We start from the raw sequence: 63,518 nt of genomic DNA on the forward strand, positions 1-63,518 counted from the left end.
AAAAGGGAGTAATGGAAATTATTTCCCTCTGCTCAATAAGCATAATGTACTGTTTCTGAAGACAGGTTTAATCAATCTGCACTCAGTCCCCTTTTGTCTGATCAGCATATTCACTGCGGCAGCCACAAAGGTGCCCCTGGATCTCCTTGCAAGAGAGAACTCATCTTCAGCTGCAAGGGGTGCAGTTAACTGACAGTATCCAGCTGCAGCACCTGCAGGACTCACGCGCTTCCTGGGGAGTCCCAGTGACTGCACAGTGAGGGGTGGGGAGCTCCGCTCCAGGGCTCCCTGCTGAGTTAGCAGGGACTGTCTGCTCAGCATCTCAGTTCCAGGCTCATTTTTGCTTCCTTCCCTTTTCATCTTTTACAGGCATCTCCGCCCCCCACCCTCCCTCCCCACACACATTAAACCTCTTTCCCTCCTAACTCTAGCTTCTGCTCCTCAGAGAACCTAACTCATACGCTCACCTTTTCAACTGAGTATTTTCTTCCTCGCTTTAATTTGATTTTTAAAAAATGAGGTTATATTTAAAAGTTTTCATACTGAGACTGAGAGACCTGATCTATCTTTTCAAAAAAATCCCCATCCCTGAGGTTTGATGTTCATATAAATTGAACTTGAAGAACTATCTATTTCATTCTTCACTTAGCAGATCTGACTTATCTTTGAGGTCTCAGCTTAAATATTATTTCTCCTTGAAAGCCTTTCCCCAACCCTCTGACTTCAACTTTGTTAAATTCCTTTGTCACAGGCTCTCCTGATTTCTCCTTCTGTAGGACTCCTCAAATTTGCAGTTACTTTGTGGTTGTGGTCAGTTGTTGGCCTCTGTTCTCCATGAAGTTGTGATCTAAAATTATTTTTTGTTTGTTTGTTTCCTTTCTTTTTAGGGCTACACCCACGGCATATGGAGGTTCCCAGGTTAGGGGTCCAATCGGAGCTACAGCTGCCGGCCTACACCATAGCCATAGCAACTCAGGATCCGAGGTGTGTCTGCAACCTACACCTCAGCTCATGGCAATGCCAGATCCTTAACCCTCTGAGCAAGGCCAGGGATCAGACCCACATCCTCATGGATACTAGTCAGTTTCCAATGAACCACAGTGGGAACACCTACGATCTAAAATTCTTGGTCATCGATAATCCCCCAGCAGTTAGGACAGTGTCTGGGCCAAAGAAGTTCCTCAAAAAATATTTGATTGAGTGTGTAATTTGCTAATCTAAAGGTTTGGGATGTTGGAATTCCCATTGTGGCTCAGCTGGTTATAAACCTGACTAGCATCCATGAGGATGCCCGTTCGACCCCTGGCCTTGCTCAGTTGGTTAAGGATCTGGTGTTGCTGCAAGCTGTGGTGTAGGTTACAGATGGCGCTCAGATCCAGTATTGCCGTGGCTGTGGTGTAGGCCAGCAGCTGTAGCTCCAATTAGACCCCCTAGCCTGGGAACTTCCATGTGCTTTAGGTGCGGCCATAAAAAGAAAAAGAAAAAGAAAAAAGGCAAGGTGTGGGATGTTGGCAGAGCACCAGAACTGAACATATCTGCCTCCCTTGTGCCCTTGGTCTTGAGGGCATCACTCTTGCTTCCTGATCACAGTGAGACTCAAAGAATTCAGTACCAGAAGAAACTAAAGTGTCCCATCTGAGTACCCAGCTGATGCCAGAGACATGGTAGAGTATCCAACAATCCAAGATTATTCAGTCTAAGCTTGAATATCAGAGACAGAAACTACCTTGCAAGGCCACCATTGCGTCCCGGACTGCTCTGACCATCAGCTTTCCTATAGCTTTGGTCCATATCACGTTCTCACAGAATGATTTAAAGTCTTTTGATAATATCAACAATTTAGATTGGCTTGCTGGTCCAAACTGCTTTTTGTCAAGAGGGTTGAAATTTCTCTTCCTGTGAAAAATCGTTCAGATGGGAACATTAACTAACTTGAAATAGAAAGACCTCATTCATTCATCTATTCCAAAAATATCAGTTAGGTGCTATGTGTGTCTGGCATGGGGACCAGCCACAGGAGGACATCCAGAGATGTCCCAAAAGATGGAGTCAGCCTAGGGAGAGAAAAATGTTTATAAAATCAAATGATCACAGCAACACAGGAACGGCCAAGGGAGAGCCAAAGCAGGGTATCCTGGGAGCCAAATGACAGGCCTGCATAGAAAGTGTAAGAGTTTGGAGTTGACATTGTGGCTCAGTGGAAACAATCCAACTAGTATCCACGAGGATATGGGTTCGAGCCCTGTTCTTGCTCAGCAGGTTAAGGATCCAGCGTTGCGTGAACTGTGCTGTAGGTCACAGACATGGCTTGGACCCTGCATTGCTATGGCTGTGGCAGGCAGCTGTAGCTCAAAAAAAAAAAAAAAAAAAAAAAGAAAGAAAAAGAAAAAAAGTGTAAGGCTTTGGGGAAGGTGGTATGCCTAGTTGGGGGTCTGGGAACACAGAAGTGAGGGATCTAGGAAGGCTTCATTTAGGAAGTGGGATTTCAGCTGAGTTTGATGAACAGGAAACGTGAGTCAGTGGATAAGCCATCTTGCCAATCAGGCTCAAAGAGAGAACTCTTCCCAAGATGGACAGGGAGGGGCTTTGCGAAATGGAGGAAGTTAGAGCCGCTAGATAGGGTGAGAATAATTTCCCACTCCTCAGGACTGTCAACCAGTCACTCTGTCTCTAGCAGCGTCCTGACAGCTTGTCTTCGGGAGCTGCCCAGGCCACACCTCCTGAGGCGCAGGACTGCTGATATGGGAGCTCTTCCCTGGCTGCTCCTCCTCTTGCTGTTCCAGGAAGGTGAGGCAGGCAATCAGCTCCAGGACAAGAGTATCTCTTTCTGCCTCTGTTCTCCTCTTCTGCTGGGCTGGGGGCAAGCAGGGCACCTCCTTTGGGACTGAAGCCTTCAGCACTGCTGGAGTGAAGAGGACTAGGGTGTGGCTTCGGCGCAGGACCAGGAGATGAGGAAAGCTGGGGCTATGGGAGTGGTATTAGCCCCAAGGACAGCTAGTGGAGAGGAGAAAATTTGGAAGGTGAGAGCACAGAGGGCAGCCAAGCCCTGTTAGGTGCTCAAGTCAGGGGCAGCAAAAACCTAGAGCCAGAAGAGGCAGCTGGAGGACCAGACGGAGTGTGGGTCATAGAAACTACTCAATTGAGATTGAGACCAGGATCCCTCGGCCAGAATCAGCAGCCCAGAGGCAGCTGCTGGGCTGTTCCCATCTCCTATCTTTATCTGCAGCTGACGGGGACTCTGGAGATGGTGTGGAGACCAAGGAAGTGGCTGCGGTCCTTCAGGAGTCCATCAGTCTCCCCCTGGAGATACCCCTGGATGAAGAGGTTGAGAGCATCATCTGGTTCTCCCACAGAAGGCTCGCCACCGTGGTGCCAGGGAAAGGGGGCCATCCAGGTACCATCACAGTGACCGACCCTAAATACCAGGGCCGAGTGAGCTTTCTGGAGCCCACCTTCTCCCTGCATATCAGCAATCTGAGCTGGGAGGACTCGGGGTCTTACCAAGCTCAAGTCAACCTGAGGACATCCCAGATCTTCACTACGCAGCATTACAATCTCCATGTCTACCGTGAGTCTTACTGGGAACCATAAAGCTGCTTTTTTCTGGCTCTCTGGAGCTTCCCACACAAAGGATCAAGGGTCATAGGACTTCCAGGTGTAGCTTGAGGGTCTGGGATTGGCAGGCAGACTGTCTCCAGTGTGCCCCACCCCAGTATCTGAGCTGCAGGCAGTGACCTGGACGAGGAGGCCCTGGCACTGAGGCTGTTCCCATGAATGTGCCCAAGGCATCAAGAGGGATCAGGGGCTTTGTCTACAGATGTCTAGGGAGGCTGTCTCTCCCAGTGAGATTTCTCATCCTGGGCATGAATGCCACCTCCACCCTTAAGCCCTTCATCCGCCTGTGCGTTTGGAGGGCTACTAATCAGTGTCTGTACTCTTCCTAAACGCAAATTTCTTCTGAGTGCCTGTGACATAGATGGATTATCTCTCTTGCGTCTTGCAGAGACACTGATTAAAGTATAAATGCCCCTAGGAGGGGTGATGACATTTTCTGGGATCAAGGAGGCAGGACAGAGAGCTTGGAGGAAGGTGGGGTGCAAAGATAAGAGAGGGGAGTCAAGGCATACAGGAGAGGTAGAAGATGCTGGAGGCAGCTCTGTCTCTTAGTAGCTGCCCTGGGGATGCCGGGACCACAGGTTCGCTGGTGGCTGGGTTCTTTTACTTTGGTATGTTTGTCGTTTAGGTGAAGCAGATCTCAGCGGGCGGCATCCATACCCCAGTGTTGAAGAGCTTAGGAAAACAGACCCGACTCCCGATGACTTAGAGTGTCTTTGCATTCCTTCTTCATCTAGGACGGCTCTCAGAGCCTCACCTGACTGTGAAATTTGAGATCTCTGGGGAAGAAGGTACCTGCACCATGTCCCTGGCATGCTCCATAGAGAAGGCAGGCCTGGACGTGACCTACAGCTGGATATCCTGGGAGGATGGCACTGCCACGGCCCATGAAGGCTCTGTCCTCAGCACATCCTGGAGGCCCGGGGACAAGACCCTCTTGTATACCTGCAGGGCCAGCAACCCCGTCAGCAATGCCAGTTCCCGTCCCATCCCTGCTGGGCCCTTCTGTGCAGGTACCAGGGCCCCAGGGGAGAACACAGACTCTAGAACCTAACCCCTCCATGCCATGGAGACATCACCCTGGATTAGGGAGGGGCCCCCTTTTCCTCATGCTTCGTTTTAGGGCTCCCAGCTTCTAAAGGTCCCTTCTAGTCTCTCACTCAGCTTGAGATTGTGTGCTGCAATCTCAGCTCCTGAGACTCTATGACTGGATTATACGTTTCCTGAGATACTTGCCAAGGCCATCAACCACCGTGAACTTGAGACCCACCACCCACTGTGGAATTTGGGGTAGGTGTCTGCCCCCTAATCCAGACCTTCCCTTTGGGGAGCCCCTCTTTCCTTGCCTTCTTCTATTCCAGATCCAGGCTACCCTTCGGAGGCTTCCACGTCCTTCTGTCTCCTGGCCAAAGGGTTGCTGGTCCTCTTGCTTTTTGTAATTCTGGCTGTGGGGCTCTGGCTCATTCGAGTCAAGACCAGATGCAAGATGCCAAAAATGAGGAAGCTCAAGAGAAACAGGATGAGACTGAGAAAGAAGGGAAAGCCTGACCCCAGCCTGGCCTGATGGCCCCTTGGGGACCCCTGTCCTGAGGGATGTTTCTTCCCAGCCCCCGGGGATCCCTTCTTCTCCTCCCCCAGGCTCTTCTCCTCCAAGGGCGCCCAGGGGTGGGTGTCCCAAGGGCCATGGTCCCTGAGGGAAGATTGTCTGGCAATAAAGTCAGATTAGGTGACCCCACTCAGGAGGAGCTGTTTGGTCCTTCACTGGGTGACTCTGGCAAAACCTGTATCATCTATGTCTCTTCCATTCTAGGTGCCCTCCTCCGAGCCCACATGCCTCTCCCACAGCTGCCTTTGGGGGAGGAAAGTGAGTCAAAAAAACCCACTCCCATTGAGGTGTCAGGATGTTGTTTTTCACACCCACCCCATTCGTCACCAACACAGATAACATTTACACTTGAGTAAGAAAAGTGAGAAACTCCTTTTTTTTTTTTTTTTTTTTTTTTGTCTTTTAGGGCTGTAGCGCACACACAGTATATGGAGGTTCCCCGGCTAGGGGTCCATTTGGAGCTACAGCTGCTGGCCTGCACCACAGCCACAGTAACGTGGGATCCAAGCCGCGTCTGCGACCTATCCTACAGCTCGCGGCAACGCTGGACCCTTAACCCACTGATTGAGGCCAGGGGTAAAACCCGCAACCTCATGGATCCTAGTTGGGTTCGTTACTGCTGAGCCACAACAGGAAGCTGTGACTCCTGCATGGACGACTTTTAGGCACTGAGAACCCACATAAGAGCGATTACTGCTGTGGATTCTTCTGCTCTCAGCCCTCCTTCAACCCGGACGGATGAGTTCACTTAGCTAATGCAACCCACCCACCCTAGGCTCATGGCTGTCCTGCCTAGGAGCTATGAAGCACCCCAGTGCAGTCCCACTCAGGGTCTCAGTTGGGTCCGGGGACCTGTCAGTAGATGACTGGCGTCCCTGACGCCAGCTGCCCCAGAGGGATGGCAACTCGGCCGGATGAATAGCGGAGGTCCAGACCCTTGACCCCTGTCTGCCCTTGCTCTTACTGTGCTGTCTGTTCCTCCTGCATAGATTTGCATGTCTCACACCCTCTCTCCAGACTCTTGTCCTGGGTTACCCGCCCCCGACTCCCCTACAAAGGTCTTTATGTTCTTGCTCCTTCCCAAGCCCAGTGACCAGACTGAATGCCTCTCCCAGGCCAGATGCACCACTGCTTAAGTCTTGGTCACCCTCCCCAAATCAGGTCTCATGGATGCTACTTAATGTGGCTGCCATGGCAGCCTGGGGAGAGGGGCGGAGTGGGGAGGTATTGCAAGCCACTTGAGCCACAGGACGCACCTTGAGGAGTTCCTGTCATGGCTCAGGGGTAACGAACCTGACTAGCATCCATGAAGACACAGATTCAATCTCTGGCCTTGCTCCGTGGGTTAAGGATCTGGCATTGCTGTGAGCTGTGGTGTAGGTCGCAGATGAAGCTCAGATCCCCTGTTGCTGTGGATGTCTCTGATTCTACCCCTAGCCTGGGAACTTCCACGTACCTCAGGTGCAGCCCTTAAAAAAACAAAAACAAAAGCACAGGATTCAGCTTGAGAGTGAGTGATCTGAAGGAGGTGGTGTAAGAATACCGTTGGCAGAGCACTGGGTGGGACCTCAGAGATCTGGGCTGTGCTCTGCCTCTCGCCTCTGGCTTGGGACACTTTGCTCAGCAGGCATCCATGCAGGTGCTGCCCCTCTATACCAGGAACATGTGCTTTGAAGGAGAGGCAGGCACAGGGCCAGCTGACTGGTCCTCTTACAGGGACAGGGCTCAGTGACCGCCTTGGCTCCTAGAGGGGCAAGGAGAAATCTCCTGGGGGACTTTCAGAAGAGGGTCTGAGGGGTAGGGACAGGGTCGTGTGGCAGAAGCCATTCTGGATATCTCTCTGCACCTGGCTTTCCCCTCTCGGTGAGGAGAAAGACGCTGCCTTCTGGAGTGTCTTCCGAGAAGAGGAACACTGAGACTGTGAGGGGGCAATGGGACACACTGGAGAACCATGGAGACCAAGGATGGCTTTGGGGAAAAGAGGACACATGGACCAGGCCCTGGGACACCCCAGGAGGAGGGCTCCATGGTAGCCAAGAGGCAGAGTCTCCAGGGTTGGAAAGAAAGCAGGGTCAGGAGGTAAGTTGGGGCTTCCTACCTAGGTTTTTTGGTTTGTTTGTTTGTTTAGGGCTGCACCCACAGCACATGGAGGTTCCCAGGCTAGGGGTTGGAGCTGCGGCTGCTGGCCTACGCCACAGCCACAGCCACTTGGGATCCGAGCCGGGTCTGCAACCTACACCACAGCTCACAGCAGCACCGGATCCTTAACCCACTGAGCGAGGCCAGGGGTCGAACCCACATCCTCATGGATACCAGTCGGATTCATTTCCACTGAGCCACAATGGGAACTCCCTGCCTAGGTTTTTATGCAGGAGAGGAAGCCCCTCCGGGCTTAGGAAAGAGGAGGCGAGGGTGGAAAACTTGTCCCCACAGAGCAGCTAAGACGAGCAACGGATCCACGCTACTCCCTGAGGGCCTGAGTCCTTGTCCTGCTGGAAGGCAGCCCTTGGAGTTAGGCTGGTTCTTTGTGCCTCCCTTTGGCCCGAGCAGCCTGACCTCCAAAAAGGCCTGCAGTTCTCAGGCCAAGTCTGCAGCCCCCAATGCCTCCAACTCCTTTCCTACCTCTCCCAAGATGGAGTGGAAAAGGCCAACAGAAGGAAGTCCATCTTGCACACACATGGGCAGATCCTGTGTATTTCAGAGTCTGGGACAGGAAGTAAATAAGGTAATGACTCATCCCTGGATGGCTAGCCCAAGGCCTTCCCTGGAATTTGGCCAGGTCCCTTCTTCTCACACCCAGTCTCTGAATGGAGAAAGGCTGAGGTCCCCAAGCTGTCCAGAGCACCTGGAAGAGGAAAGCTCAGACACTCAAGAAGGTGGATGAGGAGTTCCCGTTGTGGCTCAGTGGTTAACGAATCCGACTAGGAACCATGAGGTTGCGGATTCGATCCCTGGCCTTGCTCAGTGGGTTAAGGATCCAGCGTTGCCGTGAGCTGTGGTGTAGGTCACAGATGCAGCTCGGATCCCACGTTGCTGTGGCTGTGGTGTAGGCCGGCGGCTACAGCTCCAATTGGACCCCTAGCCTGGGAACCTCCATATGCCGCAGGAGCAGCCCAAGAAAAAAAAAAAAAAAAAAAGGTGGACGATAAGCCCAGAGACACCCAGGCCTCTTCCCCTGCAGGAAGCCAGGATAATAATCCCGAGAGCACTTTACCTTTTGCAAAGTTTGTTCTCTTGAAAGAGGTGGGGAGAGGGTAATATTTAAGCTCCTATGTGTCAGTAACTGGGCTAGCAGAGGAAAGGCAGAAAAGACACCGTCTGCCCTCGAGGAACTCTTTGTGGGGTGTGTACAGACATAATTACAGAGGTGCGACAAGGGCTATGGGTGAAAGTGAAGGCGTGGTGGGAGGAGTCATCGATGGTGTCCTGGAAGAAGGAGGTAAACAGAATTTTGAACTGTGATTAGCAGTGAGTCAGGGAAGGGAGAGAAGTCATTCCAGCCAGATGAAGTGGAAAGCCACTGATACATGAACAAGCATCGCAAATTCTAGGGACTACAAGGCCACACGCTGCTGCCCTGGGATGAAGGGGTAGCTGATAAGTGGCTCTGGAGAAGTGGGCTGGGCCCCTCTGATAGGCTAAGGGCTCTGGGGAATTTAAGGAGGAACGAGACCCAGGGAGTTCCCATTGTGGCTCAGCGGGTTAAGAACCCGACTAGTGGAGTTCCTGTCGTGGCTCAGTGGTGAATGAATCCAACTAGGAACCATGAGGTTGCAGGTTCGATCCCTGGCCTTGCCCAGTGGGTTAAGAATCTGGTGTTGCCGTGAGCTATGGTGTAGATCACAGATGGAGCTCAGATCTGGTGTTGCTGCGCCTCTGGTGTAGGCCAGCAGCAACAGCTCCAATTAGACCCCTAGCGTGGGAACCTCCATATGCCATGGGTTCGGCCCTGAAAAGGACAAAAAGACAAAAAAAAAAAAAAAAAAAAACTCTTTTCTGATCAGGTGATAGGACCAGTGCTTATAGCATGTGGTCTGCAAAGTCCCTGGAATTGACAACATTGTCTGGTCTGGTCTTCTTGTCAATAAGTTAAATATAGGTGAGCTGGCTGATGCTTTGGTTAAGTAGAATCCCAGCTGGTTGAATAAACTTTCCCAGACAGTAATGACTATGGATGGAGGACAACCCAAAGGAAAATCTTTTGTTTTGAGCCTCAGGGACTAGTTTTATTAACTTTCACTTCTGGCATGGTGGGGGAACAATTAGAGCTAGGTTCCTTTCCTTACCAAAAAGCCAACAAGATGCATCTGAATCAGACCAAAATGACAATAATAATAAAACACAAAATAAATTTCCTGGGAAAAAAATGACCATATCAAACTTTTAAAATTGGAAACCTTTTTTTTTTGTTTAAGGGCCTCACCTGAGGCATATAGAAGTTTCCGGGCTAGGGGTCGAATTGGAGCTACAGCTGCCGGCCTACACCACAGCCACAGCAACTGGGAATCTGAGCAGCATCTGTGACCTACGCCGAAGCTCTCGGCAGTGCCAGATCCTTAACCCACTGAGCGAGGCCAGAGATCGAAACTGCATCCTCATGGATACTAGTCAGATTTGTTTCTGTGGCACCATGATGGGAACTCCTGGAAACCATTGTAAACCTCAACTTTACAAACAGTTATTTCAATGCCCAAATGAGATGAATTACCTCTCAGAAGAAAACACTAGAGACAGCAGAAATGAAACCTTTGAACCAGTGATATAGCCAATACTAACATGGCACCGGTGGGAGGTCTTTCCCATTGGTTGGTGAGGGCCCAAGATGTAAAAAAAGCCTCACTCTTTAGCCATCTTTCTGAGGCAGTCTGCCTGGCCTGGCTTTCATCCTGTGTCCACTAACATGTTTTCATTAGAGTTTTAGCACCAAGCTGCTACATTGTAAAGTAATGCTGGTGGCTGCCACCTGGGGAGATTTTACAGGAGCAGTAGTGGGAGAGAGCAAGCCACTGCTCTTGCCTCCCCTACCCCGCTCCCCCGCAACATTTTCATCTCAGGTTGTGGCAAAAAGCACCCAGACATTTATACTGGGAAGAACCTTCTATCAGTCAAAGTCCCTGAAGATGGAATGCGTTACTACAAGGGGCAGTGTGCTTCCTGGTCCAGGATGTGGTCAGATGGGGCTGGGTGACCACCGGGAGGGGGAATGTGGCAGGGATACTGGTGAGATGCTGGAGTTCCCATAATTGGGAATCAGGTGCCTGGTGCGCCCTTTGAGTGGCAGGAGTTCAGTCTGGGGTGAGATCAGCCTGCTGCTTTCAGGGAAGGCTTCCAGGGGAGCACCTGGACAGGCTGAAGACCGCTCAAGCCTAGTGGGGAAGGTGTCACAACCCCGTGTCCCCAAGGTGACACCAAGCTGAGGAAGTGGAGAGCTCTGTGGGGTAGATATGCAAGAGTCCTTTTGCCTGAGGTTGAAGACTCCAAGGGGGTGGATGGAATGGAGGGAGTCTTTGTGGGGGCTGAATCCAGCTCTGCCCTGACCTAGACAGGAAGTCTCCAGCAGGTCACTTCACCTCCTGGAGCCTCAGTTTTTTTCATTAGTTCAGCAGAGCTACACCTACTTCATAGTCTTTCTGTACAGGTTACGTAAGAGTCATAAAGCATGTAGTTCGAAATCTGGCACCCGGTGGGGGTTCACTAAGTGATCATTTATTTCATTCCTCCTCTCTCAGTCTCCCGTGCCAGGATCTTTCTCTCTCATTTCTCCCCTCCGGCCCCTTTCTCTGGGTGATTTGCGCTGGGAGCTGCAGCGGGAGCTGACTTGGCAAGCTCGGGCTGGGAGCTGGGAGCGCAGCCTTCCCCTCTGCACTCCGTGGGAGGCGCTTGGGCAAGATTTGGGAGCTCGCCAGAGCAGACAGGTATTTCCAGTTCGGCCAGAAAAGAAAAGTATGAAGGTGGGGATGGGGATGGGGGAGGAGACCAGAGGAGCGGGGTGGATCCCCTGGGAGGAGGGCGGGGAGTCCTGCTCCCCGCTTGCTGTTCCTGCCCCCAGGCTCAGATTTCAACCCTAGATGCCGCATCTGCGGTTAAGCCCGTTAGCGGAGAGGAGAGGGTCCAACGGTGGCTTCCACGGGAAGGGAGTGTGCAAGGGGCCAGCTGAGGTCCAGCGCCTGCGACCCCTGGAGCGCGGGCCCTGACAGGCTTAGGAGCCCCTCAAGCTTGCGGCGGGAAGCTGCCGACCGGTCTTGCCACGCTCGGTGGTATCGAGCTCCACCAGGGGGCAACCCGAGCCCACGTGCCACCGAGTCCTGCCCTCGCGAAACTACAACTCCCAGGCCGCTCGGGGGTCGCGCCCGCCTCAGCTTGTCTTCTGCTCGCTCCAATTGGCCGCCGCGGGAGGGGGATTGACGGTCTCCAGGGCGACGGGAGGCGCTCGGGGCATCCGAGGCGGGGAGGCGGGTCCGCCCCCTATTGTGTAGCTGGAAGAGTGGAGCCGAGCGGTGCCGAGCAGGTGAGGGCGGGGGCGTTCTGGGGGGCAATTGAATGGAGGTGCCGGCGGGGGGATGGAGAACAGTTCTGGAGTTATAAGGGTCAGGAGAAAGCGGGGGACCCGTGGCGAGAAGTGGAATTCTTTTGGGGAGCAGAACTAGGGGAGTCCTGGGGAGCGAAGTGGAATTCTTGGTGGGTGGGTCGAGGCTCCGGGGGAACAGGAGGAGTTCGGGACGTAATGCGTGTGTGTAGCGGGGAGGGTGATTCTTGGTGGGTTCCAAAAGCAGGGAGAAGTTCCAGGGGTCCGGAGAAGGCGAGGGGGAAGGGAATTGGGGGCGGGGTATCAGAAGTGTATTGTGGGCTGAGGCAGGAGAATTCTGGGGAGGGAAATTCTAAGGAGGAGAGGATGGGAGAAATGGGTGGGTGGCGATTCTGGAGTAGATGGGGAGTTCCTTGAAGAGCAGAGGACCTAGTGCAATTGGAGACCAGGTGTGAAAGGCGGGGGGACTGTGAGAATCAAGGATAACTGGAATAGGAGAATGAGAGAGTGCTGGGTGGGGAGAGGATCAGATGAGGACATGGTTAGGGCAGAAGATCTTAGAAAAGCAGAGGAATCCTGTGCAAACCTAGGTTACTAAGGTTTTCAGAAAACTGAGCCAGGAGGGAACTGGGGGTTCCTATACATTTGGCAGAAGACTTGTCCAGGAAGGATGGGTGAGCTGGCTGGGGGCAGTGAGAAGCAAGAGGGGGGGGTGTTTGTGGGGAGTTGTCAGGAGTTAGGTGCACAGGGCCATTAAGTAGAGGCAGAAGGATATTTTATAGCCAGTCCCGAACTGTGAGGCCACCAAGAGTGGGGTGGAGGCCCACGGAGCAGAGTCCACTTAGATTTGCCAGGCTCAAGACAGCATCCACACCCCAAGCCTGCTGCCACTTCCCTAGATGCTCAGGGGCTGGGGCTGTCAAGAATTCTGGCTCTCATGCCCCAGGGCTCACTTTATACACCCTAGGGACTCGAAGGCTTTTTTGGCCTTTCAGGGACCATGCCCCCGGGGGTTGGGGAAGGGAGAGCTTGGCAAACCTTGGGCCCTGAGGATACGGGAAGCGGGGGAGGTAAGTGGGAGGTACTGGAATTGGCACTTGGGTCATGCTGTCTGGCAGAGAAGGAGGGCTGCCTGGCAGCATCGTGAAGAGGAAGCAGCACCAGCCGCCAGCCCTGGGACCTGCCCAGACCTGGAGGATGCTGCCTGGGCCCCCCCTTTCCTGCAATGTCTGACTCACAGCTCAAGCAGTATTGGGAGGCTGAGTGGAGAAAGATGTACAGGGTCTCCAGCTTGCAGGGGTTACAGAAGCTGGGGAAATGAGGCAAGGATTTTGTCGGGGGTGGGGGGAGAAGCCCTGGGAGACTTTCTGGGGGTTTTCATCCAGGCTTTGCCCTCAGTGGGCTCTGTGCCCCCAAGCAAGGCTGTCTGAGATCTTCAGGGTCCTTATTTGTCACTGTGGGGCGGAGGCAATAATTCTGGTTCCACCTTGCTGTCTGCTACCTTGTTATTAGCATCAGAACTAAGCAAAGAGGAGGGGGAGGAGGCTGGGCCATGGGGGCTCTTTGTCTCCCATACTTTCCAGACAAGTCCTTTTCCAGGTATATAGGAACCTCAGTTCCCTCCTGGCTCAGCTTTCCAAGAGCCTTAGTAACCTGGGTATCCCCATAATTCCTCTGCTTTCTCTGAGATCTTTCCAACTCCTCTGCTCCCCACGTGTCCTCACCTGTCTGGTCTCCCCACCCAGCATGCCCTCACTCTCCTGGGACTCTCCCCCCACCCTCACCCCCTTATCTGCTCTCCTCTCTCCTTTCTCTTCCTTTGCTCACCTCCAGCTTTTCTCTAACCATAGCGTTTGTTCTGGTTTCCAACATTGGCCCACTCTGCGTGTTGCTTTGCATTTTGCCTCTAGATCTGATGGTGCTCCTGAGAACGGCTTCGGCAGGCGTTCTGTGAGCTAAGCCCTAACTGTCCGGAAGAGTGCGAGCAGATACCTGTTACCTGATCAGAAGGATTGACTCAGCTCACTGGGCTGTGGACATCCCTGGGCCCCTCCATCTGGGCCCCTGTGGATAGGAGGGGCCAGGCGAGCAGGCAGCTGGGCTATGGTTTGGTGCCTCAGTCTGGCCATCCTCAGCCTCATCATCAGCCAGGGGGCTGACGGTGAGCTGGGCTCCAGAAATCCCTATTGGCCTTGGGGTGGGCGGTGGTCCCCCCGGGGTTCTCAGGGGAGGGGAGGGCTAGCACCCGTTCTACAGAAGTCGAGGATCCCCTTCATCACTTCACAAAGGCCTGGGGAGCCCCACAGAGCTAGAGAGGGTATCTCCCCTCCCAGCCCTGATTCTGGTCCCTTGCTGTGTCCTCGTGCCACCTGTCCTGCCCTGCAGGTCGAGGGAAGCCTGAGGTGGTGTCAGTGGTGGGCCGGGCCGGGGAGAGTGCGGTGCTGGGCTGTGACCTGCTGCCCCCGGCTGGCCGGCCCCCTCTGCACGTGATCGAGTGGCTGCGCTTTGGCTTCCTGCTTCCCATCTTCATCCAGTTCGGCCTCTACTCTCCTCGCATTGACCCTGATTACGTGGGTAAGGTTTGTCCTCAGGTGGGAGGTTGGGAGGTATCCCCAACAAGGGTGGGCTGAATAGAGTGGGAACAAGGCCTCTTCTTGAAGTTCCTGTTGTAGCGCAGTGGAACGTATTTGAGTATTTGACTAGTATCCGTGGGGATGCGGGTTCGATTCCTGGCCTCACTCAGTGGGTCAGGGATCCGGCATTGCAGTGAGCTGTGGTGTAGGTGGCAGATGCGGCTTGGATCTTGAGTTGCTGTGGCTGTGGTGTAGGCCAGCAGTTGTAGCTCTGATTAGACCCCTAGTCTGGGAACTTCCATATACCGGGGGTGTGACCCCCCCCCAAAAAAAGACCTCTTCTTAACTCCCTCATCCCTGCCCCAACCTCCTCTCCAGCAACACTACCTGGGCTGTGCTTAACAAGTATTGCTCTGCTCCCAAGCAGTGTTGATTCATTGAAGGATTCATTCATTTACACACACACACACGCACGCACGCACGCACGCACGCACGCACGCACCCAGTCTGTTTGGAATTCCACATGGTCTGCTCCAAAGGAGATCTCGTAGCCCTATTCCAGTGTCCGTCCTAATTCTCTAATCACTCTCATCATGAAACCTCCTAGACTCCATCCTGATCCTCCCTAGTTTCCCTGCGTGGCCTTCTCCTGCTCATTCCTCTGCCCACCTCCTCTCCTCCTGTCTTAAATGCTAGCTTGGGGGGTTCTAGGTATCTAGGACATGGGCTGATGGGTCAGTGGGGTGGGTGGGTCTGTGACCTGTCTGCTTCTCCACTGCTTCTGATTCTGAGTACAGCAAAGCCTGCGCACAGACAGGGTGGGCTGGGGAGGACCAGGCCCCCCCTGAAGATCAGCATACTGGTGGGGCTGGGCTGTATTCCTACTTCAGGCGGCTCCTGTAGGTATGGATTTAAGATAGTGTATGGGCCTCCCTGGGGGCCTTCTCCTGTGCCCCAGCTGGCTGCCTCGAAAGGCTCCACTTCCTCCTAATCCCCTGATGGAGCCTTAATCTGAGCGGTTTAGTGCAGGTCTTGGAGGGCGGTGTATGGGAGGGCCTAGGGCTGGCTGGCCGGTCAGAGCATCTAGCTGCCTCCTCTTCAAGGGGAACCCAGGAGAGGCCACCTGGGAGGACGTGGATGAGGGGGAGGGAGACCCCTTCCCTTTTCCCTCTTTAGTTTGAATCCTGGGAGAAGCCACAGGATTGGCCAAGCCTTCACGGCTGGGGCAGGCTGAGCAGAGAGGGGAGGAGGCTCAAGCAGGTGCGCAGAAGGGAAGGGTTTATTTTCAAACTGGGGGCAGTTGTTGGCAAACAGCCTGGTGCGAGTGTATGTGTCTACACAGGCCCCGGGAGGACTGTTGAAAGTGGGGCCCCAATTAGGACACGCGGAGAAACAACGGCTGTGCCCAGGAGCCCTCCCTGCCTCTGCCCGCCTGAGTAGGGAGGGGTTGGGCTGCTGGGCTGAGGCTTCGCAGGCACAGAACGTTGCCCGATTGAGGGCAAGGCAGGGGGAGGTGTCGGACAGAGGGGAGAAGAGCTTTTCCTGGGACTCCCCCAGACAGATGGGCAGGTCTTCCGCCTCCCCACCCTCTGTCCTGTCTTGAGGTCCTTCAGGCACATGAACCCTTGGTCGGTAGCAGCTTTGCCACCTAGAGGCATTCCTTCTGTCTCTGTGGTGTTCCTTTGAGCTGCAAGGGCTGTGAGCAGTAACCTCTGGGGCTTCCTTCCTACCTCAGCGCACCCAGTCTGGCGCTCCTGGTCTGGCAGGGCTTCGTCTGGGGAGTCAGGGCCCTGGGGGGAGGCCCGTGCACCCATTAACCCTTTTACTGCCTCCCAGGGTGGAAGGGGCCTCTCTGTCTTTGTGTAGGGGACTCTGAACTGCAGTTGCTAGGCAACGGGAGGTGGAGGTTGCTAAGGACAATGCTGTCCTGTCATAAACCCTCTGGGCAATTGAAGGGGAGATGGCCTGGGACTGTGTGTGAGGCCCAAGGCCTAGAATGTGGGAGGGAGCACAAGAGACTGTTTGGAGCTTCAGGGATTACAGTGAAGGGAAGGCTTCCCATCTTTGAGGGTTCTAGAATCCGTCTAGCAAAAGAGACTGAACGTATAGGCTAGCACAGAAGTCGTAAACAGCAGTATAAAAAAGGCAGGATTAAATGCTAGGATGAAGTTAGCCATTGTAGGTAAATGATCTAGCACAGAGTCTGCACAGAGACCCTGCATGGTTTGAAATGGTGACCAGGCCTTCAGAGGAGAGAGGTCTGCTTACCCTACACCAGCTTTCCTGGAGTGGATCTTAGACCAGCTCTTCTAACTTACGGGCCTGGCATTTGGTCTTTGACTTTTTTTTTTTTTGTCTTTTTGCCTTTTCTAGGGCTGCTCCCCTCGGCACATGGAGGTTCCCAGGCTAGGGGTCTAATCAGAGCTATAGCCTCTGGCCTACGCCAGAGACCCAGCAATGCAGGATCCAAGCTGTGTCTGTAACCTACACCACAGCTCACAGCAATGCCAGAGCCTTAACCCACTGAACGAAGCCAGGATCGAACCTGCAACCTCATGGTTCCTAGTCGGGTTGTTAACCACTGAGCCACGATGGGAACTCCTGGTCTTTGACTTTTATGCTATATTTCTTGGGAGTTTCAAGATACCCCACAGAGCAGAAGGACAGGGTTTTCTCTCTGTCCTGAGTTGTATGATACAAATCAGTTATCTTGGGAGTTCCCCTGTGGCACAGTGCGTTAAGGATCATGCACTGTCACTGCTGTGGCTAGAGTTTGATCCCTGGCCTGGGGACTTCCACATGCCACAGGAGCAACCAAAAAACAAAACAAAACAAAACAAAAAAACAAACAAAAAATCAGGGCATTTCCACAGTGGCACAGGGGTTAAGAATCCAACTGCAGTGGCCTGGGTCAACTGCATGGCATGGGTTCAGTCCCTGGCCCGGGAACTTCCATATGCTGCAGGCGCTGCCAAAAAAAAAAAAAAAAAAAAAAATCCATTCTTTCATCCTGCATTTAGAACACCCCTGCTCCCTCTCATCTCCCCCACTATCTTTTATTCTTGCATACCCTCTGCAGAGTCACCTCTTCTGGGAAGCCTTCTGTACTCCTCTTGCTTCTTCATCTCTAGGGATATCTGAGCACAGTTAGTGCCATTTTTTTGAACTTCTGTATGTATGTGAACTTGCACATGCATGTGAGTGTGGGTTCCCTGCCTTCTAAGAGCTTTCAAGAGTGGAAACCCTGTCTCCTTCCTTCCTCTACATACCCCTGTATGCGGGGACATCTGAAGACCATCAGGCTCTGGCTCTGCAGGTGGAGAGTGGGTTTCCAGGAGGGGGGCCCAGGACCCAAGAGGACACAGGAGTGCCTGCTCCTGGCCATCTTCCTGTTCTTCTATAACACTACAGGTCTAGCAGTCCAGATCTCCCAGAGAAGTTAGGACAGGACATAGGGTATGTTTTATCAGATGGTCTGATCAACAGATATTTGGAGCTATGGGCTACTCATATCCCCGAGTGAGAATATACTGACGGTGCTCAGTGATGATTGGCTGAGCATCATCTGACCCTCACACAGTGTGCAACGGAGAGTACACTGCATCATAGAAAGAAGACCTGGTGGTATCCCTGACCAGCCATGTGATTCCAGAAAGAGGCTTAACATCAGTTCCTCCCTCTATAATGGAATTCTTGGGAGGATTAAATAGGATGACAGTGCCTCATGTTACATGGCCCGTATCCAAAACTCAGCCCCCCCCCCTTCTTCCTTCTTTGTAGAACTTGAAGATCACCCTAATGAAAAAAGTTACACTGGGGCTTAGAAGAGGTTGCACTGGGGACTGTGGGGTTCCACGGCCAGGCAGGTTAGGGTTATGGAGGAATCCCACTGGGGGGTGGAAGGGTGCGGTTATGTTCAATATTTACCGGCAAGACCCAGGCTTATCTTCTAGGTGGGGATTGAAACACCTAGCCCTTTAAGCAGCTCCACCCTTTCTAGAGAATCAGAACCCCTGGACTCACTCTTGGAAGGAAAAAAAGTTCCTTGCCTAAGATCACGAAGCCTGATCCTGCGCCTCGCCTTCCCTGATGGCTTCAGGGACACCACAGCTTCAACTGTTTCAGAAAGGTCACCCTTGAGGCAGAAAGGAAGCAGATTAGAAGGGGCAAGTGCACAATAGCCTCAGACTGTCTCGTCTAAGGAAGGGCTAAGGAGGGGCACCGTCTGGTTGCATTTGTTTTGCGTAACCCAAAAGATTTAGAAAATGTCATTTGTCCCCATCAGAGGTCAAGATGAGATGGGCAACTGATGAACGTGGAGGGCGGGAGGCTGGAGGCGGGGAGACCTCTTAGTGGGCTGTTTGGAGGAACCCTGGTGGTGAGAGGTGCTATGGGACTAAACTAAAGTGAAGGTGATAGAGAGGGAAACTGTTTAAGAGGTAGAATCTGAAAGGTTTACTGAATGAGCAGATGGGGGGGGGGGGTGGTAGAGAACAGTCTGGGTGACATGCATGGTGGAGCTATTCACTGATTCGGGGAAGAAGAGGGACAGGGTGTGTGGTCTGGTGAGGGATGGGGCCAAGGTTGAATGCAGGCTGCTGATTTCAAGTCTTGAGTTCAATCATTTGTTTAAATTTTCTTTTTTTTTTTTTTTAGAGCCGCATCTGTGGCATTTGGAGGTTCTGAGGCTAGGGATCTATTCGGAGCTACAGCTGCCAGCCTGTGCCACTGACACGTGGGATCTGAACCGCATCTGCGACCTACACCACAGCTCACAGCAATGCCAGATCCTTAACCGGCTGAACAAGGCCAGGGATCAAACCCACAGCCTCATGGTTCCTAGTCAGATTCGTTTCCCCTGCGCTAGGACGGGAACTCCTGGTTAACCATTTTTATTCAAGCACCTGCTGATGCCAGGCACCGTGCTGCCTACCTTCTACCCACCCTGCCCAGATTTTTTCCTGATCTCATTTTATATTGAGAGATTAGCCGTCTAAGCAAAGGAGTAGCTGGCAGAGCAGGACACTAGATCTCTCTGGCTTCCTAGCCTGTGCTTTTCTCACTCAGCTGCACTGCCAGGGACCCCAGGAAGCTCCAGCAGCAGAGGGTGCTAAGGGTGGGAGGGTGGTGTCGGTTGGGGCTGGGTGCTTTGTGGAGTTCTCTGTCATCTGTCAGCGGGGACCAGGATGCCCTGAGGCGTGAGGGGACGGGGTGAGGAGGCTGCTGACCTTGCTGCCTGGCTGGGCTGGACTCTGGCCACCCTAAGGCGCTTAGGCCTCTGATAATAGCCCTGGCGGATTAGGGGCTTTGGTCGGCGAGGTCTGGATCCCTGCTGGGGCCTCAAACACTGCTGTAGTTTCTGGGGACAGAGTCCTCTGGCAGGAGTACTCCCGGGAGCCCCCTTACAAAGACAGCTCCAGGATGGGCAGATTCGATACCAACTGAGGAGACTAAGTGAGGGCTCTTCAGTCCCCCGCCCGTGCCTCCCCCCAGTGCTGGGAGGCGGGTGCAGTTCAGTGGAAGGTCTTGTTCCCCTGCTGCCACTCTGGGTTTCTCTTTAAGCTGGGTCCCAGCTGCCGAGAGACGGGAGCAATCAGAGGGGCTGAAGGGAGGAATCTGCCCTCAGTGACCCCAACCCCATCTGTCCTCTCCCACCCCCACTTGGTGAAGGTAACCGGGAGAGACTGAGCCTGCTCTTGAGCTCTGAGAGTGACCAGTGTGACTGGGGTCTGGGGCGTCTCGCGGGCTCCTTTCGACACCCTTGATTCAAGGCTCCTCCCCCAGGGCGGGTCCGGCTCCAGAAGGGGGCGTCTCTCCAGATCGAGGGCCTCCGGGCTGAAGACCAGGGCTGGTACGAGTGCCGCGTCCTCTTCCTGGACCAGCACAGCCCCGAGGAGGACTCTGCCAACGGCTCCTGGGTGCATCTCACGGTCAACTGTACGGAGCTGGGAGCTGGGAGCAGGCGGTGGAGAAGGAAGGGGAGGGCAGTCCCAAAGCCCCACCCAGGCTGATGCCCCTTGTCTGCTGGCTCCCTTACCCCTCCCACCCCCACTCCTGCTCTTTCGTTTCTTATAATGTAAATCCAATCAGCCTGCTCGGCTCTGCATTAGGAACTAACTCTTCTCTCTTCCCTACAACCCCCTCCCAGGCCAGGAGCCAGTAATGAGTTACTGAGCCCTGAGTGAAACATAGCTCACACATACACACTTTATTTCTCAAAACATGTTTTGACCTGGTCCCTCATGAATTCTTTCTTGACATTAAGAAGGAAGGAGGTCATATTATTCCCATTTCTTAGGCGAGGGTGCTGGGAGACTGGGACGTGCCACTGATTCGTGGCAGAGAAGAGCCTAGAACCCAGGCCTCCTGACTCCCAGGACAGTGCACTCCCAGAGGGCACCCAGCTGTGCTCAGCTCCCTTGTCAACTCTACAGGCCAATGCGGGCATGGGTTGGTGCAATCCTCACTGGGCCCTGGGTGCGGCAGACAGGGTGGCTCTGGGCTGGATTCCATGAAGCTGGGCAGCTGATGGGCTGCAGCCTTGATCTGTCTCAGGGCTGCAGCCTTGATCTGTCTCTCAGGTTTCTTTCTCTTTAAGCTGGGTCCCAAGCAGCCCCTCATGCCTCAAGCAGCCCCTGATGCCTCTCTCCTTGCAGCGCCCCCTCAATTCCTAGAGACGCCTCCCCAGGTGCTGGAAGTGCGGGAACTGGAGCCTGTGACCTTGCGTTGTGTGGCCCGAGGCAGCCCCCAGCCTCGTGTGACTTGGAAGCTCCGAGGACGGGACCTCGGCCAGGGCCAGAGTCAGGTGCAAGTGAGTTCTGGGACTGGACAGGGTGGGCCAGACAGAGTGTAGGGCAGGTGGTGGCCTGGGAGTGGGGCTGGGGGACAAAGGGGTCCCTGAGATGACCAGAGGAGGGGCTTGGCACTGGCTTTCCTGAGCCTGGCATGCTGCCTCCCTCTGCTGGCCGGCCTTGGAAGTGCAGGGTCTGAGGCCAGTGGTGGGTCCTTCCTCTCTGACCCCTACTCTAGGTGCAGAACGGGACACTGCGAATCTGGCGAGTGGAGCGAGGCAGCTCCGGTGTCTACACCTGCCAAGCCTCCAGCACTGAGGGCAGCGCCATCCACGCCACCCAGCTGCTGGTGCTAGGTGCTGTCTTAGGGGAGAGCTGGGGAAATGGGACACCCATATGAGATGACTGTGACCTGTGGCTGGGAGTGCACACAGCAGGAAAGGAGGCTTGTGCCTGAGACAGGGGCCCATGGAGAGGGAGGGAACTCCCAACACAGGCTGTTCCTCTAAAACCAGCATTGTGCCTTGTAAAAGGATCAGTGAACAGACAAAGATATTTAGTGCCAGGAGTGTGGCATAGTGGGGAGGGCATGGGGCTGTGTTGACCACCTTGGACACCCCCCCCCCAATTTCCTCATCTATACAAAGAGGTTCCTATCTACCTCTTGGGATTGTTACAAGAATTAGGTTCAGCCGAGCACAGTAATTCCTGGCCAAACCCTTCCTTTTAGAAGGAAAGCAGAGAAACAGGCTGTGCTTCAGGCAGCCTGTGGTCTATATGGGGAAATAAGGTACAGCGATGAGCCATTGCTCCCCTGGGTGCTGTGGAAAGGTAGTGCCCCGCAGTGGTTCAGGGTGAAGACTGGCGCCGGCAAGGCTTGCACATGAATCTTGCCTTCCCCACTGATCTCAGGTAAGTCATGTCACAATCTACCTCTGAGCCTTCACTTCTTCACCTGTGAAGTGGAGACAATAATTCTTATCACAAAAGGCTCTTGTGAGGATTAAATGAGATGACGCAGGTAAGGTGCTCAGGTGCATCCGAGGGCTGGTAGGTGTTCTATACGCTGGCTCGTATCATTACCTCTTACTGACCACTCATGCTGTTGGAGCCAGAGAGGGAGATAGCAAGGGAGCTGCAGGTGCTATAGAGATGGTTTGGCAGGGGTTCTGTGGCCTGGCCAGGCTCTCAGGGAAGAGCATTCTTTTTTTTGTTTGTTTTGGTTTGGTTTTCGGGGCGGGGGGGGGCTGCACATGTGGCATATGGAGGTTCCCAGGCTAGGGGTCTGTGACCTACACCACAGTTCATGGCAACACCAGATCCTTAACCCACTGAGGAGGCCAGGGATTGAACCTGCATCCTCATGGATACTAGTCAGGTTTGTGTCTGCTGAGCCATAGTAGGAACTTCATGCAAGCGCATTCTTGACTTTGGGTTCAGAGAACATAGGTGTGTAGATGGGGGTGAGCCTGGCATGGGGCGTGGTGAGCTGCCCCTACTGACCTGAAAGAGTCCACAAGGGTTGATCTCTGAAAAGATGGTTGGCCAGGCGGGGCTCACAAAGGCCCATAGGACTGAGTCAAGAAGTTTGAGCCTTTTGTGCTAGGAGCCAGGACATGCTGTGGGGTCTTGAGCAGAAGTGTTCTATGGCCAAGGAGAGGGGGCATTTCTGTATGAATGGCCATCAGAGTGGCAGAGATGGGGGAGCCTGGAGTTAGAGATTGCTGTAGCTATTGCTGTAGATATTGGGTGCCCAGATTAAGGTAGAGGACAGAGGTGATTTAAGATGTGACAGATGGAGTTCCCATCAGGGTGCAGAGAAAACGAATGGACTAGGAACCATGAGGTTGCGGGTTCGATCCCTGGCCTTGCTCAGTGGGTTAAGGATCTGGCGTTGTTGTGAGCTGTGGTGTGGGTTGCAGATGCAGCTAGAATCCTGCATTGCTGTGGCTGTGGTGTAGGCCAGCAATAGTAGCTCCTATTCGACCCCTGGCCTGGGAACCTCCATGTGCTGTGAGTGAGGCCCTAAAATAACGGGTGTAAATGTATAAAGGGTGAGCAAAGGGTTAAAACATAGATTGCCCCTCCCCAACACACACACACACACACACACACACACACACGCACACGCACACCCCATATGAGAAACTGGGTGAATGGGACTGTCCCTGGTAGGAAGGGGAACTGGCTGGGAGAAAGAAGGAACTTGTGTTAAATAAAAGTTTTAGGACCTGTTTCCATCCCCGGGGTCCTGTACCAGCCAGCCCTGTGTTCCAGAGCGCAGACCTGGGAAGAACTGTAGAAGTGACTTCAGAGTTCCTGGAAGCCTGGGTTGAGGCCCTCTTTCCCCTTGTGCACCCCCCTCACAGGACCCCCAGTCATCGTGGTGCCCCCCAAGAACAGCACGGTCAATGCCTCCCAGGATGTTTTGCTGGCCTGCCGGGCCGAGGCGTACCCTGCCAACCTCACCTACAGCTGGTTCCAGGACAGCACCAATGTCTTCCACATTAGGTGGGGCTCCGGGTGGGCTGTGGGTGGGGAACTGGTGGGCAGTGTGAGGAGGCCCTTGGCTGAGCGAGGCCTGGACCCTTCTCCACATGTGTCATCTTGCAGCCGCCTGCAGCCCCGAGTGCGGATCCTGGTGGATGGCAGCTTGCAGCTGCAGGCTGCCCAGCCTGACGACGCTGGCCGCTACACGTGTGTGCCCAGCAATGGCCTCCCGCGCTCGCCCTCGGCCTCTGCCTACCTCACTGTGCTCTGTGAGTCTGACTCCAGCTCCCTCCCCAGGCTGCCTCCCTCCCCTGTGCCAGGCCAAGCTCCTCCCCCACAACTTACCACTGCCTCCCCCTCCCCCAGACCCAGCCCAGGTGACCTCGATGCCTCCTGAGACGCCCCTGCCCGTGGGCATGCGGGGGGTGATCCGGTGCCCGGTTCGAGCCAACCCCCCACTGCTCTTTGTCAGCTGGACCAAGGATGGGCAGGCCTTGCAGCTGGACAAGGTACAGGCCGCAGGGCAGAGAGGGCTTAGCTTGGTGTGGTATATTCCAGTCAGGCCAGCTCGGGTGGTGTGTGATCAGTTTAATTCAATTCAGTGGCGAGCAGAGGGACATCCATGCCTAGAGGCGGCGGGACAGCCACACAGACACCCTGCTGGAAGGGAGGGAGCGAGCGTCTTCCTCTTAGGGCTGGTTGAGACAAATCAGCAGCAGCTTCTGAGACTGGTGGTGGGCCTTGAAGGGCGGGGAGACTTTCCATGCTGAAACCAGGGCCCAGAGGCAGGAAACAGTATGGTGCCTTCATGGCATAATGAGTCCTCGTTGTCCAGTTGGGTGGGCGCTCCAGTGCCTGTGGGGATGTGAATGGTGCAGAGACATCTGGAAAGATGGGTTGGGACCAAAAGGAAGAACTATGGATGGCAAGTTTATATGACCTCATTCCAGAGTGATTGAGATCTTTTGTTTGTCTGCAAAGACCATAAATTCCTTGTGGGCTAGTATTGCATCTTTCAATCCTAGCATCCTCAGGGCTTCTGCCATTATAGTAGTACTCAATAAATTTTTGTTGGAGGTTTAAAAAAAAAATCCAAAGGCATTCGAAGCCAGCAAAGTCGCTTGAGCTGTGAGCAGCTGAGTTTGTGGGAAGGAATGGAGGGGGAGTTCCCATCGTGGCTCAGTGGTTAACAAATCCGACTAGGAACCATGAGGTTGCAGGTGTGATCCCTGGCCTCGCTTAGTGGGTCAAAGATCCGGCATTGCCATGAGCTGTGGTGTAGGTCACAGATGTGGCTCGGATCCTGAGTTGCTGTGGCTCTGCGTAGGCCAGTGGCTACAGCTCCGATTAGACCCCTAGCCTGGGAACTCCACATGCCGCAGGAGTGGCCCAAGAAAAGGCAAAAAGACATTTAAAAAAAAAAAAAAAGAAAAGAAAGAAAGAAAGAAAGAAAGAAAGGGAACGGAGGGGAAGAGAGTGGACACGTGGTGGGGGGGGCAGAGGCTGCTGAAATGAGGGTGCAGGTGGGAGGTTACGAGGCCAGTGTTAGAGAGGAGGGCATGAAGACGGACAAGACAAAAGGCCTTCCCAGGAGGACAGATGTGGGGCGTGAGAGAGAGGGAGGAGTCAGATGTTAGCCTTTAACCCAGAACTAGGGAAGCCTGGCAGGAGAGTGGCTTTGAGGTGGAAGATGGGGATTGTAAGGGATGTAGTGGAGGAGTGCTGGGAAAATGTCTGGGTGAGATCCCAGCAGGCAGGGAGATCCACATGGCTCAACTCCAGGGGGCGCTGTTCACCCTGGCTTCCCTGTGCATGGCTTCCCTGGAGTCTGCTGTCCTGGCCTTCCTACCAGTTGGTAGTGGCCCCTCTGACTGAAACAGAGAGGAAGGATCAGGAGTTCCTGGCGTGGCTCAGCAGTAACAAATCTGACTAGGAACCATGAGGTTGCAGGTTAGATGGCCTCCCTTAGTGGGTTAAGGATCTGGTGTTGCCATGAGCTGTGGTGTAGGTTGCAGACGCAGCTCTGATCCTGAGTTGCTGTGGTTGTGGTGTAAGCCGGCAGCTGCAGCTCCAATTTGACCTCTAGTCTAGGAATTTTCATTTGCCACAGGTGCGGTCCTAAAATAGCAAAAAAAAGGGGGGGGGAGGGGGGTTGGGGAGGGGAGGAAGAAAGGATAAAGTTGAGAGAGGTCCAGCCCAGCGGTGGGGTTGTGTGTCCTCTGCATGGATGTGGCTCCCTCCTGTGCACCGCCTCTCTCCATGTCCATCTGGCCTCTGCTGAGTTTCTCCCTCTGGTTGTTGTCTCTTACCTCCAGTTCCCTGGCTGGTCCCAGGGCCCAGAAGGCTCCCTGATCATTGCTCTGGGGAACGAGGATGCGCTGGGAGAATACTCCTGCACCCCCTACAACAGTCTTGGCACCGCAGGGCCCTCCCCGGTGACCCGTGTGCTGCTCAAGGTGAGGCTCAGGGTGGGCCAGCAGTGGCAGCGCATCTGGTGGCTGAAGGTGGGAGCCAGGGGGCCAACACCGTGGCTGATGGAGGCGGGGGGACCAACACAGCGTGGGGAGGGGTGACTTCCAAGTCTGTGTTTTCCACGGTGGCCACAGCAGCAGCTGTCACACACCATCGCGAAGGTTTTCACAGGGATGGTTCATAACAACACGTCCACACAGTAAGATATGCTGCCCGCCCCGACCTTCACCTGAACCAGGCTGCCTCCCTCTGGAAGGAAGAGAGTGGGCAGCAAAGGGGAGGGTGAAGGGTGTTCTGTAGAGGTTTGTACACTTCCAGAGAGGCCCCCTGAGAGATGGGGACCAATGTGGTGTGACAGGGGACCCCAGAGATGGAGAGATGACCTTTAGACAGCAGTGTGAGAGAGCCCCCTCCCAATGCCAGATCTGGCTTGCAGGCTCCCCCAGCTTTTCTAGAACGGCCCAAGGAAGAGTACTTCCAGGAAGTAGGGCGGGAGCTCCTCATCCCCTGCTCTGCCCGAGGAGACCCTTCTCCTACCATCTCTTGGGCCAAGGTAAGGCTCCCTGTAGCCACGCCTGCTGCAGCCCTACTTCTCCTCGGTTCTGTGGGAGGGAGGAGGTGGGAGGAGGGGGCTGACAGAGGCACGCTGGGAGGAAACTGGAGCTGCTGGGAGAGATGAGTGGCGCCTGTGGTGAGGGGTGGCTGCGTGTGTCCTCAGGGCTGACCAGTGGTTCTGTAGGTGGGCCGGGGGCTGCAGGGCCAGGCGCAGATGGACAGCAACAGTAGCCTCATCCTGCGACCACTGACCAAGGAGGCCCACGGGCGCTGGGAGTGCACAGCCAGCAATGGCGTGGCCCGAGTGGCCACCTCCACAAACGTCTACGTGCTGGGTTAGTGGCTATAGAGCCAGCTGGAGGCAACTGTGGGGGACAGGAGACATGGGAATGACTCATTTTCGGAGGCCTGGATGGGGATTTTGGGTGGGGAGCCACTGGGATGATGGGTGGAGGGCAGAAGCCCTGGGCTTCCCCTTAGCTCCCCCTTAGCTCTTCACTGTCCCCTCAGAGCCCTGACCATTACCTCTCCGTTCCCCCCACGCAGGCACCAGCCCCCACGTTGTCACCAATGTGTCCGTGGTGCCTTTGCCCAAGGGTGCCAATGTCTCCTGGGAGCCTGGCTTTGATGGGGGCTATCTGCAGAAGTTCAGTGTCTGGTACACCCCACTGTGAGTGACCTGCCCCTGCTCGTCCTCTCCCCCTCAACCCTGATTCTGTCTGACACCCTGCCCTTTCTCCCATCCTTCCAGCCCAGTCCTGCCCTAATTCTGGTGCCCAGTTTCCACAGAATCTCATGTGTTCAGGACCCCAGGTCTTGAGACCCTGGTTGTTTAGCGGGCCGGGGGGGTGGGGGGCAAGAGGTCAGCTCTCTGGATTCCAACCTTCCTGCTCTTCCTAGTTCATGAGCCCCCCCGCCTCCCCTGACCTCCTGTCCTCCAGGGCAAAGCGTCCTGACCGAGCCCACCACGACTGGGTGTCCCTGGCGGTGCCTGTGGGGGCTGCCCACCTCCTAGTGCCAGGGCTACAGCCCCACACCCAGTACCAGTTCAGTGTCTTAGCTCAGAACAAGCTGGGCAGTGGGCCCTTCAGCGAGATCGTCTTGTCTGCCCCCGAAGGTGAGAGACCTCTTACCCAGAGCAGCAGACAAAGATGGGGAAGGGCCAGAGGGCAAGCCCAGACATGGGAGAACCTGGTTGGGAGGGGGCAGAGGTCCTGGGCAGCCTGGGGGCTGGAGGAATGTATAGGGGATACTCCAGGCTTGTCCATCAGGGTTCTGGGAGAATAGTCGGAGGGATGTGGAAGGCCAGGGGAGCATGGGAGGGCCACTGGAAATCTGTTCTTTATGTGTCTCTTTGTCCCATTCAGGGCTTCCTACCACACCAGCTGCCCCCAGCCCTCCCCCGACAGAGATGCCACCGCCCTTGTCCCCTCCGCGGGGTCTGGTGGCAGTGAGGACACCCCGGGGGGTACTCCTGCATTGGGATCCCCCGGAACTGCTCCCTAAGAGACTGGATGGCTATGTCCTGGAGGGACGGCAAGGCTCCCAAGGCTGGGAGGTGCTGGATCGGGCTGTGGCAGGCACGGAAATGCAGCTGCTGGTGCCAGGACTTATCAAGGTAGGTGTGGGAGGCGGACACCGGGAGGGTCCAGCCCCCTGCCGCCCCCTGCTCCACTCCCCAAACCTGATCTCACCCTGATTTGACCATCCTCCTCTCCGGCTTTGTCCTTCACCCTCACCTTCCAACTGCAAAGTCTTTCTGAACGGGGTTGGGGTGAGCAGTGCTGAGCCCTGACCTGCTTCCTGGACCCCTACCCTCAGGATGTTCTCTACGAGTTCCGCCTAGTGGCCGTCGCCGGGAACTATGTCAGTGATCCCAGCAACACGGCTAACGTCTCCACTTCCGGTGAGACCCTGGCAGGAGGGCAGAGCCCTGGGGATTGGGGGTCTCGGAGCCCACCAAATCATGGATACCGAGCCTCCCTCGTGGCCCCTTGCCCAGGCCTAGAGGTCTACCCCTCGCGCACACAGCTGCCAGGCCTCCTGCCGCAGCCTGTGCTGGCCGGCGTGGTGGGCGGGGTCTGCTTCCTGGGCGTGGCTGTCCTCGTGAGCATCTTGGCCGCCTGCCTCATGAACCGGCGCAGGGCTGCGCGACGCCGCCGCAAACGCCTACGCCAAGGTAGGCCACCTGGGGCCCCGCCCACAGAAGGGCCCCGCCCCTCCACCAGCCCCTCCCTTCTGCGTGGGCCAGATGTGTTTCCCCAACTCTTGGCCCTGCTTCCTGACTGGTGTTCACTGGTCTTCCCAGCCGGATGGGGTTGGGTGAGACGGTTTGCGCCGTGGGGTCTGGTGGGGCTTGGGTTACTGTCACCTCTGATTTTCCTGCCCTTACAGATCCACCTCTTATCTTCTCTTCCACGGGGAAGTCAGCGCCACAGTAAGTCCTTCCACTGCCTTGGCTTCCTTCTGCCATCTCCCTGCGAGCACCAGGGTTCTCTGTTTCCTTTTCTGAACCCTTGGGAAGGGTGGGAGAAGTGGAATAGAAGTGAGAGGGAGGTGAGGATGGAGGTGCAGAGGCCCCGGCCTGGGGGCTGGTCCAGTGTTGCCTGTGCCTTCCCTCCGCCCCTCCACCATGTGGGTCCTTTTCTCCCTTGCTCTCCCTAGCTCTGCTCTGTTCTGCATCAAACCTCTCAAGGCCTGACGCTGGTTCCTGGGAGGGGGACTGGCCCCCTATCACCGACCCTGCTCTCCTGTCCTTCCCCAGCTCTGCTCCGGGCTCGGGCAGTCCTGACAGCGTGGCGAAGCTGAAGCTCCAGGGTTCCCCAGTCCCCAGCCTGCGCCAGAGTCTGCTCTGGGGGGAGCCTGCTGGACCCCCCAGCCCCCCTCCGGATCCTCCACCTAGCCGGGGGCCCTTACCCCTGGAGCCCATTTGCCGGGGACCGGATGGGCGCTTTGTGATGGAACCAGACGTGGGGAGCCCCCAAGAAAGATTGGGCTCTGAGCAGGCCGAGCCTTGGACCCCAGCCCGGCGCCAGGCTAGGTCCTATGATTGCAGCAGCAGCAGCCCCAGCGGGATGCCACAGCCCCTCTGCATTGCAGATATCAGCCCTGTGGGACCCCCTCCCGCAGCCCCACCCAGTCCCTTGCCAGGGCCAGGACCCCTGCTTCAGTACCTGAGCCTCCCCTTCTTCCGGGAGATGAATGTAGATGGGGACTGGCCCCCCTTGGAGGAACCCAGGCCTATTCCACCCCCAGATTACATGGATACCCGGCCCTGTGCCCCCTCATCTCTCCTCCGACCCCTGGACTCCCCTTCTGAGTCCCCCAGGGTTGTGCTTCCTGGGGCCATGGTTGGGGTCGGGGCTGCCCCAGAGCCCCCATACACAGCACTGGCTGACTGGACACTGAGGGAACGGCTGCTGCCAAGCCTTCTCCCTGCCGCCCCTCGGGGCAGCCTCACTAGCCAGAGCAGTGGGCGGGGCAGCGCCTCGTTCCTTCGGCCCCCCTCCACGGCCCCCTCTGCAGGAGGCAGCTACCTCAGCCCCGCTTCAGGAGACACCAGCAGCTGGGCCAGTGGCCCTGAGAGGTGGCCCCGAAGGGAGCATGTGGTGACAGTCAGCAAGAGGTGAGGGTAGTCCTGCAATACTCTGTCCTATCCAGACTCTCCCCACCCCTCTCCTATGCCCTCTGCCTTCTCTCCATTGGCACTTGGGACCAGGAGAGCTTATCTCCTTTTGGAAGCTTTTGCTGAGGTTCAGGGAGCTTCAGAGGAAACCCGTGGTCCAGCTTCAACTTGGGGTCCACGGGTTCAGGCTTTTCTGGCTCCCCTCTCTTTCTCTACCCACACCACCCATTTCCCCCTTTTGGCAGGAGGAACACATCTGTGGATGAGAACTATGAATGGGACTCAGAATTCCCAGGGGACATGGAACTGCTGGAGACTCTGCACCTGGGCTTGGCTGGCCCTCGATCCAGACTTGAAGCTGAGCCAGACCTAGGTGTGGGAGCTCTCCAGGAAGGTGGGCACTCCCGGCCTCGCTGTCCCATGCCCGTAGCCTTAGAACCCAGTCTGTTTCCAGCTAGGCCCTGTGCCCCAGGCTCGCTCCTCTGCACTGGCAGGCCCTGGAGAGCTTCATGATCCCGGTGAACCTCAAGAATTCACCCAGGGAAGCTGAAGACTTTCTCCTTTCATTGTTCTGCCCTCTTGCAGGTGCAAAGACTTCAGAGGAGGGCTGCCTCCTAAACACCACCCATGGGCCTGGCCCTGAGGCCCGCTGTGCTGCTCTTCGGGAGGAATTCCTGGCCTTCCGCCGCCGCCGAGATGCTGCCAGGTCCCGGCTACCAGCCTATCGCCAGCCAATCTCCCACCCTGAACAGGCCACTCTGCTGTGAATGCCCCAACGTGAGGCAGGGTGAAGGCACACAGACCCTGCAGAGGAGGCCCCCAGCAAGACCTAGCTCCAGCCTGGGACACTGCCCCTGCCCCTGTGGTGCCCAGGCACACATCCTGACCATAGGCTTGGTGTGGGGTGTATGTGCTGAGCCCCTGGAGCCTGGGGGACTGAAACAGGGATCTTAGGTCTGTGTGTGTGTGTGTGTGTGTGTGTGTGTGTGTGTGTGTTGTTTGTGGTGTGGGTGAGGACTTTTTACAGGTGAATAAAGTCTGAAAAATGTTTCTGTGTATCATCTGGTTTTGAATTTGAGAGAGAAGTAGGAAAATCCCTGAGCCCTTAAAAAGGACAGATACATTCAACATCCATTCAAAAAGCATTTATTGGAGTTCCCTGGTGGCCTAGTGGTAAGAATCATGCATTGTCATGGCTGTGGGTCACTGTGTGGCCTGGATTCAATCCCTGGCCTCGGAACTTCTGTATGCTGAAGGCGCAGCCAAAAAAAAAAGCATTTATTGAATGCCTAAAGAGGTCAGCTTCTGAATCTGAAGACCAGCTTTGAGCTAGATACTGAAGTAGAAAGTACAAAAGTCATGTCTTTGCCCTCAGGGGAGTTCTTTCTAGTGGATGAAGCAGGCAAGCAAAGAAATAGTCACAGGAAGTTCCCGTCATGGCACAGCAGAAACGAATCTGACTAGGAACCATGAGGTTGCGGGTTCGATCCCTTGCCTTGCTCAGTGGGTTAAGGATCCGGCCTTGTCGTGAGTTGTCATGTAAGTTGCAGATGCAGCTCAGAACTGGCATTGCTGTGGCTCTGGCATAGGCCAGTGGCTACAGCTCCGATTAGATTCCTAGCCAGGGAACCTCCATATGCCGCAGGTGCGGCCCTAAAAAGACAAAAAGGCAAAAAAAAAAAAAAAAAAAATAGTCACAGGATGATATGACAAGTCCTCTGACAAAGCTATGTGTTGGTTACTAGGGTAGCAAGAAGGAAGGAGTCAGCCAACAGTGAATGCTTACAGCTTGTGCTGGGACAAATGCTACCTCTGGGGTGGGCCTCTGCAGGCATCCTCACAGAAAGTGGGAGCAATGATAATAGCTGTCAGCTGAGCACTCACTGTGTGCCGGGCACTGCTCTAAGCTCTTCACATGTATCATTTAATTCTCTACCACTCTAAGGTAAGTAGTACCATTAGCTCTATTTTTATAGACCAGGGAGCTGGGGTGTAGAGCTTTAGTGATTTGCCCCGAGGTCACAAAGTCCATGAGGGGTAGGGCAGGTGAGAAGACAGTCAAGGGAAGGAGGAACAGCCTATGTGAAGGCATGGAGGAGTGAAAAGACTTGGCCTCCCAGGGTGTCAGTGTGCACTGGAATATTCAGGAAGGGAGTATGGGGAAGAGAGAATGGAGAAGTAGGAGGGCATTGGTTGTTGATGTCCTTAAAAACCAGCATATATGGGATCGTCTAACAGCTATGAAAACTCCACTGATGGAGTTCATGGCTCAGAGGTTACGAACCCAACTAGTATCCACGAGGACGCAGGTTCGATCCCTGGCCTTGCTCAGTGAGCTAAGGATTTGTAGTTGCTGTGAGCTGTGGTGCAGTTTGCAGACACGGCTCTGATCCCACGTTATTGTGGCTATGGTATAGGCTGGCAGTTGCAGCTCCGATTGGACCCTTAGCCTGGGAACTTCTATATGCCGCAAATGCGACCCTGAAAAGACAAAAAAATTAAAAAAAAAAACCAAAAAATAAATAAAACTACACTGATAGCTGCAAGCAGGGACTCCATCCACCACAAATGATGTTCTCCTCCACCATCAGAGATGGAGGAACTGCCAGCCTCCTCCTCCTCTCTCTCTTTTTAAGGGCTGCACCTATTTCATATGGAAGTTCTTAGGCTAGGGGTCCAATCAGAGCTGCAGCTGCCAGCCTACACCACAGCTCATGGATACTAGGTTTGTTGCCCCTGAGCCACAACGGGAACTCCCTGAGGGCTCTTCTTCTGATCCCTCCAGGATTTAAGAGATGCCAGGCCTTGCTGTACAGTGGGAAAATAAAAAAAATAAAATAAAATAAAATTAAAAAAAAAAGAGATGCCAGGTCATGGAGGAGGAGATGAAGGGGAAAAAGTCAAGTCTGAACCCTGGGTCCCAACACTGGTCACACCCCTTAGGCCCTGAGAAAGGAATGACTTCACTGTTAGTCTCTGCCCAGGCTTGAAGAAGGTGGGGAGCAAGACCAAGTCCGGGAGCTGTCCTGGCCTGCATGTCACACCCTAGTCAATTGTGGGGGGGGGGGGTGGGGAGTGTCTTCCTGTGCCTCTGTTTACCTAAACATCCTTTTTAAACCAAGAGGCTTCTTCGCACGTAAAAAACGCCCTTCTTGCGCTAACCTAGGCAGAAAGTTTCCCACTGGGGCACAAGTTTACGGGTTCTGGGGTAGGTGTAGAAGTTCTCCAGGGCGGAGGCTACTGCCTTGAGATCCTTTAACCCAGGTTCTGGTCTCCAGCCCCATCTCTTAAGCACTGCCCTCCGCTTCTGCAGTGCGGCGCCTTTAAACCCTCTCGGCCTTGCCCCGCCTTTGGTCCGCCCCGTCCGAGGCGGGAGCCTGCTGAAAACCCCCGGCCCAGCCCAGGCGCTCCATTCGCGCGGCAGCCCCAGTCTTAAGTGCGCAATTCTCCTGCCTGAGTGAAAGGTGAGCTGGAGGGAGGGGGTCCGTCGGGGCGGGGGAGGGGGGGATGTGCGCGGTCTCTAGGCTGCAGGAAGCCCGAGCTTGCGACCTGCTCCTGTGAGCTTGGGGACCAAGGGCTCGCAGGCAGGGGTCCGATGACTGCTCTGCCCCGCCCCGGGCTGTCAGGTCTGTCCTCAGACTCTGACCCCGCATTGTTGAGCCATGAGGTCAGGCGGTGTTGCGGGTGCATAGACGGGGCGTCTGTCTGGATCAGGGACGTGGGGACTGCGTCCCTCCCGCGGACTTCAGCTCCAGATCCGTGCTAGGGTGAGGAAAGGAGGGCGTCAGGGACTGGCCCCGAGGGACGGGGCGTACTGGGTCCCAGCGCCCACCCTGGCCCGCTCCGCGCCGCCGGGGCTTCCCGCGCGACCCTTCACTTCCTGATTCCAGGAACACGTGTGGGTGCTGCTTGCCCTCTGCGTCCCAGTCCTTTCTCTTTATTCTCCTGCAGATCTTTTTTCTAGGGACTCCGAGGCGCGGTTTGGAGCAAGGGGGCTCCGTGCGCGGGTCCCGCAGTGGCCTCCCCTTCCAGGGTTGGCGCCGGGAGTTAAAGCCCCAGTCGCCTTGAGGAGAGTCCCCTGATCTCAGACATCTGGGAGGCTGCAGCTCTGACCGCGCCCCGGGGTGCCCTGCCTGTAGGCGGTGGTGTTGGGGGAGGGTGGCGGCTTTCCCGCGCCTCCAGCCCCTACGGGAGCCGATGCCCCCACTCCTTGCCCCCTACTGCTGGGAAAGTCGGTGGTGGCCGCGGGCGGGCGGGCTGCCCAGACCACTGCGTCACCCCAGCGGCGAGCGGTGGGTGACTCATCCCAGTAACGGCCCAGGGTGTGGCGAGGGGGGCGGCTGTGGGGGCCGGACCAGCAGGACCGGAAATGGACTGCCGCCTGGCCTCCACCCCTTCACCCCGGCTCTGCAGGCCTCCTGGAGTCTCCAGGAGCCGGTACCCGTGAGATTCAGGGGGAAACGTGCTATCAGTGAGCAGAAGTGAGGATGGACTGGTGTGGAGATCCGGTGCAGGAGGCTCTCCTAGTTTTCTGACTCCAGAGCACCAGACAGAGGGCCGGTTCCCCGTTTCCAGCTTCACTCCCGAGTTCTCCTTCCTGGTCCACAGAGAAGACTTAAAACTGCAGAGGAGGCCAAGGTAGGGTGGGGCCAGCAGCAGGGCCCTACCTGCCCAGAATCCAAAGGGTCTTTGTCCAGTTGCACTTCTCCCCCCATCCCCACCCCCACCCTCACTCCACTGCCCCAGTCAATCCCTCTTTTGCCTACTGGGGACTGGCTTCCTTTTCTCCCCCCACCTCCCCTCACCCCCCATCCCCTCTCCCTCCAGGATTTTCAGGTATGGGGCTCACTTGTTCCCAGGGCATTTCATCTTCTCCTGAACTATTTCCTTAAGTCTCCCTCGCTACTCCCAAACTCGAATAACTTCCAGTCTCCTCCACCCTACTCTTCACAGCTGCTTCTTTGAGGAATCCCTTGCACCTGTCTGTACCTGGCAGCTGCTCTGAAGGAGCCCCTTTCCCAAGGATCTGCCCCACCCCATGCTCAGAGCCTCTTCACCACTCCTGTGTCGAGTGGATGTTTCAGCCTGGGAGCCCCCACCCTGCCCCATTCCTGTGTTTGGTACACAGAAGCCATGGCAACAGCCGCCAAGTACCCCTCCTCCCCTGGTGCAAAGCCTGTGGCTTCCTCTTTGTGTAGTTTCAGCTTTCTCTTCTGCTCACTGACTCTTGATAGCTAGGGGAGTGCCTTGGGACAGCCCCTCAATCATAGGTCTCCCACCACCCTTGCTTCTGCCTGCTGCCTGTGGCACTACTTTTTGGAAGCAAGTACCCCGTTTTGCCCTTTCAGGATGGTCTTAATGCCAATTCTGAATTGGAAGTTCCCCTGTGTCTTCTCTGCTCAATGAATGGAGAGTCCCTTTGTCTGCCCAGTTAAACCCCAGCCAGGAGCCCTTGAATCTTCCCACCCCCCACCCCTGTTCCATCCCTCCGCCTTTTCTCTGTCGTCAGCCCGGGTCGGATGAGGTAAGCTTCCAGCCCAGGGCCTGGGTGGGGCTGAGGGCTGGAGTGCCGTTCGTGGCCCCTCCCCCTGTCCCAAGTATTGTAAGCTTGTGGGTAGGGGCTGAGGGCTGTTCCCACAGCTCTAGGCAGCTCTCTAGTTTACTCACAGTCAATCCATCCCCCATGCGGTGCAGCTGTCCTTCTGGACCCCCAGTGGTGGGCATCTCCCACACAGCTCCTCCCCACCCCAGTAGGCAACTGGTGACTTCCCTCTTTGAAGGGAGAGCCAGGGTGAGTCCCCTGGGTGTCTCTGGGGTGGGCCACTCCAGCTCCAGCAGCCACAGCCCCTCAGCACTCCGTCCACCCACCCATGGGGGTGGGGAGAATAGCTGTAGCCTGGCTGGGCCCGGCGGCTCCCCTCCTCCCAGAGCGCTGCCTTAGGGCTCTGGCACCTCAGGGTCTAGGCCAATGGCCCCAGAGTGGAGACAAGACACTGCAGCTGGAGGCTGTGACCTTGCCAGCTGTGTCCAGGCTCCAGAGTTTAGGAGGGGCCCTCAGTACCCATCCAGAGGTGGGTCCGGAAGGCCGACTCTGTCCTGCCCATAGGTGACACTGGAGAGGTCAGGCTTTTGGCTGGCCCTCCCCTCCTAACCCTGGTGTGCTGGTTAATCATTCTCCTGGTCTCTTTCCTGGGGCCACAGTGATCCCTGGGCTTCGGGCCCTCTTGGCTCCCTGTGGACAGTCTTGAGGCCCAGGTGACCCCAGGGAAGCGGCTCCCAGACTTGAGGTCTGGACATAGGGCTGGAAAAGGGGCTCACCCATGGCCACAGTCCTCCTTCCTGTCCCTCCAGCCCCCTTATCTCCCCTTCCAAGTCTCTCCACCATGTCCCCCCCCCCCCCCCCCCGTGCGTCAGGGGTCAAAGGCTCACAGAGACTGAGTGGCGACAGAGTAGTTGGAGCTGGGCTGGGGGGGAGGGAACCTTGTCTCCTGTCTCCACAGGCCTCAGCCACTCACTTGGCCTGCCCTCCCCCAGCCGAGTGTGTATGTGTGGCTGGCGCTGTGGGTCAAGGCCCAGACTGACATTTTTCTGGCCGGCATTCAGGCTGAGTGAAGTGGGGGTGGGTTGCTCTTAATGAGGTTTAAAAATAACTGATTTATGGGGAGGATCTCTGCCGGAAACGTGCAGCTCGGATAAGCTGGAGCAACCACACTGGAGTGTGGGGGAGGGGACGGGCCTGAGGCCCGCCACCTCTGGGGCTGAGAGGTATGAGGGGATATGAGGTGGCTGCTGTCCCCAGGGCAGGCCCCGGGGCCCACTGAGGAGGTGGTGGTAGGGTGGTTCAACCTGCTGTGTGTTGTTCCAGGGGGCCAGTGACTTCATCCCTGAAGTCTGACCTGGCCTGGGGCCAGGTATGGGGAGAGGCGTGTCTTCCTTCCCTCTCCTTTTGTCACAGGTGCCTGGCCTGGGGCATCCCCTCTCAGGAAGGTCAGACAGCTCTATTTCAGAGCAGAAAGGGGACTGGGGCAGGATATGGGGTCCTGTCCCTTCTCGGGTCCTGGCTTCCCCTTGGCAGGGGTCCTGAGTGTGAGATCTAGACAGGGAGCTGGTGGGTGGGAACAGACTACCTTCTGGGAGGTGCTGCCAGCTGAGGCCAGTAGTCGGGAGACTGCCCAGTTCTTCCTACCCGAGGTCCTCAAACTCATTTAAAGAAACCCTCCTGTGTATTTCCCCATCTCTCCCTCTCTTCTAGGTTTCCCTAGAAATACCACCCAAGGCTCCTGGTTAGTGGCCTGTTCCTCCTGTAACAAATGATCATGGGAGTTCCCATTGTGGCTCAGTAGGTTAAGAATCCAACTAGTATCCATGAAGATGCAGATTCGATCCCTGTCCTTGCTCAGTGGGTCAAATGATCCGGCATTGCCGTGAGCTGTGGTGTAGGTTTCAGGTGCAGCTTGGATCTGGCATTGCTGCAGCTGTGGTGTAGGCCGGCAGCTGCAGTTCCAATTCGACCCCTAGCCTGGGAACCTCCGTGTGCCATAGGTGGGGCCCTAAAAAGAAAAAAGAACAAATGATCTCTTGGCGACTTAAAGCAACACACATTTCATACCTTCCAGTGCTAGGTCTCATTGACCAAAATCAAGGTCTTGGCAGGGCTGCATTCCATCCGGGAACCTAGGGGAGATTCTATTTCCCTGCCTTTCCCAGCTTCTCAAGGCCGCCTGCATTGCGTGGTTCATGGCCCTGTCTCACTCCAACCTTGGCTTCCTTCTCGCTTCTCCTACTCTGACTCACTCGCCTTCCTCTTTCACAAGGATCCTTGTTGTGAGTACATTGGGTTCCCCTGTATGACCCAAAGTAATCTCCCTATCTCAAGATCCTTAATTCAGTTAGATCTGCAGAAATCCCTTTTGCCACATAAGGTAACATTCGCAGGTTCTGGAAATTAGGACATAGACACCTTTGGGGGAAGGCTGATTCTGCCTACCACCGCCTCTAGAAAGGAAAGTAGCATTAGGTATTGCCTGGTTTTTCGTGGGAAGTCCTTTTGCCTGTTAAGGGCCTACTCAGACCCACCTCTTCCAGGAAGTCTTCCAGCCTGCTTCTGCCCATACTCCCCTCAATTCCTGCAACATATGGTCTGACTGTGTAGTTTAATATTCATCCTGTACAATGCTTGCCCTTTCATATGTGCTAACTTTGTTTCTTTGGTGGCACTGGGGGCAAGTTTGGGACCAAGGACTTTTGTCTGTTCCACAATCCCCAGCACAAAGAGTGGGTGCTCAGCTAAAACCCAGTGGCTGATTGAGGGTAGATCCATCCAGTCCTCTAGTTCCTGGCATACGTTTCCCAAGCTACTGCATGTTCTCCCCAAACCATTCTTCCCTGTGCTGGAAAAGGCAGGGTTGGGGTTAGAAAGACCAATTTACCTTTGCTAAAGCTGACCACCCCAAATGAGAGGCTAAACCCGCAATCCTGGCCTCATTGACCCTATGTTCTATTCTAGTGATTTTCTTTTTTTCTTTTTGGGCCACCCTATGGCATATGGAGTTCCTGGGCCAGGAATCAGATCTGAGCCACAGCTCTGACCTCCGCCACAGCTATGGAAAGGCAGGATCCTTTAACCCACTGTGCCAGGCCGGGGATCAAACCTGCATCTTGCCACTGCAGAGACAACATCACTGATCCTGTTGTGCCACAGCGGGAACTCCATGCCGGTGGGTTTTGTACTTCATTGTAGCAGTGGAAGCATTCAAATGAAATCTAATGGGACGCCTCACTATGCGAGACAGGCCGCCTGTCATAGGGGTGGGAGGACCCAGAGGTGCCTGCTTGGTCCTTTAGCCCCTCCTAGAGTTCTGAGCTGGGTGACTCTAGCCTGTGTCCAGGATCAAGGTGAGATTTCCTCCATTTGGCAGCTGTTCTCACATCTGGGGCCCACCCTGGGGACATGCTGTGTGTGCCTGCTGGCAGAATCCCCCACCCCACGGGCTGCAGAGCACTGACCACAGGCCCGGATGTGTCTCCCCAGCTCCACACAGCCACCACTGCCCTTCGGAATGGCCAACAGGGGACCTGCCTATGGTCTGAGCCGGGAGGTGCAGCAGAAGATTGAGAAACAATACGATGCAGATCTGGAGCAGATCCTGATCCAGTGGATCACTACCCAGTGCCGCAAGGATGTGGGCCGGCCCCAGCCTGGGCGCGAAAACTTTCAGAACTGGCTCAAGGATGGCACGGTGAGAGCTGGGCGCCTCTGACCAGAAGTGCCCGGAGAACGGGGTTGGGTCGAGGGGACCAGGGATCATCTCAGCTGGAGAACTAGGAGCAGCCCTGTCCCAGCCTTTCCTGAGCTGGGCTGTCTCCATCGTACAGAGGCTCCCTGCTTCCCTCCCTCCTGCTGAAGGAAGTGTGGGTGTGAATGTGACTCGCTGCAATGGAAGCCCAGCCCGGGGGACCCGGGAAAAGGAGTCTATGGGAAGAGCTGGGGGAGGTGGGCTCTAGTCACTGACCCTGGAATAGCAGGGTTTATACTCTGGGCCCAGAGGCAGGGGGCAGGGCGGAAAGAGCCGGAGGCTCGCTCCAGGTAGGTTCGGAGCTGTGTCTTCAGGTGGGAGAGGCATCCCTGTGGGTCACTCTCTCTGGCGCCACGCATGGTGCACGGCCTCACCTCTGCACACCTGCTGTCCCCACCCAGGTGCTGTGTGAGCTTATTAATGGGCTGTACCCCGAGGGGCAGGCCCCCGTGAAGAAGATCCAGGCCTCCACCATGGCCTTCAAGCAGATGGAACAGATCTCCCAGTTCCTGCAAGCAGCCGAGCGCTACGGCATCAACACCACCGACATCTTCCAGACTGTGGACCTCTGGGAAGGTGGGCCAGGGCCAGGGCACTGTCATCCAGAAGACCAGGGGCTGGGCTGGGCCATCTCCACTGGGGAGAAAGGAAAGGTTTCTGGCACCCTGAGGACAGAGAGTGGGGTGTGTGTGTGTGTGTGTGTGTGTGTGTGTGTGTGTGTGTGTTTTGAGGAGGAGTTGGCCACGTTGGGGGCTGGGCTGGGAGAAGTGTAGGGAGCCTGAGAGTAAAAGAATTAGGCTGGGCCTGCTGACTTAGTGATAGAGATGGAAGCCTGGCATCCAGGCCCCCGGCCCTGATGATGCCAACACAGCCCTTTCTGCTTCCCAGGAAAGAACATGGCCTGTGTGCAGCGGACGCTGATGAACCTGGGCGGGCTAGCGGTAGCCCGGGATGATGGGCTCTTTTCCGGGGATCCCAACTGGTTTCCCAAGTGAGTGCTGCTGGGGCAGTCCAGGCCTGGTGATCCTGCTCATTCCGGTCCCTAGGGAATGCCCTTTCCTCATCTCACTTAATCCTCACAACTGGAGTTCCCCTTGCAACTCAGCAGGTTAAGAATCCGACTAGTATCCATGAGGATGCAGAGTCGATCCCTGGCCCTGCTCGGTGGGTTAAAGGATCTGGCATTGTAGGTTGCAATCCCAGCTCGGATCTCACGTTGCTGTGGCTGTGGCGTAGGCTGACAGCTGCAGCTCCCATTGGACCCCTAGCCTGAGAACTTCCACATGCGTGGGTACCGTCCTAAAAAAACCAAAAAAAAAAAAAAAAAATCTTCACAATCTCCCAGAATGACAGATGACTGTCCCTTTTGAGAGATGGGGGTGGGGGGCGGGGGTGGTTTCAGAGAGCTCAAGGCTTTCCAGGGCAGAGCCGGCACCTGCACCCAAGACCTCCGAAAGCCCGTGTCCTGTCCAGGGAGGATGTTGACGGCGGCAGCCTCCACCCTCCTCCTAACCAAGGCTCCCTTTCCACCCAGGAAATCTAAGGAAAACCCCCGGAACTTCTCCGACAACCAGCTGCAGGAGGGCAAGAATGTGATCGGGTTGCAGATGGGGACCAACCGCGGGGCATCCCAGGCAGGCATGACCGGCTATGGCATGCCACGCCAGATCCTCTGATCCTGCCCACAGCCCTGCCCCCGCCCGCCGTGAATGGTTAATATATATATATATTTTAGCAATGACATTCCCCGAGAGCCCCGGGAGCTCTCACACTCCCGCCTGCCAGGGTGGGGGCCTGGCCTGTCTCCTCTTGGGGTGCCCGGCGGTGGCCTCTCCCCTGTGCTTTACTAATACATTCCTTTCTCCAGACCCACCAGAACTGGACCAATGGACTTTTTTCCCTGGGACCAAAACTGAGGGGTGGGGGTTGCTCGCCCCATGCCCCTCTCCCCACCAAGCCTCTTCTCTTTTTCTCGGGCTTCCCCACCACCACCCCAGCCCCAATAACCCGGGCTCTGTGCCTTAGTCTGTTCCTTGGCTAGGGGTCAAGGATGCTGCCTAATGGCCCTCTCCCCACAAGTATGCCTCGCCCGCAGCCGTGGCTGCAGGGACTTAATCTCTAGGGAGGGGCTGTGGCAGCTGCCACCCCAGCCCAGCTGGACTGCACTCACCACAGTTCTGGGGCAGCTTGCCCCGAGAGAGGTCCTCTGGCTTCTCATTTTCCATTCCTCTCGCCCAGCTAAGGGGTAGGGGTGAGGGGACTGGGGAGGGAGGGTTGCCCACTGCGGGCTGGGGCTTGAAGAACCTGAGTTTGCTGATTTAAATAAAGAATCTCTGTCTTTTTTGAGATGGACTCTGGCTGTGTCTGGGGCGGCTGAGCCTGCTCTTGGGAAGGGAGGAATGTGGAAGCAGGTGTCGTGACTGGTTCAGGGGAAGAGGGGTTTGAGATGAAAAGGTGCAGGGACACCCCGTTCCACTTCGATTTCCTTCCCCTTCTTTTTCTCACTTGGCTCAGGTGAGGCTAGGTGGGGTTGAGAAGGGACCATCCCTTGCAGCTGCCCTCCGGCTAGGAGTGTGCATTGGGAGGGGAGCCAGGTTCTCCTGGCTGGGCCCCTCCCCCAGCTGCTGCAGGAGGGTGGCGATGGCTGTTCACACATCCCAGGGTCCCGGCAAGTGTCTGGGTGGGAGGCCCCTCAGGCAGGCTTGAAGCAAGGTGGCCTCCCTTGGAGCTGCCAGATGAGCTTGGGGGCTAGGGGCGAGGGTGGGGGTTGCATGGTGAGGAACTGGCGAGCCAGGGAATGAGCAGGAAGGAGCTGCTGGTGGTGGCTGGAGGGAGAAAGCCTTATTGACCATCCCAGGCACTTGTGAGCTGCATGCTGGTGAGAGCCTAACAGCCATTTCTTCTAGATGGGTGGCCTTGAGCCAAAATAATCAATTTTGGGGTCCCGTTGTCCCAGGCTCCAAGCCCTGACCAAGGCATGAATGTTCCACCTATAGTTTCCAGACCCATGGCCTTTGCATCAGACCCTGCGTCTCCCTAGAGACCCTGGGCCAACCCCCCCATCAGTTCCCATCTCCATCACCCAGCTGCGCGGGTCCAGGGCCTTATTGTCCCTCCCCTGCTTTCAACTTCAGTGCGCAACTGTTTCCTGAGGAAGGGAAAGCCACAACATTGGGTCTGAGGGTGACAGATAGTGCAGGGGTGGATAACCAGAGAGCTTCCATTCCTTCTCCTGACCCACTTAGGCTCCCTCTGCCAAGAAGCACCTACTGGGCGCCAGGCCCCATGACACTGTTGTATGTGAACCATCAGCCCAGTGGCCCTCAGCCTTACCCAAGCCCCACGCCTTGGGCTGGATGAGATGGTATTTGCTTGCTTGCTGCCCTCCCTTGGGCTGTGGCACAGATAAGATAGGCGACAGCCTATGTGCAAATTCCCAGGGGCTTAGCTGTCACTCCCTCCCTTTATCTCCCATTTGGAAGGCTATGTGGAATGCCAGTGAGGAAGAGTGATGTCACTGCAGAGACAACATTGAATCCACTGATACTTAAAACTAAAAAAAACAAAGCACTCACACACTTCTTTGATTTAACTCTGTAATTGTTGGCCACAGACCTCAAGACTTTCTGAGACCAGCGTGGCACGGAGCCAAGACTGGGGACTGCTGCCTTCTCCCAATAGACTCCCACAGTGGTCCACAAGGTGGATATTACTGTATTATTTCCTTTATTTTTTTTATTCTTTTTATTTAGGGCTGAACCCATGGCATATGAAAGTTCCCATGCTAGGAGTCGAATCGGAGCTGTAGTTGCTGGCCTACACCACAGCCACAGCACTTCCAGCTCCGTGACCTATAGCGCAGCTCTCAGCAACACAGGATCCTTTAACCCTCCGAGCAAGCCCAGGGATCAACCCTGCATCCCCATGGATACTAGTTGGATTTAATCCACTGAACCACAGTGGGAGCTCCCTCATTTTTTTCCTGGATGAGCACACTGGTTCTCAGAGCAAGAAACTCACCCAAGGCCACATAAGGAGTCAGTGGAGGGACAGGGATTTTGAGCCCAGGTCATCCTGTGTGGGAGTTGCAGCCTGTGCTGCTCCAGTCGGGAATGGACTTGAGAGATGCTTGGCCACAGGGCTTGCCTCCCACCTGGCTGCCACCACCGCCCACCAACACGCTCTGAGGCTCCTCCACGGCTCCTCTTAATCCATCTCTGCAGGTTCAGCTCTTCCTTCTGGAAATGGCCTCCACTGACACCTCAAAACCTTTTTTTTTAAGGGCCGCACCCACAGTACATGGAGGTTCCCAGGCTAGGGGTCTAGTCGGAGCTACAGCTGCCGGCCTACACCACAGCCACAGCAATGCAGGATCCACAGCTCATGGCAACGCCGGACCCTTAACCCACTGAGCAAGGTGAGGGATCGAACCTACAACCTCATGGTTCCTAGTCAGATTTGTTTCTGCTTCGCCACAATGGGAACTCTGACACCTCAAAACTTTAGTTTTCTGTTTGCCTTTTAATAGTCCATTCCAGGTGAGGTCACAGCTTCATCCCTAATTTGGTTCCTCTTGCCTCTCCTGGTACTGCAGCCCAGAATGGGTCCCAGCCCTGGGATTAGAAGGAAGAGCTCTGAGTAGCACCCCTTTTTCCTTCTGTCTCCTAGCAACTCATTCCCCATGGCTCACCACACTGGTGTTTTCTAATACCCTGCATCTGCTGCCCTGAATAGTCTCCCCTCCCAGGCATCCCCGAAGCTCCCTCCTCTCTCTCCTTCGGGTCCTCATTCAAATACCACCTTCTAAGTACTGCCTTCCCTGGCCACCCTATTTATTTATTTACTTTTTGGGGCCAAACCCAGGGCATATGGAAGTTCCCAGGCTAGGGGTGAATCGGAGCTGTAGCTGCCGGCCTACACCACAGCCACAGCACCACGGGATCTGAGCTGCATGGGCGACCTACACCACAGCTGGGATACTTTTAAATTCTGTGGCCACCCTATTTAAAACTGCACACTCGGAGTTCCCGTCGTGGCGCAGTGGAAATGGCGTTGCCGTGAGCTGTGGTGCAGGTCAACGATGTGGCTTGGATTGCGCGTTGCTGTGGCTGTGGCAGAGGCTGGTAGCTACAGCTGTGATTCACCCCATAGCCTGGGAACCTCCATGTGCCGCCGGTGCGGCCCTAGAAAAAAAGACCAAAAAAAAAAAAAAGGGCGCACTCCACCTCGGCCTGCACCCCATCCTCCCTGCTTTCTCCTATCACCACCTGATACTCAATGTATTTTACTTATTCATTTTCCGTCTCCACCCATAGAATGTACACTGTAAGGGGCAGGTTTGTGTTGGTTTTGTTGATGTAGACTAGTGCCTGGCATGTTGTAGGTGCTGGGTAAATATTTGTTGAAGGAATGAATGAATGAATCTCGAATCCCCCGGTGCCCAGCTCTGGAATCCCCTGCTGCCCAGCCAGCCCAGGGTTCCAGCAACCCAGCCTGTCATTGGATCTGAGATGGAACCAGCCCATCTGTCAGTTTCCAAAGTTCCCTGCAAAAGGTAAAACCCTGGGAAGCCTGTTCTCCCTACCGACCGAGGGGTGGAGAAGACTGCAGAGGGGTGGGTGCATTCTGAGCAAATGGAAGGTGCCTTGAGGAATGGGCAGAAAAATGGGAGGAGGGCAGGAGGGAGAAGTAGGAGCCAACCTCTGGTTCATTTAACACCTTGCCTTCAGCCTTGAAATGGAAAATCGCTGTGAAGGAAAAGGGAACGTAGGCTTTGCCCGAGGTGGCTGATGGGAAGGCGAGAGCTGGAGGAAGAAGGCAGGGAGGGGGAGGAGGAGGAGGCGGAGGCAGAGAAGGACTTCAGACTGTGGCTCACCTGTAGGGGGAAAAGCAATAGAGTCTATTCATGGACACTGAGCGTGCGTTCAGGTGTGTGAGAATCAAGGGCTCGGGGGTGCACGTGGGAGCAGATAAATTTGGTGGTGTGTGGAGGTCGCCTATGAGTGTGTGTTTACCAAGACCTGGGGACTGCAGGTGCAAAGAGGTGTGTGTCTGGTGTCTGTGTGTTTGCACATGGCTCTGTGGAGAACAATGTGTTCATTCCTGCCTGTGTAGTCCAGGGAGGCCTTTGGGAGCTTGGCAAAAGGCCCAAGAAGCAGTGGAACAGGGAAAGGGCTGGACATTAGGGCCCCAGGGAGGGAGCAATAACGGGCCCAGGATTAAATTTGTCGAAAAGGAAGCTAAAGGGTAAATTAGTAAGCGTCTTCTTGCAAAGAAATGAGTTTCAAGTCCAGTGGCTAGGGAGGGAGATTAAAAGAAAATGCACCGAAGTAGCACCTAGAGAAATTTAGGTTAGACAAGGAAAAACGATCCTCTTGACTCTGAGGTATAATTAGCCCCTGGACTCTTTGAAGCATCAGAAGGAAAGTCGTCCATAATAGGACAAAGCTCATCTTCTTCAAGTGGAAAATGGGCAATTCTGCCTGGGAACACTCATACACATACCCATTTTTTCATTCATGTATGCGTTCATTCAACAATTATTAGGATTCTAGTCGATGCCAGGCTATATGGGGGAATATGAAGATTATTAATGCATGATCTCTTTGCTCAAAAAGTGCATAGTCCTGCAGGGGAGATAAAATAGGATAGGAGCCATGATAATTCAGGGAGTCGGTGAGATGAGCCTTTGGAGAAATGCAAATAGGGCTTTGGGAGGATCGCTTGCCAAGCTCCTGCGGCCTGGATCGTTTCTGGAGTGGAGGCTGGTGGTGATGTCATGTGAGCTGAGACTGCGAGTCACAGGGACCCTCTTTCTTGATCTGGCCAGGGGAGTGGGGCTACTGGTTAGAGGGGTGGAGGGCTCCTCCAGAAAAAGGAGCAGTCGCTGGCTCTATGGCCTTTCTTTCTTTCTTTCTTTTTTTCTTCCCTTCTTTCTTCCTTCCTCCCTCCCTCCCTCCCTCCCTCTTTCTTTCTTTCTTTCTTTCTTTCTTTCTTTCTTTCTTTCTTTCTTTCTTTCTTTCTTTCTTTCTTTCTTTCTTTCTTTCTTTCTTTTTCTTCCTTCCTTCCTTCCTTCCTTCCTTCCTTCCTTTCTTCCTTCCTTCCTTTCTTCCTTTCTTCCTTTCTTTCTTTTTTTTTTTTCTTTCTTTCTCTCTCTCTTTCTGCTTTTTAGGGCTGCACCTGCAACATATGGAAGTTCCCAGGCTAGAAGGTGAATCAGAGCTACAGCTGCCAGCCTATACCACAGCCACAGCAACACCAGATCCAAGTAGAATCTGCGACCCACACCACAGCTCACGGCAATGCCAGATCCTTAACCCACTGAGCAAGGCCAGGGCTCGAACCCACCTCATCCTCATGGATACTAGTCATGTTTGTTAGTGTTGAGCCACAACAGAAACTCCAAGAGGTCAAATTTCAGTGGGGCTGAAGGGGCTCTTCCTTTCCTGTCTGGAGTGGAGGTGGGCAAAGAGGCTCAAGTCAGGGTGAGAACCAGGGACACTGGGTGGGGACCTATCAACATCCCTGGTAAGGGGAGAGGGGTCATAAAAACATCTCCCTAGACTCTGGGGCTGTCACACTATTTCACCTCACTCTTGGCAGAGCCTGAATTTTATGTATTTATTTGCTGTTTCATTTTATGGGAGCACCTGCAGCATATGGAAATTCTCAGTCCAGGGACTGATTTCGAGCTACAGCTCTAAGCTGCAGCTTTGGCAACTCCAGATCCTTTAACCTGCTGCACCAGGCCAGGATCGAACCCCCACCTCTGCAGCTACCCCAGCCACTGCTGTCGGATTCTAAACCCACTGCGCCATGGCAGAGCCTGAATTTTGCACTGTGTTTCCACTAGAGAAATGTGGCTGGGTGTGCGGCTGGACCACCACGGTGGTAACGATGGTGCTTCACTCCATTTTTCTGCCAATCACTGTGATAAGAGCTTTACCTGGATATTGTATTTGTTCTTTCATTATTTCAAAAAATATTTGTTGAGCACCTCTTCAGGGCAAGGTCTCTACTGGGTGCTGAGGAAGCCCACAGTCAAGAGACAAATGCATTCTGTGCCCTCCTGCGAGGAGCTAGACTTGCACGGAGCCAATTGTAATACAGTGTGATTTGTGGCTTTTGCTAAGGGGAGTCTAGGTGAGAACTCAGAGTAGGGGACTTAACCCAGCCTTTCAGGGAGGGGCATCCGTGAAGATTTATAGAAGGTGCTAAGGTCTGAAGTGAGGATGTGAGGATAATTAGAAACTTGAGGAAGAGGCCAGTGGTTGACAGAGTCCTCGGTCGGGCTGCAGCATGGGCGTGGCCTGGAGCTGGGAAGGTGCCCGGCTGGACTGTAGGATGGGTGTGTTTAGAGGTAGGAGGGGTGGGTGCTGAGAAATGCATATATCACAGGGGCTTCAATGTCAAATGCAGAGTTTTGGACTTTTCATTAGGAGCATAGGGAGCCACTGAAGAACTTTAAGCAGAGAGATGAGAGTTGGGTTTTTTTTTTTTTTTTTTTTTTTTTTGGCTTTTTGCCTTTTCTAGGGCTGCTCTTGCAGCACATGGAGGTTCCCAGGCTAGGGGTCTAATCAGAGCTGTAGCCACCAGCCACAGCCTCAGCCACAGCAATACGGGATCCGAGTCACATCTGCGACCTACACCACAGCTCAAGGCAACACCGGTTCCTTAACCCACTGAGCAAGGGCAGGGATGGAACCCACAACCTCATGGATCCTAGTCGGATTCGTTAACCACTGTGCTATGACAGGAACTCCAAGAGTTGGGTTTTACTTCAGCCTGTTTCCTTAGGCTGTAAGGCTAGAGAATGGCCCCGGCTTGGAGAAGACTAGTGAGTGAGGCAAGCTGACTCCAGGAGGTTACTACAGCAGTCTAGGCAGAAATGACAGCCTCCTGCGCAAGGAGGGCTAGTGGGGATGGAAAAAGGAGAATGGATTTCAAAATTGTTTAGTACCCTGACTGACTATGCAGAGTGAGGAAGCAGAAGAGGGATCCAGAAAGACAGGCTACTGGCTTCAGCCACTAAGACAACTGTGTCTGTAGCTGGGATGGGAAATCCAGGAGAAGGGGCTTGACCACTGGCAAAAAACATTATTCTTTCCCATTGTACAGATGAGGAAACTGAGGCTAAGAGAGCAAAAGTAACTTGCAGGACCCAACAGGTAGCTAAACTGGATTGATTTTTTTTTCTTTTCTTTATAGGGCTGCCTTCGGCATGTGGAAGTTCCCAGGCTAGGGATCGAATCTGAGCCGTAGCTGCTGGCCTACACCACAGCCCCAGCAGCGCCAGATCTGAGCCACATCTGTGACCTACACCACAGCTCACAGCAATGCCAGATACTCCACCCACTGAGCAAGGCCAGAGATCAAACCTGTGTCCTCATGGTACCAGTCAGGCTCATTACCACTGAGTCACAACAGGAACTACTAAACTCGGATTTATTTGTTTGTTTGTTTGTTTGTTTTTGTCTTTTTAGGGCCGCACCTAGGGCATATGGAGGTTCCAAGGCTAGGGGGTGAATCAGAGCTATAGCTGCTGCCCTACACCACAGCCACAGCAATGCCAGATCCTAGCCGCATCTGTGACCTACACCACAGCTCACAGCAACACTGGATCCTCAACCCACTGAGCAAGGCTAGGGATCAAACCTGAGTCGTTATGGATACCAGTCAGGTTCATAACTACTGAGCCACAACGGGAACTCCTAAATTGGGATTTAAACTCGTGGCAGAAGAAGTCCAAATTAATTGCTCGACCCATCATGGAGCTCCCCAGCCTAGTGGCTGACCTTGGGGAAGGGTTCAGCCTGCAGCCAGCATGCACTGTGGCTTTTCTGTGGGTGGAGACCAGGGCCACAGTGAGGAAGGGAGCGGTTAGGCTGAGGAAGAGGTGCCGGAAGTTCAGCTCTGCAGCAGCCACCTCTCCAGGGCAAAGGGAGATCTGGCAGCTACAGAAAGGATCCTGCCCCTTGGGGTTTCTGTCCTCAAGGCTCCCTGACCTCCAGCAAAAAAAGCTGTCCCAACCACCGGGACAATAGCTAAGGGTTGTACTTTCACAAGTACAGCCATGCCTATTAATTCCAGGGAGCTGTGTTACCTCCCAGGAAGGCCTGAATACATTTACATCCTTGGGAGAGAAGGGAGAAACTAAAACCTAGAGACTCTAAGCGATGGGCCAGAATCATCAGATGCGTCTTCAGATGGCTCATGGTTCTCAGATGAGTCCTACCAGGCCCAGAAGGAGTTCAGCCCAAGTTCATGGTTTTGAATTGGTTCTGCATGTACTAGCATGCAGGTCACTGGATGTTGAAAATACCCACGTCATGCATCCCTGGAGATGTGCTGGCTGTAGACGCCAGGAGACACAGGATGGTTGGGATGCTCAGGCTCCATCCTGTATCTTCCCCCAATCCTGCCACCCTCTGAGCGATGTCCTCAGACTGCCAGCATTGGGATCTCCTGGGGGTGCTGGTTAGAAATGCAGATCCGCATTAGTCCTATGAGACCTATTAGGCCAAGAATCTGTGGTGGAGGGGGTGGGGGTCGTGCCTTGAATTTGCCTGTTAAATGGGCCTCCCCCATAATTCTTAGGCAGCACTGTCCTAGGAGATTCATCGAGAAGTTTCTCCAACAAGAAAACTGAGGTCTGGGCCAGCCCTGGCTGTGCCTTGAATGGGAGTTGTCCCCGCCCCACCCCCACCCAGTACTGTTTTGGTGACTGTGGCTGGGTTACCAGGGGAACCAGGCTGTGTAACTTCCTGGCTCTGGCGGTTTTCCCTTCCTTGGCCTTATCTCAGCATCCGCCACCCAGTCCAGGGCCCGTGCTGGTCACGTAGGAGGGAAAGCTGGTGCCAGGCCTGTGGAGGCGTGTCCAGGGCACCAGGGCAACGCTGGCCCTAGGGCCTGGAGTGGGCGGGATAGTGGAGATGAGATTCTGAAAAAGTAGGGGAGGCCGCAGATTTATTCATATCTTTCTCCTTGGCCTGAGGGTTATCTGCCCATTGGGAATGTGGCCCGGTAAGAAGGTTGAGGTAGTGGGGAGGTATGATCAGCCCACGTGGGGCTCCCTCTGTCACGGCTCTGGAAGTTCAGCTTCTTGAGCATGGCTCCCCCCAAGAAGGAGCACTTCCCCCCATGGAGGGTGACATTGCCCTTCTAGCCTGCACCCTCTCCCTTTCCCTCCCTCCCAGCTCTGGACCCAGGGCCTCCAGCCAGCCACAGGCATTGCCTAGTACTCCCCTTTCCACTCTCACCCTAACCATCTTCCTCCCCCAGTTCCACTCCCCCCCTTACTCTTTCTTCTTGCCTCCCCAAATCTTCCTACTCCTCAAGCCCTCTCCCCCACCTCTGCCCCTTGCCTGGGTCTCTCAGGCTGTAGCAGGAAGGCCCACAGTGTAAAGAATGGGAAAGAGAGGGTTTTTGAAGAAAGCAGGAAGGCAGCAAATTCCTGGAGTAAAAGAATTCATGCATGTAAGTCGTTATTTATGTTTTAAGCCACGCTTTGTTTTAGAAAGACTTGAGGCAATTTTGAGAGTTCAAGTATTCCAGGAAGAAGGGGGTCGTGAAATAGTGTCTCGGGCATCTGTGCAACTTAAAGGATTTACAATCTGATTCCTGGTTGTGTTTACATGACCCTGAGGACAAAGACATTTGTCCCCACCCCCCTATATCCCCTTGCTCTGCGGAAAGAGAGAGGGAAGAAAACCACCAGGCACTGTGCAGAATGATTTTTTGTTGTTGTTTTTTTAGGGCCGCACCCTCGGCATATGGAGGTTCCCCAGCCAGGGGTGGAATTGGAGCTGTGGCTGCCCGCCTACACCACAGCCACAGCAACGCCAGATCCAAGCCACATCTGCAACCTACCCCACAGCTCACGGCAACACCGGATCCTTAACCCACTGAGCAAGGCCAGGGATCAAACCTGCATCCTCATGGATGCTAGTCAGATTCTTTTCTACTGAGCCACGACAGGAACTACTGCAAAATGATTTTTGAGCCCGGTCTGCTCTTTTCACAGCACCTCTCTCTTGGGCTATTATCCATCTCATAGATGAGACACGGGGCCCAGGTGGTTCGGCAGATTACTTGCGGTCTCTCAGCTCTAAGTGGCTGCGCCAGGGGCTCAAGCTGGTCTGGCTCCAAAATCAGTCACTGCTTTCCTTCTTCACTGTGCTGCCCCAGGAGAACAAGTCACCGGAGAGCTGTCCTGGAAGGAGGTGGGGCCTCAGTCCTGGAGAACTGCCAGGATGTGTGTATACAGCAAAGGAGCTCAGAGAAAAGAAGGGCAATAAATCACCACTGACCAACAACTCCATGCACCTAACACGAACTCTTCTACAGAAATGTGGAAGCTGTCATGGTCCATGGTAGGGTTGGAAAAAATTTCCAGACTCAGAGCAAGGTGAAGAGAAAGACGAGTTTATTGAGATGAGAAATGCTGTTAGTACCTCGGGCCGACTTCCTGATGATCAGGGAGAGCCCAGTGCTCATGGGAATTGGTTGTTTATTTTTATAGCTAGAGGATAAGGGGAAGGATGGTGGGCCTCTGCTGATTGGCTGGGGTCTTAACCTTTCCTCACACTGAATAAGAGATTGGTGGGGTAAATCATTTCCTTATGGGAAGAAAGCCAGACTTGTCATGAGTGTTCGAGTTCTGTCTAGGAGCTGATATGCTGCAGCTTGAGTTCCACAGAAGCCCCATCTCTTTGGACCATTGTCCCTACGTGGCCCTGCTCCCCCGTTCCAGATGCAGCACCTCAGATCCTTGAGCTCAGAAGTGAAGGTTCCCAAATGCATTTCAGTGAGAGAGAGAAGCAGGGAATCAAAGTCTCCTTTCTTATGCTCTTAGACAGGAGACACGCTCTAGTGAGAGGCCAGACTTTTCATTTTAACCAAACAGCTCCTCTGGGTCCTATCTCCCAGGCGCCTCCCATTTAAATGTGCTTATTCATCAGAGTCAAAATTCCTATCGGCTCTGTCTCAGCCAGTGTGGGGAGTATCTCTGGAGAGTTGGGCCTCTCTGACCAAGAGCCCAAGGCCTGGTGGGTTGAGGAGTTGCTGTGGGATACAGCCTGGCTCCAGGGCTCTGCTCCCTGCTCTGAGGCAGCCAGCAATGATCCCAGCTCTGCAGTCCAGGATTTACTCTGAGACTTCTCCTGGAGTAGCAACTTGCTAGGAAGGGTTGGGCAGCTGGAAGTGAGGTTAGGGTTGGGCAGAGAATCTGGACCTGCCCTCTTCCTCAGGCAGCTGCAGCCTCTCCTTTTTTTTTTTTTTTGGCTTTTAGGGCCGCACCCAAGGCATATGGAGGTTCCCAGGATAGGGGTCGAATCAGAGCTACAGCTGCTAGCCTACATCACAGCCACAGCAATGCTGAATCTGAGCTGAGTCTGTGACCTTAAATCTCCCTCACTGTTCTCATCCCTGGGCTTGGTGAGCAATAAGAATGCTGAAAAAGGGGGTGAGCCGAGGAGGAGAGAGAAATGAAAGCTTGGGGGTTGGAGTGAAAGGAAGAAGTCCCAAAGATGCACAACAAGTAGGGAAGAGAGGAAGAAAAGGAAGGGCACAAGGAAGAAGGTGGAGGAGGATGGCGCGGGGAGGAGTGGGCGGAGCGAGCCTGAGGCTGGGAGGTGAGAGCAAGGGCACCCCTCAGCCCCATCAGACACCCATGTGCATTTAAGCCAAGTTTTGCTGAGAAGGGAAAAGTTGCCTCCCCACTTATCAGGGCAGAACTGTGTTTTTTGAGGCCTGAAGCTTATACAATTTTGGAATCCCCATTTATTTGTTTTAGTTTTTTTTTGTTTTTAGGGCCACATTTGCAGCATACGGAGTTTCCCAGGCTAGGGGTCTAATTGGAGCTACAGCTGCTGGCCACAGCAGTGCCAGATACAAGCCAAGTCTGTGACCTACACGACAAGTCACAGCAACGCCAGATCCTTAACCCACTGAACAAGGTCAGGGATCGAACCTGCAACCTCATCGTTCCTAGTTGGATTCCTTTCCACTGTGCCACAACGGGAAATCCTGGAATTCTCATTAAAAATATATATATATATAAATTAATTACAGGAGTAAACATTTATTTAGAATAATAAGTCACAGCAATTTATACATTTAAAACAATCTGGCAAATATTATAACCATAACATCTGGAAGAGTAACATAAGATTTGTATGAATTCGCTGCCTGAAACAACTCAAATAGTTTTCATCCTTACCTTTTTTGGCTGCTTATTCTTTGTCTAATCACGTGACAATGATTTTATAATATTACTTAATATAGAGAATCGAGATAATTCAGTTTTTCCTCTGGCATGCTTTTGACCAACACTGTTATTATTGATAAATTAGAATATTTCTTTGGTTTCAGTTTCTTGTTGGTAAATTCCTATTCGTTTTTTTATTTTTATTTTATTATTATTATTATTTTTTGTCCTTTTGCCGTTTCTTGAGCCACTCCAGCGGCATATGGAGGTTCCCAGGCTAGGGGTCGAATCAGAGCTGTAGCTGCCGGCCTACACCACAGCCACAGCAACTCGGGATCTGAGCCGCTTCTGCGACCTACACCACAGCTCACGGCAATGCCAGATTGTTAACCCACTGAGCAAGGCCAGGGATCAAACCCTCAACCTCATGGTTCCTAGTCAGATTCGTTAACCACTGCGCCACGACGGGAACTCCTCTTTTTATCTCTTTCTTTTCAGGGTTGCGCCCGTGACATATGGCAAATGGAAGTTCCCAGGCTAGGGGTCTAATCAGAGCTGCAGTTGCCGGCCTACACCACAGCTACGGCAATGCAGGATCTGAGCTGCATCTGCAAACTACACCACAGCTTATAGCAATGCCGGATCCTTAACCCACGGAGTAAGGCCAGGGATTGAACCAGCATCCTCATGGATACTAGTCAGATTTGTTACAGTACTCGTGAATTTTATGCAATTTCCATTAGTGTCAATGTTTTATGTCAAATCGGCAAGAAATTCACTATTTTCTCAGTATGTTTATATGAATTTCTTCCCCTTTTTAGTTGGATTATTACAAAGTCCAAGTACTTGTTTATTCTGTTCAAAATTTGTCTATTCCATTTATTGAATTACCTTTTTTTTATAATCTGAAAAATTTTTTTTCAGTTTGCTTTTCAACTTCAAAATAATTTCCACTGATTTCATGGTTCATTTATTTTTTGGCCATGCCCATGGCATGTGAAAGTTCCCAGGCCAAGGATTCAAACCCAAGCTACAGCAGTGACCCAAGCCATAGCAGTGACGATGCTGGATCCTTAATCTGCTGAGCCACCAGGGAACTTCATCACGGTTCATTTATATTACTTTTATGTCATAAGTCCATTACTTTCTTTTACTGAGATAAAATTGGCATAGAACATGTTAGTTTCAGGTGTACAACACAGTGATTCGGTATTTGCATATATTGTGAAATGATCACCATAGTAAGTCTAGTTAACATTTATCACACAGTTACAATTTTTTTCTAATGATAACTTTTTTTTTTCTTCTTTTTAGGGCCACACCTGTGGCACTTGGAGGTTCCCAGGCTAGGGGTCCAATTGGAGCTGTAGCCACCAGCCTACTCCAGAGCCACAGCAACTCAGGATCCGAGCAGGGTCTGCGACCTGCACCACAGCTCATGGCAATGCCCGGTCCTTAACCTGCTGAGCGAGGCCAGGGATAGAACCCTCAACCTCATGGTTCCTAGTCGGATTCGTTTCCGATGTGCCACTCGGGGAGCTCTTATGTCAACTTTTAAGATCTACTCTCTTAGCAACTCTCAAATATACAACACAGTATTATTACTTATAGTCACCATGCTGTTCATCCCCAGGACTTATTTATTTTATAACTGGAAGTTTGTTCTCTTTGATCTCTGCCCTGCCTCTAGCAATCACTACTAGTCTGTTCTCTGTACCTATGAGTTCTTTTTTTTTTTTTTTTAGGTTCCACATATAAATGAGATCATATGGTATGTGTCTTTATCTTCCTTATTTCACTTAGCATAATGCCCTCAAGGTCCATCCATGTTGCTACAAATAGCAAGATCTCATTCTTTTTTATGATTGAATAATATTCCATTATATGTAAACCACGTTTTCTTTATTCGCTGATGGAAACTTAGGTTACTTCCATGTCATGGTCATTGTAAATAATGCTGTAGTAAAAATGCTCCATATATCATTATGAGTTTTTTTGGTTGTTGTTGTTTCCTTTGGATAAATATTCACAAGTGGAATTGCTGAATCATATGGTAGTTCTATTTTTAATTTTTTGAGGAACCTCTGTACTGTTTTCCATAGTGGCCTCACAATTTACATTCCCACCAACAGTGTACAAGGGTTCCCTTTTCTCCACACCTCACCTACACTTTTTATCTCTGGTCTTTTAGATAATAGCCATTCTAATAGGCTGGAGATGCTATCTCATCGTGGTTTTGATTTGCATTTTCCTGGTGATTAGTGATGTTGAGCCCCTTTTGATGCACCTGTTGGCCACAGGTATGTCTTCTCTAGAAAATGTTTATTTAGATTCTCTGCCCATGTTTCAATCAAATTTTTTTTTGCTGTTGAGTTGTATGAGTTCTTTGTACAATTTGAATATTAACCCTTATCAGATACATGATGCAAATATTTTCTCCTATTGGGTAGTCTGCATTTTCCTTTTGTTGGTTTCCTTGGCTGTGGTAGAATAAACTCTTTCACTTTCAAGTACATTTTCTGTCCATGAATACGTAAGTGTAAAGTTGACAAAAGAAGAAAATAGACTTTTTTTTTGTCTTTTTAGGGTCGCACCCATGGCATATGGGAGTTCCCAGGCTAGCGGTCAAATTGGAGCTGTAGCTGCCAGCCTAAACCACAGCCACAGCAACATGGCATCCAAGCAGAGTCTGTGACCTACACCACAGCTCACGGCAATGCCAGATCCTTAACCCACTGAGCAAGGCCAGGGATCAAACCTGAGTCCTCATGGATACTAGTTGGGTTCATTACCACGGAGACATGATGGAAACTCCCTATGCTCTTGATATAGGTCAAAATCTATTAAATCTCACTTGTATTATTTAAATCTTTAAAAACATTTTCTAAAAAGCAGTTTAGAAAGGCATATGCAGAATTCCTGTTGTGGTTCAGTAGGTTAAGAACCCGACATTGTATCCCTGAGATCTCAGGTTCGATCCCTGGCCTTGCTCAGTGGGTTAAGGACCTGGTACTGTGGTGTAGGTTGCAGATGAGGCTCGGATCCAGTGTTGTCCATGGCTGTGGTGTAGTCCTGAAGCTTCAGCTCCAGTTGACCCCCAGCCCTGGAACTTCCATATGCTGCAGGTCTGGCCATAAGATGAAAAAGAAAAAAAAAATTAGAAGGGCATACACAAGCTGTATTAACTTTTTTTTTTTTTTTGCTTTATTTTATTTATTTATCTATCTGTTTTTTCTTTTGTCTTTTTAGGGCTGCACCCACGGCATATGGAGGTTTCCACCAGGCTAGGGGTTGAATTGTAGCTGCAGCTGCTGGCCTACACCAGAGCCACAGCAACTTGGGATCAGAGCCACATCTGCGACCTATACCACAGCTCATGGCAAGGCCAGATCCTTAACCCACTGAGCAAGGCCAGGGATCAAACTTGAGTCCTCATGGATGCTAGTCAGATTTGTTTACTCTGAGCCATGATGGGAACTCCTGTATTAACTTTTTTTTTTGTCTTTTGAGGACCACACCCATGGCATATGGAGGTTACCAGGATAGGGGTCTAATCGTCTAATTGGAGCTGTTGCAGCCAGCCTATGCCACAGCCACAGCAATGTCAGATCCAGGCCAGTCTGCGACCTACACCACAGCTCACGGCAATGCCTAGTTGGATTCCTTAACCACTGAGCCATGACGGGAACTCCATGTGTTGTCTTATTTTATGTTATTTGTTATTTTTATTTTTTTTGGTCACACTTGAGGCATGTGGAAGTTTCTGGGCCGGGATCAAACTTGTTTCCTTAATCTGCTGAGACATGGGAATTTCCACCTTGTGTTGTTTTAAACCACTAGGTTTGTGGTAATTTGTTGCAGCAGTGGTAGAAAGCAAACACACAAGCCTTGAATAGTTTTGAGATGGAAAGATCAACTCATTTTTATTATTATCTTTAAAAGGTTATTACTTAAGTTTGTTTATCTATTTGTCTTTTTTTTTTGGTCTTATTTTTATTTATTAATTTTTTTAAGGCCGAACTCTCAGCATATGGAAGTTCCTAGGTTAAGGGTCTAATCAGAGCTGTTGCTGCTGGCCTACACCACAGCCACAGCAATGAGGGATCTGTCTGTGACCTACACCATAGCTCACAGCAACAATGGATCCCTAACCCACTGAGTGAGGCCAAGGATCAAACCCACAACCTCATGGTTCCTAGTTGGACTCGTTTCCGCTATGCCACGAGGGCAACTCCAAGTTTGTTTATTTATTTATTTATTCTTTTTGGCTTGTAGAAGTTCCTGGGCCAGGGACCGAACCCATGTCACCAGAGTGACCTGAGCTGCAGCAGTGACAACACTGGACCCTTAATGCTCTGACCACCAGGGAACTCCCAAGATCATCTCATTATACTTAGAAAAATCCAAGCAGGAGTGTGTTTAACATGGTTTTTTTTTTTTTTTTTTTTTTTGTCTTTTTTGCTATTTCTTGGGCCGATCCCGCGGCATATGGATGTTCCCAGGCTAGGGGTCCAATCGGAGCTGTAGCCACTGGCCTACGCTAGAGCCACAGCAACACGGGATCTGAGCCGCGTCTGCAACCTACACCACAGCTCACGGCAACGCCGGATCGTCAACCCACTGAGCAAGGGCAGGGACCGAACACACAACCTCATGGTTCCTAGTCAGATTCGTTAACCACTGCGCCACGACGGGAACTCCAGGAGTGTGTTTAAAATTATCTATAAGAAGAAGTCAAAAAGAACACATATCACTGTTGGAAAAACAAGCTGTCAGTGATTTTAGGTCTTTGGAGGTACATTCTTCTCTGATGAGATGTATATTGTATTTATATATGTGGTATTACTGGGTCTCTTCATGGCCAGCGAGAACATCAGTTTTTTGTTTGTTTGTTTTTGCTTTTTAGGGCCACACCCATGGCGGTATATGGAGGTTCCCAGGCTAGGGGTCCAAGTGGAGCTACAGCTGCCTGCCTACACCACAGGAACAGCGATGCAGGATCCGAGCCACGTCTGTGATCTACACCACAGCTCACGGCATCGCCAAATCCTTAGCCCACTGAGCAAGGCCAGGTATCGAAGCTGCCATCTTGTAGTTTCTGCTGCGCCACAATGGGAACTCAGGAGAACTTCAGTTTTGACCAGGCATTGATAAGAACAGATGCCTCACTTAGAGTTTTACACAATGATAAAATCTTTTCACAGAGGAACTTCTGGTTTTGCTCATTTCAAACTATGTTTTTCCTCCTCTTTGCAAATTCTCTTGGTATTGGGCTCCAAAGCACATATTCCCGTGGAGAGTATGGCCAGTACTTTCCTGTCCTGACATCAGGTGAGGTGGCATAGTGGCCTGGTGGAAGGAGGGTTCAGGCAGCCATTCCTCCACCAGGACAGCTGGCAGTAACTTAACTATCTGTGTACGTGATGGAGGACCACAAAACCTGTTCCACTAAATCCCAAATTAATATATCCCAGAGTTCCTGTTGTGGCTCAGCTGTAATGAACCTGACTAGTATCCATGAGGACTCAGGTTCGATCCCTGGCCTTGCTCAGTGGCTTAAGGAGCGTTGGCATGAGCTGTGGTATAGGTCGCAGATGCGGCTTGGATCTGGCATTTCTGTGGCAGTGGCGTACAGCTCCGACTCAACCCCTAGCCTGGGAACTTCTGTATGACATGGGTGCAGCCCTAAAAAGACCCTCCCCCCCCAAAAAAAGAAGCCCTTCCCTCCCCTCCAGTGGCCTCCAGCTGCTGGTTTGACCCCACCTTCAACAGTGCCTGCTCCTCTTCCCCTGACTTGTCCTTCTGGGAATCCCAAAGGAGATAAGGCTGGAATCTCGGGAAGGAATGTGAGGCTTGCTGGAGTTAAGCCCTTTTAAAAACAGCTGGAGGTGACCTGGCCTCCCTTCCCCCACCCCCCTGGAGCTTGTGTGCAGCCCTCATGCCATTAGCTTGGGCAGCCAAACCATCAGCCCGAATTATGTCACAGGAGGCAGTGACTGGCTTGGCAACAGGAAAGTCAAGTGGGAGCAAGCTTCAGAAAGGTGGGCTGTGAGGGTGTGGGAGAGGTTCGGGAGTGGGAAAGTGCAGAGAACTTGCAGAACTGCAGAGTCACCACTTTTTTTTTTGGCCTTAGAGTGTTCAGTTTATTAGCACTGGAGGGAAAAAATTATACTTTTCCCAGGGGAAAGGCTTTGTGAAGTTTGGAGCAGGCACGGCTGTGGGGGTCAGTTCAATTTCGGCCTTGCAGGTCAGGAGGTATAGGGGCAAAAGCAAATTGGGAAAATCATAAAGCTCTTAAAAACCTTTCACAACAGCACATCCGAACTGTGAGGTGTTAAAAGGCAGTTTCCCTAAAGCCAGCTCTTTTGATTTCAGTTTAGTCTTGTACGGCCTACATTTTATTTTTTAATTTTTTAAAAATTATTCATTTATTTTTTGTCTCTTTAGGGCCTCACCCACGGCATATGGAGTTTCCCAGGCTAGGAGTGGAATCAGAGCTCTAGCTGCCAGCCTACACCACAGCCACAGCAATGCCAGATCCCAGGTGAGTCTGCAACCTACACCACAGCTCACGGCGACACCGGATCCTTAATCCACTGAGCAAGACCGGGGATCCAACCTGTGTCCTCATGGAATCTAGTCAGAATCGTTTCCACTGAGCCACGAAGGGAACGCCCCTACATTTTATTTTTGATAAACTCTCCCAGGTCATTCTGAGCTGGAGGTCTGAGGCCTCCATCCTAAGGAACTGCTTCTGAAACTACATGTTATCCTCACGGCTGGAAGTTCTTTCTTTGGTCTAACCAGACTCTCTGCTGTTATGAAACTTTGTTTCATCTGATCCTGCTTGCTTCTCTGCAGACTAGGTTCTCCTCAGGGTTTGGCTTGGCACCTCAACCGCTACGGGTCAACGGTAACTAAGGTAACCTAGATGGGGTGTAGGGGGAAAACCATGACCCTGGGCCTGGGCCCTGGAGGGGGTGCCAGCAATTAGACCACTTGGGACCAGACTAGCCCTTGAGGTTTTGGGTCCTGATCCAAAGAGATCAGCCAAAGCAGAGTGAAGAGTGGGGCGCGCCGGGGCGGGTCAGTCTTTCAGGGCCTCAGTTCCCGCTCAAGTGCCGGCGGGAAAGGTCAGAGGGAGGGGTTCGGGTTCCTGAAGCCACAGCTCGCTGCGTCTGCCCGCCAGAGCCGGGGGGAGGGGCGGAGGGGCGGAGGGGCGGGCCCGGGGCGGGGCCTGGCCCAGACCGCGCGGGCTCCTGGTTACCATGGCAACGCGTCAACACCCAGCGCCTCTGCGGCGGGGTCGGCGGCGGCGGAGGCGGTGCAGCCGCAGGGCGAGGGCGTGCGGCTGAGATGGTGAGCTCCCGGGTGTGGAGGAGAAACTCGGAGCCTCATGTGTTCACAACTGGGTTGGGGTGCTGAGTGGGGAAAGTGGCAATCTGGGAGAGGAGGGACAGAAGTTGGGGCTGGGTGTCAGGAAGGCCCAGGAGCGGGAGGACACCCCTGGGATAAGCAAGGGAAGTCCTGAAAGGAGTCCAAAAGAGAAATTAGGAAGGGGGTCAATAGCGATTGGAAATGTGGGGTGGTGCCGAGCGTGAAGGAAGTGGGGAGAAAGGGCTCTTCAACCAACCCTTCTCCCCCTCCCTCAGGCTGGGGCCTCCCTGGGCTGGAAATTGTGGGACCTGGAGGTGACCTGGTTTCCTTTCCCCCACTCCCCTGGAGCTTGTGTACAGCCCTCATGCCACTAGCTCTGCAGCCAGTCTTTCAGCCCCCAAAACCCCTGGTGAGGAGGCCAGATAACAGGTTAAGTACCTCTTCTGCCTCTGCCCAGCAGGGTGACAGTGTGTAAGTCACCTAATGTACCCAGCCTAGGTTTTCTTTTCTGTTGTCTTCTCTGCTGGGGCTCTGGGTCATTCAGTAGGGTACTCAGCAAACATTTGCAAATGAATGAATGAATGAATGAATGGAGAGGATACTGGGTTTGAAAATCCCTAGGGAGGGATTGGGACTAGTCTAGCAGCCTGGGGTTCCCTGGGAAGGATGGAGAAGACTACAAGGGTTGTTAGGGTTGAGAAAGGCACGGGCCCAGAGGAGGAGCTATGGAAGTGATGTCTGGGCTCCCGGTGAGGACAGTGTGGCTCCTGAGAGAGAAGGGAGAGGGGCAGAAAATAGGTGTTGGAGCCTTCCCTTAGTGGAAACAACCTTAAAATTTCTGGTCGCACATCCAGTGGCAAATGTAGCGCCTCTGGTGTACTTGTGGGCACGCTTCGTACTCAGAAGTCATGCTGCTTTTCTGGGACTCATTGGTTCAAATTCCCAAGTCAAGATTTCAAGAAGAGCTTTGTTCATTATAAAAGAAACATCTCCAACAAAGAGCACTTCCCAACTTCTGAGGCATATTTACCTCCAGCTCCTCTGGGTGGTTTACAAATCCAGCGCTGTGTGTGTGTGTCTGTGAGAGCCTAGCCTCACACATGGCATCTAAGGGCTCAAGTGAATGTTCTCTTTTTCTCCTGTTTCAGAAATTTCCTATTCCCAAGCCCAAATTAATCAGTGAGCTGCACCTGGGTTAGACTTGTGCGCGTCACCTCACCCAGATCAGGTCCCCATCTAAGGGCCACTCAGGGTGGGGTTTGGGTCTTTTGATGGAGCCCTTGGATGAGACTGGGCATATGGGCACCTTTGAGAGCAGCAGGTCAAGTTGGTGATCTTTGCTTTTCTGAAAGGCCAAGAGGGGTGTGTGTGTGTGTGGGGGGGTGCTGCCACTCACTAGTTTTGAGAGTGTTTGGGGGAGTGAGGAGAAGTGATGGTTGTGGGAGGGAGGCTCAAATTAGGCAGGGTCTCCAGGACTCTTAGAAAAACAATGAATAACATCCCCCAGAAGGAGGCTTGGGGTCTCAGTGTGCCCTGGGGTGTCATCTTCACTTGGCACCCCACAGATGGCCCACCTGCTCTTATTTGAGGCAAGAGGTGACCTGAGTGGATCACTCAGTGAAAGGTGCCTGGTGCCTGGGCATCCCCATCTTCTTCGTAACCAGAGTCTCCAGAAAAGGAGGTAGAATCAGACCAAGAGCTGGAAGCCTGAAGTTGCCAGCCTGTGGCGAACCTATATGCAAAAGAGGAACTAGATCCCGGGGTGTAGAGGACATCCAAGAAAGGACAAGGCTTTGTCTTTGTTCAGCTAACAGGTGTGACAGTGACGTCAGGAAAGCTCACACCGCCCTGTTCCAGCTCCAGTCCAGCTCTGTCTTGTGGGATTTGAGCTGAGCATCCCGGATCTCAAGACATCTAGCATGACAGCTTTTTTTCACCATTCTCTGTGTTCAGACTTGGGGCACCTGGCCCACTTCTTTGTTTTGTTTTCACATAAAAATACTCCTGGAGTTCCTATCGTGGCTCAGTGGTAACGAACCTGACTAGTATCCGTGAGGATGCGGGTTCGATCCCTGGCCTTGCTCAGTGGGTTAACGATCTGGTGTTGCTGTGAGCTGTGGTATAGGTCACAGAAGCGGGTTGGATCTGGCATTATTGTTGGTAACTAGCCCTAGCCTGGTAACTTCCATATGCCGTGGGTGCGGCCCTAAAAAGACAAAAAACAAACAAACAAAAATACTCCCCACGCCCCCCCCATCATAATGAGAGTTACCTACTCATTGCAAAACATTACTCGATGCAAGAAACACCATAAGATGATAATGCTCTCCTGAAATTACTTTTAAATCATTTTGTGGCCTTTCTTTTAGTAATACATCCTGAGTTA

At 53.4% G+C, this 63,518-nt stretch overlaps 4 protein-coding genes across 15 annotated transcripts in view; all 4 read left to right on the forward strand.

The window, feature by feature from the left end:
• Positions 1-2,582: 2,582 nt before the first annotated feature.
• SLAMF9 (SLAM family member 9) lies at positions 2,583-5,350 on the forward strand. Its single transcript, XM_013996877.3, has 4 exons — positions 2,583-2,787; positions 3,227-3,568; positions 4,353-4,628; positions 4,977-5,350. Exons 1-4 carry the CDS (start codon positions 2,742-2,744, stop codon positions 5,177-5,179), a joined length of 867 nt encoding a protein of 288 aa, XP_013852331.3. The 5' UTR covers positions 2,583-2,741; the 3' UTR covers positions 5,180-5,350.
• Positions 5,351-11,688: 6,338 nt separating this feature from the next.
• On the forward strand, positions 11,689-31,303 carry IGSF9 (immunoglobulin superfamily member 9). 6 transcript variants are annotated; one of them, XR_014843118.1, is made up of 21 exons: positions 11,689-11,729; positions 13,658-13,908; positions 14,133-14,321; positions 20,105-20,257; positions 20,977-21,131; positions 21,350-21,467; positions 23,481-23,622; positions 23,725-23,870; positions 23,968-24,110; positions 25,917-26,057; positions 26,510-26,626; positions 26,813-26,963; positions 27,175-27,298; positions 27,570-27,745; positions 27,996-28,246; positions 28,450-28,534; positions 28,631-28,807; positions 29,023-29,065; positions 29,293-30,253; positions 30,499-30,647; positions 30,839-31,303. XR_014843118.1 is itself a non-coding variant. In XM_021089578.2 (21 exons), the coding sequence occupies exons 2-21, from the start codon at positions 13,851-13,853 to the stop codon at positions 31,018-31,020; spliced, it is 3,561 nt and encodes a 1,186-aa protein (XP_020945237.2). In that variant the 5' UTR covers positions 11,689-11,729; positions 13,658-13,850; the 3' UTR covers positions 31,021-31,303. The 6 variants fall into 6 exon arrangements, 4 of the variants coding, with proteins under 4 accessions (XP_020945237.2, XP_020945240.2, XP_084877367.1 ...); XR_014843119.1 differs by having other exon boundaries at positions 30,499-30,626; XM_021089578.2 differs by having other exon boundaries at positions 29,393-30,253.
• A 2,361-nt stretch (positions 31,304-33,664) lies between these two features.
• Positions 33,665-41,895, forward strand: TAGLN2 (transgelin 2). 4 transcript variants are annotated; one of them, XM_013996883.3, is made up of 6 exons: positions 33,665-33,717; positions 34,667-34,891; positions 39,285-39,492; positions 39,951-40,125; positions 40,438-40,540; positions 41,084-41,895. In XM_013996883.3, the coding sequence occupies exons 3-6, from the start codon at positions 39,313-39,315 to the stop codon at positions 41,223-41,225; spliced, it is 600 nt and encodes a 199-aa protein (XP_013852337.1). In that variant the 5' UTR covers positions 33,665-33,717; positions 34,667-34,891; positions 39,285-39,312; the 3' UTR covers positions 41,226-41,895. The 4 variants fall into 4 exon arrangements, with proteins under 4 accessions (XP_013852337.1, XP_003125720.2, XP_020945242.1 ...); XM_021089583.2 differs by lacking the exon at positions 33,665-33,717 and adding an exon at positions 33,905-34,020; XM_003125672.6 differs by lacking the exon at positions 34,667-34,891.
• A 19,125-nt stretch (positions 41,896-61,020) lies between these two features.
• The window catches only part of CFAP45 (cilia and flagella associated protein 45), a 32,836-nt gene continuing 30,338 nt past the window's right edge, over positions 61,021-63,518 (forward strand). The window contains exon 1 of one of the 4 annotated variants that reach the window (XM_021089588.2): positions 61,021-61,114. Coding sequence is in view for 1 of the 4 variants with exons in the window: in NM_001444434.1 (NP_001431363.1) it covers positions 61,112-61,114 (3 nt within the window). In the remaining 3 variants the exon portion in view is untranslated. 4 annotated transcript variants of the gene reach the window in all.

Source organism: Sus scrofa, chromosome 4 (assembly GCF_054392235.1).
Source record: "Sus scrofa isolate SSC_HxYL_T2T_F1_AM1 chromosome 4, Sscrofa_HxYL_maternal_Yorkshire_Landrace_v2.0, whole genome shotgun sequence".
Classification (NCBI taxonomy): domain Eukaryota; kingdom Metazoa; phylum Chordata; class Mammalia; order Artiodactyla; family Suidae; genus Sus; species Sus scrofa.

Bases quoted from the DNA above. Each gene is read 5' to 3' on its own strand.
- TAGLN2 (XM_013996883.3), top strand. From the start codon at position 39,313: ATGGCCAACAGGGGACCTGCCTATGGTCTGAGCCGGGAGGTGCAGCAG. The intron at 40,126-40,437 runs GTGGGCCAGGGC...TCTGCTTCCCAG, and splicing joins GACTGTGGACCTCTGGGAAG to GAAAGAACATGGCCTGTGTG. The intron at 40,541-41,083 runs GTGAGTGCTGCT...CTTTCCACCCAG, and splicing joins GATCCCAACTGGTTTCCCAA to GAAATCTAAGGAAAACCCCC.
- IGSF9 (XM_021089578.2), top strand. From the start codon at position 13,851: ATGGTTTGGTGCCTCAGTCTGGCCATCCTCAGCCTCATCATCAGCCAG. The intron at 14,322-20,104 runs GTAAGGTTTGTC...CTCCTCCCCCAG, and splicing joins CATTGACCCTGATTACGTGG to GGCGGGTCCGGCTCCAGAAG. The intron at 27,299-27,569 runs GTGAGTGACCTG...CCTGTCCTCCAG, and splicing joins AGTGTCTGGTACACCCCACT to GGCAAAGCGTCCTGACCGAG.
- SLAMF9 (XM_013996877.3), top strand. From the start codon at position 2,742: ATGGGAGCTCTTCCCTGGCTGCTCCTCCTCTTGCTGTTCCAGGAAG. The intron at 2,788-3,226 runs GTGAGGCAGGCA...CTTTATCTGCAG, and splicing joins CCTCTTGCTGTTCCAGGAAG to CTGACGGGGACTCTGGAGAT. The intron at 3,569-4,352 runs GTGAGTCTTACT...TTCTTCATCTAG, and splicing joins TTACAATCTCCATGTCTACC to GACGGCTCTCAGAGCCTCAC.